This window comes from Triturus cristatus, chromosome 2_2 (genome assembly GCF_964204655.1).
Source record: "Triturus cristatus chromosome 2_2, aTriCri1.1, whole genome shotgun sequence".
NCBI classification, from domain to species: Eukaryota; Metazoa; Chordata; class Amphibia; order Caudata; family Salamandridae; genus Triturus; species Triturus cristatus.
Genome location: NC_140582.1, coordinates 1197794957 through 1197867045, shown reverse-complemented (window position 1 = coordinate 1197867045; position 72089 = coordinate 1197794957).

Genomic DNA, 72089 nt, shown 5'->3' with positions numbered 1-72089 from the left:
GCAAGAAATTCCTAGCTGAATCTTCCACAGTAAAAGTATGATCACATATGCTATGTCCAACCCAGATTATATCCTTGTCAGACTGCGGACGAGCAACACACAAATTTCCCTTCTGTACATGATCTAAAGCTATGGGTCCATAACTTCCCCTTGACTTATGTAGTTTCTCCTCATCAGTCCAATCTATTGACTTCTTTCCCTCATCTTTATTTTGGGTTAGTTTTCTATACCTGTCTTCAACAAGGCCAATACATTTCTTTTGAATCTCTGATAACAAACACGTCAGATTATGTCTATGTGCATAAGCGGTATCTAAACTTGTGGTCGGTATGAAATAAGTCCGAAGTCTTTCTTCTGACTTATAATAGTCATACTTATTCAAATGCTTAAATGCCGGTACGTCAGGAAGCACTGTATCATAATTAGAGAAATAATACTCGAACTGTTTCCTTTCGTAAAAAAAAGGCTAAGCAATAAACTGCATGAAATCCCATATGTCAATGGAAGGTGAAGGTATCTAATACCCTCATCTACAGAAGCAGGCAACTGCATGCACACATAGCAATCCTTCGCATCCATCGCATCAACGTACTCATACAACAATTTTGCATATGCATTAAGTTTGAAATCACCTCTAGACAAATCTATGTGAAACATTCGACTTTCTTCTAACATCATAGCTCTTCGATCTCCTAAAATATCCCTCTTTATACTGGGAGTGACAGGTGTAGGTGTCCCCTGAACCTCCCCCTCCTGTCTGTGGGCCACTACATAAGACGTTATGACTACTGCAAATATAACAGCTATCACTACTCCTAAAAGTGTACCTATCACTAGTTTGGCTCTGCGATGAGAATTTCCAGCTTCAGCCATTTTTCCACTGTGCTCAAAGTCCAGTTCAACGACAATGGGAAAGAGTCTCTTCCTCCTCCAGACTCGCGTCTCAGCGCAGGGCAATGGTTATCTGTAACTAATGTTTCTAGCAAAATTTCAGGTTCTCATTTACTTGGATTCAGAACAGACTTCCCTACCCTTTACGATATCTTCGACAGGAAAGTCCCTAAATTTATTCTTCTTTTACTCGGGCCTAAGTTATCTTCTTTTCGACCTTATTCAACAAAGTTCATCATTAATCCAAAATAACTGCCGGTCCCAACAACTCTAGGACCCCCTGCAAGATTTGAGATTTTTCAGTTCTTGGGGAGAGGGTATAACAGCAAAGGTCGGGAAAGCTAATGTATCCAAGATCAGACCACGAACGTTACTCAGGAGCGGTGGATCTGGAATATTGAGGATCAGTATTCCTTCGATCTCCAATCCTGGAATCCTCAGCAACACTTCCACCCTCGGAGTCGGATGACCGCTGACAAGAGTGATCGATCTCAGCCTCCCCGTACTCATCAGTCCTGGCATTTGTCACTACGTACGTCCACTCAGGTGAGGCGTACCTGTGACACGGCACTCTTGCTCTCCTCAACCTTCGTTCAACTATCGGCTAGAAAAACTACATCTCCCAGCAGCCAACGGCCCTCCGTGACTCGGGAACATTTAGCCGTCACTTACTCCCAGACTCCCTAGGAGTATTACCAATGGACAGTTGCAGCTACGAGAAGCTGGAGGAGGAATCTCGGTAAGCCATCCCCCACTTCAGGAAGTGTCACGAAGTCTTTGGGAACTTAGGTTTGGCCAGCGGAGCAGTTTTAACGACGACTTCTACCGCCCTTTGTTTTCAGATGCCGGCACGGGATTCCTACGTGAGACGAGCAAGCGAACTCATCTAGGTAAGCCCCTTTCCCCGGGACGTATCAGTGTTTCACTATAGCCCTAGGAGAGTATCATGAGGTTACCGACCAGTGTTTCCTTTCGCACTTAGAAAGAAAAATTAAATTTGATGGTTAGCCGGCGAAGAAGGCAGCCTTCCCCGAATCCGGTAAGTTAATAATGGGATCCATGTTGGACTTGAGTAGTTGTTAGCACCCATCCATCCTCCGATTGATTTCAATCAACTTCCATTTCAGTGTTCTGGCCGCCCCGTAGAGATAACAGATCGATCTCGAATGGTGAGTCAAACGAACATGTCCAATAGTCTTTTTTGTCTGTCCAGTATGTGTGTCTCGTCTGTTCTGTGGAGGAGAAACGTTAATATAAGTGGTTTCCATTTGTGTTCCACAGCCCTGTGGCAAGTTGGATCGATTACAGACAGTTAAGACTCCATTGTTGAGGCACCTTTTGAAGGTGGGTGTTCTTAGTCGCTGGCGGTTCTTTTAAAATTCTGAGTTGTGTTAAAATACCTAAAACGGATTTGTTGTCTTTTTGTTACAGATGTATCCTGAAGAGAACCTTAAAAGATAGGGGTTCGAAACGCGTCGACCAGTTTGGTCCTTTATTGCACCTCCTATTAACAACGTTATTCTGTACCTTTATTGTATCAAAAAGAGATAAAGTACTTTGATTTATAAGTTGTTTGGGAGTTAATCAACCAGAAAAGGAAAGGTGTCATTAGGACCTCTTTTTCAGTGCATGTGTATTGTTTGTATGTAAGAGTATATTGGCCATGAATGCCTGAAGAGTGAATGTGGTTTGCATTTTTCATCTAGGGGATCAAGATTATTATGTTTTTGATGTGAAATGTATTGTATTGTGTTGTTTTGTATAAAAGATAAATGCGCAATGAAGTATTGTTAAAGCGCACAATAGCAGAGAAATGTGAAATAAATAATAAACATTCTCTTGATTAATAAGGAAATTCATAAAGCCCTCCTCCCATGTTTTATTTTTCATGATAGGAGTCACGAAGTGAAATGTGTAGTCAGTCTCAGTCTGGACAATTTGTTCTGTTTTTTTCAGTTAATTGGGCTCAGTCCAACTGAGTTTTTTTGAGCCAGGACCCAGTGTTGGTTAGTAACTCTCGCTGTACGGTGGTAAGTGCAACTAAGACCTCTTCCATAATGCGTCTCTAACCACCCCCCGAACCGGGAGGAGTCTTAATACGTGGGTGCGTAATTCTGTCAAGAATCCGTCCCAGGTCCAACACTCCTCAGGATTCGGGCGACGCTATATGGGGTCCACCTCTCGACGTCACCAACTTCCTGCACTAAAGGCACGGAAGACTGGAGCAGTCAAGCGAGGGAAGGGAAGGATGGGAACAGCGGGGAGTAGAACCTGTAAAGTAAAGTTAATACACAAACAATAAATAATACCAGTTGCTATCCAAACACCTACTCTCAGTAATTCTCGCTACTGGGCACCGATATGGTAAAGAGCTTCTACTTTCTGCATCCCACTCATACCACCACTCTGGGACGTATCCATACACAACTTGCAAACTGGTAAACCATAAAGAACCCACAAGTATGGGTTGTAATCTTGTACCCCTGAATTGGAGGAAAACTAAAGAAGATTGGCAGTCTCCTTTTCTGCCGTATTAGTAGTGGCCTAAAGATTAAGAAAGTAACATGTGGCGTCTATCTTGACACCTGGTTGTTGCTCCACATATGGAAGCAGCACCGAGTAGAACGGGGACTCCTCCCCTTCCGTATTTCTTTGGAAGTTTATGATGTCGGTGTGCTGTGAATGTTATACCACGACATCTGCAAAATACTCTGGAGCTCGGGCTCCGAAATGAATTACGAATGACCCCCACCTAATTCGGTACAGAATAATCCTCTGTGCTATGAAACGGAGGTCTAAATGATTTCAAACATCAGTATCCCTAGGTCTTACTCCAGACCTTTACGAGGGTCTTTACATATCAATACAGACTTTGTCAATGGCCATCCGGCCATGAGAAACGTGTCCGTGGTACACGCTCTTCCTTCCTTGGGTAATGAACCCCTTCAGATACTTGCTGTTTGTCGGCGTAGACCGGAACTCCGCCGTGGAAAATGCGCCTCTCGCCTGGGAATTGTCCGGAAGACGACTCAGATGCCGGGGCTCGCCTCCCAACACGTCGTAACCGCCGCAGGGAAACCCCAGTACTAATGGCAACAGGAACGTTAACTCTGAGTCTCCTATCCTAGAGACTCTGATGCCGAACTCGCTCGGCCAAAAGGTGCAGCTCTCCCCTCGCCTCTCACGAAAGCCGCGGGAAATTAGATTACGGGACTCCGCCCGCCAAATCCGGAAATACATCAATTACGCACACCTGATGTGCGCGATCCGGGCGTTTTATGCCCATGGCTCCTCCCCTTCAGGCCCATGGGATTCTGGGACCCGTAGTCCGGGCGGCGCTCCGTGTACCGATCCTGACAGACTCATGAGGACTAAAGGTAATGCATCTGGCCACTTCAGAGGAGTTGAAGAGCACACCTTTGCCATTCGGGCCTTCAATGTCCCATTAACTTGTTCCACTATCCCAGAAGCCTCTGGTTGGTAACTGCAGTGCAACCTTTGGTCTATATTTAAGGCAGCACAGAGCAATTTCATGATTGCACTGTGGAAATGAGTACCTCTGTCCGATTCAAGAGAGGTCGGGAACCCGAACCTCGGAATGAGCTCCCTCAATAGTAACTTAGCTACAGTTAGTGTGTCACACCTACGTGTTGGGTAAGCCTCCACCCATCTAGAGAAGACGCATACTTCGACTAATATGTACCTCAACCCATTACACTTTGGCATCTCAATGAAATCTAACTGCATCCTGTTGAAATGCCCACCCGACCTCCCTATGTGACTCATTGTCACAGCTGTCCTCTTCCCTACATTTATTTGTTGACAAATGACACATCTTTGACACACAGCTTCGGCTGCTGGCCGAAACTTCATATTGTACCACGTTTGACGAAACATTCGTACCATCGCATCTCTACCGAGATGTACAGCACCATGTATCAATCTTGCCATTGGGTTCAACAGACATTCCGGTAACACCGCTCTCCCATCACTAGAAACCCAAACGTCCACATCTCCTTTCTCGCATCCAGCTCGCACCCAACTATCCCGCTGCTGGTCAGACACTTCATCCTGCAACTGTTTTAACTCTTCCCATGTATCAGCCATGGCTAACATCACACTAAAGTCGGTGGTCTCTTGACTTCCCTCAACATGTCGTTCCGTGAAATTACATCCTTGTTCTGCACAAAATCGAGCAATCTGCATAATTATTTCCGAGTGACACTAAATCATTTCCTTTCGTATGGGCAGAACACTTTACAACTGCAATTTCATATGGACCTTGCAACGCTTCCAACAATTGCCTCACATAATCCCCATTTCTAATGGGTGACCCAGATGATGTCATAAACCCTCTCTGGGACCATAGCTGTCCGAAGTCATGAACGACACCAAACCCGTACTGGCTATCCGTATAAATCGTTACACGGATTTGGTTAGCGGCCAAACAGGCACGAGTCAAGGCAATAAGCTCAGCCACCTGTGCGGAGTATACTCCTTCTAAACTAGCGGCTTCAACCACTCCGGTGATGGTACAAACAGCAAATGCTGCTCTCAACTGACAAGTATTGCCTCTCAAACATGAACCGTCCACAAAGAATATGTCGTCCGACTCTGGGAGTGGTTCATCAACAATATCAGGTCTGGGTTTGGTGCACAATTCAGTCACATCGAGACAGTCATGATCCTCACAATCTTCATCATCTACGTTTGGGACAGGTAACAGTGTAGCAGGATTCAAAACAGAACACCTCTTCAACGTCACATTCTCTGCCGCAAGGATGACTTGTTCATAACGCGTCAACCTATTGTTCGTGAGGTGCTGTGTTTTAGTCCTGGTTATCAACAGTTCAACAGAATGTGGCACATGCACAGTAAGCGGATGACCCATTACAATGCTCTCACATGCTGGAGAAGGGTGGCTCAATGATTAGAGCGGCAGACCCTGATGCAGAGGTCTAGCCCGGGACCAGGGTTCAATTCCCCGCCTCAGCGGGTCTTGGGCTCAAAAATTCCACGGACCTGATAATTCTCGCATCAGTGCCTATTCCAATCATGGAGACCCACTCTGCAACTCTGGGCAATAGCTTGCTTAATCTCCACAACGGCCCCCACAACGCTAAGGATGCCTGGCCTCCACCTTTGGGGTGCCCAGGAGTGGACGCCTCACAGGGAAAGCCAGGATGGGTTCCACAGCGGTATTCGTACGCGCCTTGATACCCTTGCGGGTGAGTAGTGTGCTATACAAGTATCAAATTTACATTTTTCGATACTGACACCTGTTGCAGCAACGGATCTGAGACATCCGGGCAACACAGAGGCTACTGGATCTAAAGTAGCCGAAAAGTAGGCAACTGGTCTACGGATATTCCCATGAACTTGAGTTAACACTGCCAATGCGCAACCTTCTTTTTCACAGCAGAACAATGCGAATGCCTTCTTATAATCAGGCATTCCCAGAGCTGGTGCGCGACACAAGGCCTCTCTTAGTTTCAAGAATGACCTTAAACAGTCTTCATCCCATGGTATCGGATCACTCACATCCTTGTGCGTCAGCCGCTGTAAGGGCTTCGCTTCAAAGGAAAAGTTTGGGATCCATTGGCGACAATAGCCAACCATTCTCAAAAACATTCGAACTGCCCTCTGGGTAGTCGGAACAGGCATTTTCAAAATCGCATCTATACGATCTGGTGACACTTTCCTTTTACCTTTCTCAATCCGGTGACCCAAATACTGTACTTCACTCAGACAGTACTGTAATTTATTCGGAGACACCTTATGCCCATTCTCTCCTAGGTAGTTCAACAATGCTACCGTATCAGTCCTGCAGGCGTCCTCAGTTTTTGACGCCACGAGCAAATCATCAATGTACTGGACGAGGACAGACTCCTGTGGAAGCACCAGACCTTCAAGGTTCTTTTTCAAAATCTGATTGAAAATAGACAGGCTCTCAGTATATCTCTGTGGGATACGACACCATGTTAATACACGATCTTCCAGCCGAAACGCAAAAAGAAATTGGCTCTCCTCATGCAGAGGGATTGAGAAAAAGGCTTGACACAAGTCAATCACTGTGAACCATTCTGCATCACATGGAATTTGAAACAGGATCACAGATCGATTCGGTACCACGGGACAACATGGGACTACTATCTCATTAATTTTTCGCAAATCTTGCACAATCCTAAATTTCCCGCTCTGTTTCTGTAATCCCATTATGGGTGAATTACATGGGCTACCCCTAATCTCTCCCAAAATTCACTGTTTAAGCATACTCTCAATTACAGGTCTAATTCCCTCAATAGTTTCAGGTGATAATTTGTACTGAGGAGTTCTCGGATACTCTACATTTGGTTTGACTTGTATTTTCACTGGCTCAACTCCTTTAACTAGTCCGATCTCTTCCCCACTGAGGTCCCACACATCAACCGACACGGAGTCCCTGAGGTCAAATGGGAGTTCCTCCACCGTTAGTGCTGGATACATTTCCACGCACCAACGTTGATTCGCAACCTTAAATGTTGCATCGTCATCTCTCGCCTGCACTTCCACTCCACTCAGGGTACAGTAGATGGTACAATTAAGCTTACACAATAGGTCTCTTCCTAACAAGCAGACTGGGCTAGAATCACACACCACAAACTGGTGTCTGTCACTGAAGTTCCCTATCCTGATAGGTATTGGTTCCGTCAGTGAGCTAGTCAGTTTCTTATTCGCTACACCAACAACTTTGATCGTTTGACCAGAAAGGGGTAGATCCGGAATCACTGCGGACCTTACAGTCGATCTTGTAGCCCCCATATCAACCAAAAAGGTCGTAGGGTGGCCATCGATCTCCGCTTCCACAAAGGATCCCTTCTGATCTACTTCTAGGACCACTCTGAGCGTACAATCATCCTCTCCTCCCCAGCAAGATCTTGCTGCTGGATCGGAATAATCTTCCCCATTCACTTCAAATAGAGGCATCTGTACATAGGTCCGAGCTCCCTGCTGCATATTCGGTACCCTGGGCGGTTGGGGAACCTGTACCTGCGGAACACTTGTCCCCCCTTTTGTCATCCTAGGTCGCATCACTGTAGGGAGTGTGTCCTCCACTGGGACCTGTGCTATCTCTCCTTCTTGCTGTATTTGGTTTAACGAGTTCAAAGGACACTCGCGTCTCCAATGTCCAATCTGATGGCAAAGATGACAAGCTGTGGTCTTTTTCAATATTGCCACGTCTATTCCTGTCCTAGGGTCTACTCCCCTCGGCCTTCCTTGTCCTTGGGCATTCTGTGCTCCTCCTTGATAATTTCCCTGCCTCCTTCCCAAGGTTCCTCCGGTAGAATGTCTCTGAATTGCTGTCTGCATCTGTACTAATAGCAAATTGTCTTTCAATTTCCTGTGCTTAGACTCAATCTCATCACTACAATATCTAGCGTATCGGAGAATCTCATCCCCGGGCTTATTCTGCCAACAAATCAAATGCTGCTGTATCATGAGACTAACCTCTGGCCTCAATCCCAACACAAATTTGGAAACAAACTGTCCCATATCTTTGGTATCTTTGGTATCCAACGCCTCCAAGCCATTGTACTGTTTAAAAGCCTGTAAAAGTCTCTGTCCTATCTATCTTCACCCAGTCGGTGTCTTGGGGTGAAACCTTCGACTTCAACCATGTAATTACCTGTTCGGACTTTTTCATCACTATCGGCGACGGACCATGTGTAATCGGGTCCCTGTCAGGCTCCGAGGCCGGCCATTCAATCGCAATTTTACATGCCGACCACAGATCCCCCGGGATCACTATGTCACTATGTTACTATGTCAAACAAAGTATTCAAATCAATCCACAATACTTTTGAAATTTTGACAAAGCGATCAACTTGCTTGTACCACTCCACAGGCTTTTCCCGCAACCGAGGAAAATCATTTGTGAAGGCAGCCAAATCCCCCCTACTCCTAGGTACATGAACGTACCCTCCATTCTGTACCTCCCGTAAAGGGAAATTCCCTATCTCCGTCGCGCCTCCACCCGGAGGTGGCATCTCTCCCACTACTCCTCTAGAGCTTTTCTTCTTGGACCACCTTTCTTCCCATTTATCGAGCATGATCCATGCCCGCATTGCTATGATTAGATCTTTGACATGGGTTCTCAATCCCATAATTCTTTTCTCTTCCAATTCCTGATCACTATACTGTAACCGATGATTTCCTTGCAATGCTCTAGTTTTTGACAAATCCACCCCATATTTCTTTGCCAGCTCTGACAATTTCTCATGAGCCGTGCGCGCTTTGCGAGTCACATCCTTCGCTACAAAGAGTAATTCATCCTGTTCGTACGTTAGCACTCTCTCGAGGGGTAAATTTCCGCTTATTATCTCATCAATTCTGCCTTTAGTCTTACGACATCCAGCATTCTCCCTCTCAAAGCTCCCCTCAAGACTTCTCGACAACCTGCACCATCCCCTTCGCAATACCCACATTCTCGTTCCTGTGGCCTACTCTCTCCTGACATGCCCATGGGAACAGACCGATTTACGATCGTCCCTCATTCCCTCTCTGCTTCCAGCACGCCCTGACTTTGGGTTCTCACTGGTGGTGTCCACATTCTTAAATCTGATCTTGACTCAACTAAAGACCTCGGTCTACCAGGTCTCGATTCTCATTGTTCTCCCGAGGAGTCAGCTGTGGCTGGCAGCGGCGTACTCCATTCTATAGGCTTCGGAGTCCGCTCCATTCTCCTCACCGAGCCACTTCCTTCGACCATACTCCTCACCCCTACCTCCGACTGCTCTATGCTTCCCGCCTTCTCTGGCTCAAGCTCGTACATCAACTCAATAGGTCCGATAATAACCGGTATTTTCAAAGCATCCGGTAACCTCACACCTCTCTCAACCTCTAAGCCAGTTACGGACTTATTCCTTGTATTTTCGGTTCCTATCGAAATCTTCCCTTCCACTCTTACTTGTGATCGGGGTAATACTCCTCTACTCTCTTCTTCCTTTGTCTCATTACCCATTGAGGCATCTGGGTTGTATGGAGGTGGTCTCTCTGATAGCAACCTCTCTACTAGGCTATCATCCGTGTCGCTGTCTTCCTCCCCATCTACTGCCTTTTCTTTTGATTTTTCTGTCGTTTCCAATAAGGGATACAATTTATGTCCTTCTATTGCCTGTACTCTCCATCTTTTCTCCGCTGCATCCCATCTAGCATCCTGAAAAGCCTTGATCGACTTTTTCACCCTTTCCTGATTTCTTCCTCTATCTCTATCATGCGCTGCTCTAATCCACGCATGTAGTGCTTCGAATTGTGTTGGCCTTGGCAAAGGTCATAAAGCCGCCATCACAGTCTTCAGCTGGTACAACACCGCTAGTCTGAATGAACCATACCTTGGGAACGCTAGCTCGCCTTCACTTTGAGTCAATTTATGCCAATTCTCAAGCCAAATTATAGTATGCAGCCCCACATTCCTGGCCATGTAGTGTGCTGGCGTATCCTCGGGAGGGGCTTTTTCTCCCTCTCGAATAACCACATGTTCATCACCTCGACACAACTCTCGAAAAACTTTAAAACATTTCATAATGACCAGATTCTGTACGCATACAATTTCTGTTTACTTCCTGGTAACTGTCCACCAATGACAGCGCGAACTACACCAATCAGCCTATCGCAGCGCGACACCTTCTGACGTCACTTTTCCTCCACTCGCAGCAGTTCCCCTCCTTCACAACACACGTCTCACCCTTGCATTCGTCCCATTCATACGCTGAAATAACCGTTTGTCCCAAACAAGTTACTTCTCTGGCTGTCCGTCCACAGCCTCTGACTGTCCATCCACAGTCTCTCGAAATTGTCGACCTCAGTTGGCAACTATCTGTCCCCGCCGGGCAGACAGATCGCCTCTGATAGATTACAAATACTCAATTCTACATACAACAACCCACGCCCAGCGTCAGGTTGTCATGCACTCACACATTCGCTCCCCCTATCTCGGTCCAGGTGATCGATGGTACCTCACGATCCCCTTCGGGTGGTCAACAAAATCTATCACAGGTGTATTCTACACCCACTCGCTTAAGCTTCTCATCGCCTAAGACTGTCTCGGGCTGCGCGCGTTCACAGCCTGATCTCACAATCACGCAACATTCACACCAACTCCGCAAGACATATCACACAATACTACACCGCAATCTACAACATCGTATCCTATTCCTACTCACTCTTCAGACTGCTGCTTGCTGCCGCACTGCTACTCGCCATCTATGTCCGTCCGCCAGGTCGTCTGCTGTTCACCTTCCGATGAGTCAACCTCACTTAACATTTATGGGCCTCAAGGATCACTTATCCTAATCTCAATCTTCCCTCGCTACCAGAAATAAACCATCCGTTTCTGCTACCAACTGGGAACGCCGGATTCTTGTCTCTAACCAATTACTTACAAGAACCCACTCAGGTCGCCAGGATCTTTTTATTTGCCAAATAGCGTAGAGGGAAGAAACACAATTATCAGAACATATTTACCGCAATTTGACATTTCAGAAAAGAAGACTCATAATCTGGCAGGTTGATCTTTTTATTATCAGCAAAAACATCTGAATATATAGGCACCTCAATACAAGGCACAAAAGATAAATGTGAACTAACACAAAAGCTACTCTACGAAGTATCCGCATTCGACTAAAAATAAAAAAGATTACAGCTTCTAAAAGCATAAGATACAATATGGCTATCGTAATGTCGAATTTTAAAGTCATGAATCAAAGCATCTCTGTCCCTACTCTATTCTAAGGTGACATCCCTACACAACATTCCCTTCCAGGTGAGAAACGCATAAAAAGGTGTCAGCAGTGAAACTTCCTAAGAAGTCTTCACTAAATCAGAGCTCGATCTATAGTGCTCCTTTCAGTCTCTCTCCTAAGTCTTGTCTGCTCAACCCACGGGGGTGCTGTCCCTAATACAAAACCCCAAAATCTTGTACACGCCCTTCAGCACACCCCTTCAGGCAGATCTTCCTCCAGTAGATTTCCATTCGGACCCTTTCATCTTCCTTTTCATTAATTCGACCTTGGGTCCCAGGCTCCTTCTGTACCAGGAGTTGCAATTTCACATTCCAATTCACTCCCTTTCAGTCTACTCCTTCTATCTCAATTTCTTTAAACAAAGACTTATTCTAACTAACAAGCTACATGGCCTTGCACCTGTAACAAAAATAAGGAACGGAAAATCCCTCGCATCATGAAGTTTCACAATTCACTGCAATTTAAGCTTTACTAAAATCCTGTCAGCCTAATAAAACATGGCTAAATTAAGAAACGAGAGGCCTTCTCTTTTACATACATGATTAGGCCTTGCAAACTAAACACATTACAATTACCAATTCAACTTATTCATCTCATACTTATACATGAGCAACCTACATTCTACCTTTTTAACATAACCCACAATTACTTAATACATAATATCGTTGCAAAACTAAACGTTACACATACATAAATGCTTTTCGTAATAACTGATGGCCTTTTCCCTTCTCTCGAGGCCTGTTTACATTTCTACTTTTCTATATCAACGAATATATTTCTATTATATTTTTAAACATTCTTACATTATATGCGGATGCTGACTAACAGTGAATATGGTGCACCCCTACAAATTTTTCATCAGCAACGCTCTCTCAGAAGCTACTAGGTGAAAGGTCACCTATGTAGAACCATTCTGTCATGTGGATGGGACTAACTATATGTAATTCGTATGTACATGATGGGACTAACGTAAAGGACATGACACCCACTCCTCATCAAACGGTCAACAAGGTCAGCTAGGAAATGATAAAATAAATGCTATAACAAAGCATGGAAAGCATGTATATTTAAAACATACCAAAAGCACTTAAAAAAGGTCTTTAAAATATTGTTCATAAAAGCGGAAAACATATTTCCCTAAAAGTGTTCTAAAAAGGTTCTTTATATGTCCATTATAGATATATAAATGCATAGTTTCTCTGAGCACCTTGAAAGTCACTACGCTCAGATAGAGCAGAGAAAAAGGAAAGCTGAAAACAAAGTCAATGCGACCTCCAATTTGGAAGATATTTAAAAACTTGCCAAACGTTCTCAGCACAGGAGAGCCCAGATTGTTTAAGAATCCTGCTCCGGAGACACAACATCACTGAACATGTCATCCGCGGAGGGCAGTCCTCCTTGTACCTCCAGTATGATATCAAGTGAACAGAGGTAGTCATCTCTGGTTCCACGGCAGCCATCTGGGAAGAATTAGATGCCTGTGTGCCTGAGCCTGATGACTGTGCACTTGAGCCTGATGCTTGTGCACCTGATACTGATGCGTGTACTTCCATGGTGGAACTGGTCTCCGTTCCAATGGGAGCTGAAGCTTCCTGTGAAGGCTCTAGGAACACCATCATCAACATGCGAATACGCTGCGGACAACTGTGCACGAGGGCCCGTAAAGACGCCAGGAGCATATCTATGTCCGGAGGCGTAACCGATAGAAGTGTCAGACAGAGGTCCAACACGCGTTCAAATCTGCAAAATAGGCAGCAGAATACTGGTACTATGCAGTCAAGCCAGGTCAATCGGAAAGACAGGAACCAATGTTCACTCAATTCCCGAAGCTGAGGTATACCAGAGAAGAACAACAAGCACTCACGACAACCATGCTCCAGCAGTTTCCTCTCTATGTCTTGAGTGATGTTGGCATCCATTGCGAAGCAATAGGATTAAAATAAGGATGCCCACTACTGAAAGTAGGACCAACGAAAGCCCTTCAAAAAACGCTTCCAAGTACGGAGTGTATAAATTATGGAATTACTCCGAAAATGGTCTGAAAGTGGTTAGCAGGCCTGATCCAATGTTCTTAAATAAGTGTATTACCCCCCGCGTATTAGACATGTTAAAGATATGATGTACCATTTCTCCCAAATGGCGCGGGGACGTTCGTCCGAACCAGCGCCTGTGTCTCTGCCGAAGACCTTGCAACCTGGAGATCAAAGACATCTTGGGCTGACTTTAAGACCACGTTTTGCTGAAACAGCATGGCTTTCAGTCTGCTCAGAGAATCAAACCCTATGTTGGATAAATTCAGTTAAGGCCACACTGGTGCCTTCTTAACTGTGCGAGCCGGGGGAATCAATACTTGCTTACAACAAACAACCCTAGAGTTGAGGTTAACTAGATAAGCAATGCCGGGCGTCATACCACAGCAGCCTTGGTCATTCAGCATTAGGTAACTCCCATTCGAAAGTGACTTCAAAACTGGATGAATTACCGCAGCTGAGGATCCCTTCAGGAAGCAGGACAAGTTCGCTATGGACGCATTGCATGCCCCATGCAATGATACTTCTTTACACACTAAAGACCCACTCAAGGCCTTCTAATAGTTTGAACCACTCAAAAATACTTCCCTGTCCTCATTCCTGCACCTATAAGTGTACAGCAGCTTCCAGGTCTCTCGTATGTACCCTTTGACCAACGCTTCATACATGCCCACTGGGTAATATTTTAGGCAGTACTGAAATTGGAATGTTGTCATTGGCAGTGTGATATAGCCATGGATTAATCATTCTGTAGACGGTGACTCTGCTACAATAAAAGGTAATTTCTCTAATTTGTCAGGGAGCAGCATGGTGTACTTCGCAGCTGTGCGCGCCATGGTCAATTGTCTGTCGGTCAGATTGGAAACTGAAAACAGATTTGTGTCTTTAATGTATCACCATGGAACGTGGTCAGAATGCAATGATTGAAGTGTCCAGCTTAGAAGCATAATAGCATGTAGCAGTAATTTGCCCATGTTGTAGAATAGACAGATCTTGTTCCATTATGTAGATAGCTGAGGGCACTATGTTTCCAACTGAATATATGTGAGATGATAGTGTGGTTATGCCGTTGTCTACAACAAGGCCTTTTCTAGGTTAATTCTATTGATTTCACGAAGTCTCTCCACGGCTTCCTGTTGGGAGGCTTTCCAAACCTCATAATAGATGGCAAACAAGAAGCATTTCCTACGTGGTTTCTTGGGACCTAACAAGAAATCCCTAAGATCCATGTTGTCTGACAGAAGGGACAAGTGTTGTTTCACCTGTGATAGTGTCGAGGTCTTTAGCCAAACTAGGCATAACTTCCCAACACTATAGGACGTCACTACCTCTGGGTCGTCTTAGTGTACATAGCGTTCGTCTGGCCTATGGCTACTAAACCCTTCGGTGGTACCCTTGAATCTTGAGGTACACATATTTGCGTCAACAGGCCAAACCAACCAACCCTTCAAATCGGGAGATGATGAATTGTATCTACCATGTGTCCCTTCACTTGCTAGTGTGTTATTTGAGATGCCTTTAATAGGCGTGGGTGAAGGGATACTAAGTGTTTTCAGGTCTTTGACTTTTGCAAACGCATAACAGATAGTTTGTTGCACTGTTCTGTTCAGGAAAATCATCTGTGATGGTATGCGGCAAGCTCTGAATAACACCTCAGTTGCATGAACCTGCCACTCTCTTGTCCCCCAGACGGATTTTGTGTCTATGGTGTCTCTCCAAAAGTCAAAACTTTGTATAGACAGTTGGGAGATGTTAGACTTGGGGGTCTCTGGTAGGCGCAAGGTTGTCCTTGTGTCAAGCAGGAACCCTCTCCTCTATGTCAGGGCGCAGGATAACCCCTTGTGAATGACCCTTGCTCACCCTCTAGGTGCGTGGCGTGAGCAGCCAAGGCGATTCCTCAGGCGTTGTTGGTTAAGCACTTACAATCACACACAGTAAATACATCAATCCCCCCAGAAACGGATACCAGACTTGGATATGTAGAAAAATACGCTTCTTTATGTAAAAATAGGTATATATATCTCAGCAGACTTATCACAAGACCAATAACGTTTTCGCTAGGCCACCAGATTGTAAAGCAGGCAAATGTTCTTTGTTCGTAGTTTCAAAGGGATACTTTGTAGTCTCTCGCAAATGTTACTTGTGGTTCCAGTACTTACAGAGATCGGCTCCTGCGAACGGGGAAATAAGGCGTTGCGGGCCCCGAGCCCGATACTGGAATTCTTAAGAACGTGTAGTTGCTTTTGGGAGTCGGCACGGGAGGGTGCGACTCAGCAGTGATGGGGCACCTTTGGGTCCTCTTGAGCAGGTGCGTGTAGTCAGGCAGGCGCGGCCCACGACCCTCAGCACGGCAGTGCGGGGGTCTCCTCAGCGGGGGCGGCGCGGCCTGATCTCAGGGCGAGATCGCGAAACGGGGTCACAGGGCACGGTCCGTGCGGCTGGGGACCACGATCGTCGGACAAGAATTCCGGTGGGAGGGGCGATAGCGCTTCAGCACGCTCCAATAGCAGGCGGTGGCAGAGGTGCCGGCGGCCTAGCCCGGGGTAGAGAGCGACTCCGGTCGGAGCGAGGCTCTCAAGGGGGGCAAAGGCAGGCAGGCTCCCGAGTGTCACAGCCCTAGGAGGGGCGATGAGGTGCGCAGTCTTCCTCAAGCGGGATACACACACGGCTCGAGTTTCAGGACGAGCAAAGGCACAAAGAACCCACTGGTCCTGGGGTTCTGTTCAGGGGGCAAGCTCAGATCAAGCCCTTGGAGAATGTTTAAAGCACAAAGCAGCAAAGTCTTTTCAGCAAGTCTCTTCCTCTCCTTTCTCAGCAAGGCAAGCAGCAGGCCAGTCCTTCCAGCGTCTTCTTCTCCTTCTAGTTGGGCACAGGTTCTTTGTGGTAAAACAGGATTCTGATTTCTTAGGAGCCAGGCTCCTACTTTTATACCGTGATTCTTTTGTTCTTTAGCTCCAGGGGGCCTGGGCCTGGCCCAGTCCAGTTCTGGAGCACTTTGTTATGGTGACTCTGCTCTTTCCTTTCAGCAGCAGGGCAGAGACATCAGCTGCTCCACAGGGGGCGGCGCCGGCTTTGTGGTGGCAGAGCACAGGTCTATTCAAGAGTCAAGGTGTACTCATCCCGCCCATCCTGGTGTCATCTCTCTACCCACCACCTGGCAGCCAACCTGTCTCTGGGGATTCCCCAACCCTGCTCCTTACTGTTGCTAGGCAGAACACACACACACAGCAGAGGCGGACTGAAATGGCCAGGTCAGTAAATACTAAGGGGCAGATTTATGACGACTGGCGCATCCCTGCATATCAGCAGGGATGCGCCAGTTATTATGCGCCACAGCTGCGCCACCATGGATGCGCCGCATTTATAATGCGGCGCACCATGGGGCAAAAACGGCACAGATGCGTGACGCATCTGTGCCGAAAATTGGCGCATTGCTGGAGTTGCGTCGCAAGCGCGACGCAGCTCCAGCAATGATCTGGGGGGCCCTATCTTTAAAATGCTGCGTCAATCCTTACGCCTGCTTCAAGCAGGCGCAGGGTTTTGACGCAGCATGGGCCTAAAAGTGACTGAGTGAAATCTTGTAGATTTCACTCAGCCACTTTTAGGAGGCGTTCCTGCGCTGGAACGCCCCCACCTGCCCTGGAACGCCTACATGTGGCCCAGGGCTTTACAACGTGACGCATCTCCCAGATGCGTCACGTTGTAAATACCCCACACCATGGCGCAGGATTTGCGCCGCTGCTGCGTCACAAAAGTGACGCAACGGCGGCGCAAAAGTGGCGCAAGTACAACATAAATCTGCCCCTAACTTTCTAAAAGTAGTATTTACAAACCCAGGATATTAAAATAAACTTGACTACAAGAAGTATTTTATTATTCTGAGTTCAGGCATACTAAACTTGATATTCTACCATGCTCTATGAGTCCACTGGGGTCACAGCGTGTAGTGACTCCAGCAGCCCATTCTGGCCTATGGAGAGCAGGTAGCCTTCAATAGTGAAAAACGAAAATGGCTGTAATTCACTACTAAGACATGCCACACATATCAGGGCATGTCCTACCTTATGCCTACAATGCACCCTGCCCTTGGGCCTACCAGAGGGGTGGCTAATATGTAGGTAAGGGAAGGTTGAGGGACTGGCAAGTGGGGGCACTTGCGCAGTCAGCGCGACAGTCCCAGACTGCACGCAGGGTCTGCGGTGGCAGACCCCAGACACATTTTACAAGGCTGCTTTCTGTGGGTGGCGCAACCAGCGCTGCAAGCCCACCAGCAGCATTGGCATTCACAAGCCCTGGCACCCCTGGTGCACTTTACTGGGGACTGACAGTAAATCCAATAAACCAATCATGAACATCAATTACAGGTACCCTTTACCTAGGGAGCACTTGCACTGCGGCACGGATTAGCCGTGACGCAGTGCCCTGAGCGGACAACACCAGCAAAACATCGAGGCACACCATCAAAAAAGTGGAAGGGAAACTCACGCCAAGGTGCCAGGTCTAACACGTGTCCCCTCCAGCTGAAATGTGGGGAGAACTACCCTTGCCCAGGGGGTTCCTCGTCACTAAGGCGGAGATACCTGGACAGGCCGTCAGCGTTGGCGTGATCTGTACCAGGACGGTGTTCCACCGTGAAATCCATACCCTGTAGGGAGATGGACCACCTCAACAGCTTCGGGTTCTCACCCCTCATTTGCATCAACCATCTGAGGGGCCTGTGGTCCGTCTGAACCCGGAAGTGAGACCCAAACAAGTAGGGTCTTAGCTTCTTCAGCGCCCAGACCACAGCAAATGCTTCTCGCTCAATTGCACTCCACCTACTTTCCCGTGGAAGTAACCTCCTACTGATGAAGGCTACGGGTTGGTCCCAGTCCTCCTCAGTCATCTGTGAGAGAACAGCCCCTACACCATGTTCTGAAGCGTCTGTCTGCACTAGGAATTCCTTGGAGAAGTCAGGGGCCAAGAGCACGGGCGCCGTGCACTTGGCAGTCTTCAGGGTGTCAAAAGCTTTCTGACAGGTGTCAGTCCAGATCACGTTCCTGGGCTGCTTCTTGGAAGTCAGCTCTGTCAAGGGGGCAACAATCGTTCCATAGCCCTTGACAAACCACCTGTAGTACCCAGTGAGCCCCAGGAAGGCCCTCACTGCGGTCTGCGTCTTGGGGGGTTCCCAAGCCAGGATGGTGTTGTGTCAAAAATAATTATTCCAAGGGCCACACTTACCATTGGCCCGCAATATCCATTAAATAAGGAGCAGTTGGCAACGTGGAAGGTTCAAACGTTTATTAATCACCATAGATCTCTATATAGAGGAGCCTCGTCGATCCTCACCCATCAGGTGCGCCGAGGAAGACTGCTGGCTCCTTGACAGTAACACACTTTTATACATTATCAGCACAGCATACAAAACCTTATATGTGGAAAAGTACCAGTTAGTCCTGGCGCCCCTAATGAGCTCATGCCTATTTCTAGTTTCGGTTACACATACAAAGGGTTACTATCTTTACAGAGAAGGTCGGAAGGGTGACTCCCTTCTCGTTCCAGGTCTGGAGGAATTCGCTTGATACTCCCTTTCAGCAGATGTGACCTTGCTTCTCAGCAACTCTGTCTGTCTCCTAATAATTACCGTGAAAAGGGAAGGCAGATGGTGTGTAAGAGGGCCACGTGACTCTTAAGCGAAAGAGCCGCAATCCAAGATGGAGGCAGTTTGGTTCTCGGCCCTTTTGTCAGGCTAAACGTAAAGGGGATTTCGATCCTTCGAATGTATCATGGCTAAGCATACCGTCATTAGATATACTGCGCTATCATACCATAATAACCTGAATACCTCAGAACGGCCCTTTAGCGCAGCATAGCTAATAACGAAGTCAGTCTTCGAAAATACCCTCATCAATCTGCATTAAATCATGCGTCTCTTTCTGGGTCCGTTGAGCATCGATTCTGGTTTGGTTGGACGTGGGCTTAGGAATGGATCGGCGAACCTGAGTAGCACAATATGCACAACAGGCCGGCCCGCATTGCAGGCAAATGCAACAGGTAAAAAGGAATCCTACCGCCCCCAGGAGAATCATAAATAACTTCCATCCCCAGGCGGTCACCAAACCCCAGAACCACCCGGACAATGACCAAGTACCAGTGTCGGTGTGAATTTCAGAGGCTAGTCGATGCAGTTTCTGGATAGCTAGATGAACGGAAGGGGCGGAGTCAGGTATATATACACAACAGGAACTGCCGATGACCCTACAAGCTCCACCTCGATCAGCTAGGATAACGTCTAAAACAAGACGATTTTGAAGGGTCACGAGCCGGGTCGCCTGGAGCTCCACTGTGATATTAGTCAATATCCCTGCCGTAGTGTTAATCACCCCCTCCACCACTCTGGATAACCTCCTAACCTCCTTACTATTTAGGATGGGTCCCCATATGGGCAACGCTCCTTTTATAATATCAACAAAATGTTGCGCGGCAGTGTCGGTTTGGTCAGTGGCATCATTACTGGCGCCTACAGCTGTTAGGCTCCGTCGATTTAAAGCATGAGACTTATGATAGTCAGAAGGAGCTATGTACACCGGGGGGTAAAGGAAAGACAAGTAACACCTACCCATCCACCCTCTGGGCAACCAGGTATAGGCGTTTTCACCACATACAAAATAAACATTGGGAGGGGTGAGTGTAGGGGGGCTACTGTATGTCTGTAGTTTATAAGTGTAATTACATCTGCTATATCCTACGAACAAATGCCCCATCCCCTGCACACAGAAAGAGGAGGATGTATTCAACACCGGGACCGGAATGATTTTTTCATTTGAGACATTTCACTCTTGGAAGTATTTGAAATATTCAGTAAAGTTAAAAGTCATGAAATCCAGTACTTCATCCCTCAACCAGGTATCATTTTCATGATCAGTATACACGTTCATACAGGCGGTGGGGTCAAGGGTACCATCCGTTCCCTCAGCATTAGGGGTGAAACCTTGGTGTGTCTCTATGTATGCTAAAATCAAGGCATAATCCTTCTCTGAGAATCGACGTTCATCTATAGCATAGTGTTCGTACAACATGGACAACATTTTAAACCAGGCTTCACAACTACCTAGGTAAGAAAAAGGCACTGATATAAACAAGTCTTGCTTATACATTACTGACGGGAGAAGCCCACAGACCCAACAATCAGTAACATTTGTAGAACTATGAGTCTGGTGCAGCATTTCGATAAAGGCATTATGGACATATGTCTGTTGATGTCTTTCTTTATGAGGAGCGAAAGTCTGGAAATGATGTTCCTTAGGGGCAGGAGTAGACATTATCAGGGTGTGCACAGGATGACGAAGTTCCAAATATATGAACAAACCTAAGCATAGTACAAATGATACCATCAGTATAAAAATGAAAACAACTTTGACACGCAAGCTCCATGAAGAGAACATTGGCAAATGCGGGGGAACAGCACGGGGTGCTAGGGGATGCCCGTCTTCAGGGACAAAACGAGCAAAAGGGTACATTTTCCTCACTAAAAGTCCAATATAATCTCGGGCAACAAGGGGGTCTACAAGCAGTCCGACCTGCCGGAGGGTGCTTCTTTCCTGTGTCCGTTCAGAGCCTCACAGGCAGACTCCTATTGTTCAGAAAAACAAAAAAAAGGAAAAAGCAAAAACTTCTCGCGTTGGAGTCACACTTGACGCAACTCGTGCTGAAAAGAGATCTCCACCTGGGCCCCTGTTCGTCTCATCAATGTCTCTATCTTCGTTCTGAACAGAGCTTTACTTAAAGTTCCATGCTCTCAACGAGTTCAGTCCAGTGTTCCGACAATCCTCAGGTCTCTGCAGCGGCCTCCAGCTGCACTTGCCGGGGCTAGACCTGGGACTCGTTTATTTTCGGGGCCGCAGGTGATATCGATCCCGACCAGGGGTTTCAGGATTCGTGAACAAGGTGGGCACAGTGGGGTCAGATGAGGAGCTGGGCTCCCAACCAGATTCTTCACTTTGGACGATTGGGTGGCGACAAAAAGGGGTTTCAATGCCCTCAGCACTCTCCCCTCGCCCGTCAACCTCTCTGCGGGTGTCCGGGGAAAGTGACTCTTCTGCGCTGGGCTCACCCTGAGTCGGCTGACCTTCCTCCTGGTCCAGTTGCTCCCTTGGCAATGGGAGAGGAACTCGCTTAAGATGGGAGATATGGATCCAGTGCTGCTTCCCTTCGACTTTCACCGCTGTTCGCGTGGCCAGGAGCACTTGATAAGGCCGGGACCAGCGCGGATCCAAACTCGATTTCCGTTGGTAGTTTCGGACCAGGACCCACTGTCCTGGTTCTACGCCGTGTCCAGGACCCTCCGGCAGGGGCTGCAGTGTGGTAGATATCTGTTGATGAATGGAACGAAGATCTTTAGTCAGAGCATACAAGTAATCAGTCAACATAGGATATTCAATGTCCCTGAAAGACTTGGGCCGGGGTACTCCCCATACGTTGGCGGGTCTGCCCAAGATGACTTCGTAAGGGGAGATACCACTCCGGGAATGAGGAGTATTTCTTACGGACAACAGGGCCAGGGGGAGGAGATCGGGCCATTTTAATCCCGTCGTATCCTGGAGCTTAGCCAATCGCAGTTTTAAGATTCCGTTATATTTTTCAACTAGACCCGCTGACTGCGGATGTCGAGCGGCATGAAACTTCTGCCGGATGGACAGGCCCTTGCATACATACTTAACTAAGTTAGCATTAAAATGGGTCCCATTGTCACTCCAAATCACCCTTGGCAACCCATATCGAGGAAAGAACTCTTTTACCAGGGCTTTCGCCGTTGCCAATGCAGTGTTCTCCTTCGTGGGATACGCTTCTACCCATTTGCTAAAGGTACAAATCACCACCAGCACATATTTCAGATTGTTAACTCGTTCTAGCTGTATGTAATCCATTTGGAGTACTTCGAAAGGCAAGGTGGGTGGCGCAAAACTACCCGCCAGGACGGGGATACTAACCCCAGGATTATGCTGGAGACAAATTATACAATGTTGGACCAAGTTCCTAGCTGTCTTGGGGATATTGACATTATACCAGACAGAATCCAATATGGCACAGATGGCCTGAACTCCTACATGCGAAGGTCCGTGTGCCATGGTTACCACTGCATTTACAAAGGCGTTCGGTAGCAACCATCTACACCTTTCTGACAGGTCGGTCCAACACCCATTCTCATCAAGCCTCCCCACTTGCTCTCGCCAGTATATCAGTTCTTCCGAGGTCGCCTCTTTCTGTAGCTCTTTCACACTATTTATGGTGTAATTAAAAACCTCTGCTTCTATCATTTTTGTCACTACAAGCATGGAAGTGGTGTCAGACCGGGCTGTTTCTTTTGCGATCTGGTCTGCAAAGGCATTTCCCCTCCCCACATCATCAGTTATAGTTTTGTGTGCACTGCATTTGACTATAGCCAGGGTCTTGGGCAATGTTAACGCGGCTAATAACCGTTCAACTAGCGGCCCATTCTTTATTCTCTCACCGTGAGATGTCAAGAATCCTCTTTCTGCCCACAACCTCCCGAAGCTGTGCGCTACACCGAACGCATACTGGCTGTCGGTGTAGACGTTCAGCTTAATGCCTTTTCCTAGCTCGCAAGCCCTGAATAATGCAACCAATTCGGCTGCCTGGGCTGACCGGTATGGTATCTTCGCTGCCTCGACTACCGTTTGTAGAGTAGTGATCGCATAGGCCGCAGCTGTCTTACCATCCGGTAATCTGAAACATGACCCATCTACATATAATTCCCCTTGGGCATCAGAGAGTGGGGTGTCAGTTAGGTCTATCCGACCCTTGGTTTCTTCTTCAGTTCGAAAGATACAATCATGCATGTCTTGTCCACCGCCCTCCGAAGGGAGGGGTAACAACGTGGCAGGGTTCAAATAAACACATCTTTTGATCGTTATGTGAGGTGAAAACAGGGTCAATTCGTACCCCGTAAGACGCGCACTAGTTAAGTGCTGCGTCTGTGTCCTGTTTAGTAATACGTCCACAGCATGAGGCACCATCACTGTCAGATCCGTATTCAGGACTAGCCCTTCCGATTGTCTGATGGCTATGGCAACTGCCGCTACAGCCCTCAGGCAACTGGGAAGCGCTCTGGCGACGTTGTCCAAAAACGCCGAGAAATATGCACAAGGCCTTTGCTTACCACCAAAGTCTTGTGTCAACACTGAAAGAGAACAACCGTCCACCTCATGCACATAGAGCACAAAAGGTTTCCGGTAGTCAGGGGTGCCAAGCACAGGAGCAGAGCAAAGAGCAGTTTTCAGAGCGGAAAAAGCGGTCTGGCATTCGTCAGTCCAAGGTAAAGGTTCATGCACATCCTTCGTAGTTAGATACAGGAAAGGTTTAGTCAAGAGAGAATAGTTAGCAATCCATTGGCGACAGTAGGAGGTTATGCCAAGCAAAGCACGGACATCACGTTGCGTGCGAGGAACAGGCATGTTAGTTATGGTTGCAATACGTTCAGCAGTTAACCGTCTTCCCTCCTTCGACAGGAGATGACCGAGATAGGTCACCTCCGGTCGACAATATTGAAATTTGGAGAGCGACACCTTGTTACCGTGAGTGGCCAGATGTCGTAGCAGGGTAACCGTGGCATCGCGGCAACCCTGTTCTGTATCAGAAGCCACAAGAAGGTCATCAACATACTGCAACAGGACATTACCTGGGGGCAACTGCAAAGAGTCCAATACCCTCTTCAGGGCTTGGCTATAAATACTAGGACTTTCAGTGTACCCCTGGGGAGCGCGACAGAATCTGAAACTGCGGCCTCCTAATGAGAAACCGAACAAATGTCTACTATCCGGATGAATGGGAATACTAAAGAACGCATTCTTTAAATCAATCACCGAGAAAAATGTGGCAGTGGGAGGAATCATTGTTAAAATAGAATTGATGTCCGGCACCACAGGATACTGGGGTACCACAATTTTATTGATTTCTCGTAGGTCAATCACAAATCGATAGGTATTAGCATAATCAGGGGACTGGGGTACAGGGGCTCGTTTAAGAATCGGGAGAATCGGACTGTTGCAGGTATTGGACACTGTTTCTTCCACCACCCCTGTTTTAATTAGGTCGGAAATAATGGCCAGTAAGGCACGTTCACCTTCGGGGGCTATTTTGTATTGCGGAATCCTTGGCAGTTGAGCATTCTGTTTTAAAGTGATGGACACCGGTGAAATTGGTAAGTACCCCACATCAGTGTCCCCCAGGGCCCAAAGATCTTTCGGGAGTGTCGCGAGCTCAGGGGGTAAGGAGTCGGTTTTAGCAAAACATTGGATGGAGGGGACAGAGGGATTCCTAATAGTTAGGTAAACTCCATCGGGGGAGCAAAAGATGCGTGCATGCAATCTTTTTAGTATATCCATACCCAGGAGATTTTCCCCACACTGAGAGGTGAGGAGAAAAGGTGATTCAATCGTTACTGGTCCTACAGTAAGGGAAAGTGGTTTCGAAATGGGGCTTACCACCGGAGTTCCAGAGAACCCCACGGACACATTAGTCTGGCCAGACAGAGCAGCCCCCGGGACCAAGGCACGTGAAACAGAACTGTTCATAGCCCCTGTGTCAACCAAAAACTTACCTGATGCCTCCAACAATTGTGCATGGACATAAGGTCCAGCCTGATCTATCGGAATTGGCACATGCCCCTTACTCTGCCCTTGGCTATCCTATGCTTGAGTGTACCCAATATCCTCATCCGTCAGACGTCCGTCATGGTAGTATTGTTTACCCTGACTCTGATCGAAATAATTTTGACCGTTCTCACCTCTGACCGCCTGTTCTTGCCTCGTGTAGCCACCTCGATGTCCACTTACTCTACCCCTTCCACGTCCCCTAGAAGCCGCGTTCTGCTCATGCAATAACGGGCATTGAGCTCTCCAATGCCCCTCCTCCTTGCAGAAAGCACATTGATTTATGCCAAGATCCGTTCGTCCAGTCGAGTGCATGGGCCCCGCCCCTCTCGGAACGAAATTCTGCAACCCTCTCCCTCTTCCTCTACCCCTCTCCACTTGCTGTAACAATACTCGTGTCTTCAAATCCTTTGACTTTCTTTCTGTCTTATCCTTGCTCTCATTTTCCCGATGCTCATAATACTGAGCCATGCTTAATATCATGGAAGGCGTGGTGGTCGTCCAGGTACTCTCGGCTGCCTGTAGCCGAGCCGATACCTCGGGTAGCAAATTTGTCACAAATCTATTAACAAATAAACGTACACCTCCCTCCGTAGCCAGGTCCTGCCCGCTGAAATCAATGAATACTTGTGGTAAGGTGTTTCTCTATGCTGTTGTAATGGAATGTGATGAGCTCATGGAATTAGAGTGCTGATGGTAGCTGCTGGATTCTAAAGGAGTCAGTTGCTCCTGAGGCCCCTTCTAAGATGGATGTCAGTCCTAATTAAACTACTTGTTTCCAACAAGCAACACGAGAGTCTTCATTACAAAAGTGGCGACGACCGGGATTTGAATCCGAAGAACCGAAGAGGAACTAGAAGGGGCCAATCGTCGAAGCATTTCGTTTCTGAAAGAGTTAAGCTTCGGATGCATTTTTGTGAACTATTTTCGCTGGCAAGGTGAGGATTTCGGATCCGATTTGTGCGCTTTCAAAGCATTTTACCGATTTATAGTCATCGTGGGCGTGATTGAGGCGAACTGTGTCAGAAAAACGAGACTGGGCGAGGTAAAAGTGAAGTGTGTCCTAGTCTCACCGTTATGCCTCAGAGAGATCATTCCGACGCTGCTGCCATCCTGTAAATGATGACGTGTTCGAATCTCCTGTGGTGTTGGCGGAGAGCGCATTCCATGTTGGCGTCATCCGTCCACCGTCATGGTTAAGGAATCCTTAAGAATTGTTTCCGTGTTGCCAGCGTGTGCACGTCATCGCGCAACACGCAACGTCAGGAAGCCATCTCTGGATTGTTATACGGTGGTTTCCATGGTAATCGGATACGCTACGGGACATGGCAGTTCATCATTTCCTCGCCGGTGATTCAAGTAAGACACTCTAAGGCCGGAGAGTTAAAGCAATTGAGATCGCACTACGCTTTGTTTTGCTTTTCCAGCATAAAGACCAGCAATTTGTTACAGTGGCACATGTGAGCACAGACGAGTCGTGGTTAAAGTGTTTTTACGGTAACAGTACTAAATCGTTGACAACAGTGCCACCCTGTGGACTTTTCAAGTACTTTTTTTTTGTGGCTCGTTTTTCAGGAAATAAAACATGGCTTGGTCAAAATAAGAAACAGCTGTGTTGTATAGCTACGTTTTTTTTTTATGGTCGTTTCAGCAGTACATTTGCTGTTTGGTGCAGCGCTGGTTATTTAGCATTTAGCTTTCGCTTGTTACTTTACTCCAAGATGCAAAACATCGCCAGCTTCTTTCTTGCAAGATCCTGGTGATCCTCCTTTAGAGTGGAAACTTTGGATTCGCTCATTTAAAGCTTATTTAGTAGCTATTGACGCTACCAAATTCAAACCAGACAGGAAAAAAGGGTTGATGTACTACCATCTTGGCGTAGAGGGTCAAAATGTATTTGACCACCTTCCTGACTATGATGGTTCTGACGACGACATTGATGAATTTGATGCAGCTATCTTTCAACTTGACAAGTATTTTGCTAAATCTAAGAACCTGGTTGTCCACAGATTTAAGTTTTTCACCAGAACTCAAAAACCATCGGAGAGTATTGACTCTTATGTAACTGCACTGAAAGTTCTAGCGTCTACATGTGAATTCGAAGGGTTTACTTCTCAGTTGATCAGAGATCAACTGGTGGCTAGGTGCAGTTCAAAAAAGATACAAGAACGCTTGCTCACGTGTAAGAATCCGTCTCTTGATAAGGCTATTGACATAGCGAAAAGTATTGAGGGATCGGGTCAAGATGTCAAGTCTCTTGAGGAATCCCTTAACAAAACTTGCATTTCGGGGGCTGTTGTGAATAAGCCTACTACGTCTGTTGAACCAAAAAGACAAACGTATACAGCTAGATCTGGTCCTCAGAACTTTGCACAGAGGAAATTATTTTGTTTTAGGTGTGGTTCACCTAATCATGTTTCTTCTTTTAGGTACTGCCCAGCTCTTGGTCAACAGTGCAAGAAATGTAACAGATGGGGCCATTTCTCGAAAGTGTGTAGGGGTGGTAGATTCAATAATCCTGTTCGTTCTGTGTCCACTGAAGATAACGATGTAGAAAATGAAAATACTGGTACCAATGTCGAGTTAATGTTGGGGGTTAGGTGTGTGAAAGAAATTAATTTCTCTTCTGTGGTTGATCCTGAAGTGGAAATTTGGATTAATGAAGTGTCCATCAAACTCTTGGTAGACACTGGTGCCCGAATTACCATCATTGATTACAAGAAGTACATTTTTTCTTGGGGTAGTCTTTCTTTGCTTCCCCCTGATGTATCTACTGTGGCATTCGAGGGCAGCAGAGTGGATCTACTGGGGTATTTTGTAGCCACTATCAAGTTCCTCGATTCACACATCAAAGGCAAAGTTTACGTTGCTCGCAAGGGTATTAATGTCCTGGGGTTAATTCATCAAGCTGAGTTGAAGTTGGTTATTAGACCTGGTTCAACTAACCCTGTTACTGTTGAGAGATTTCCCCCCAGCTGTGGTTGTTGTTCTGTGAATGTGTCTGGTGACAGTAAGGCGCAATTTGGTTCTAATTTGTTTTGGGAAAAGAAATTCGTTAAGGTTTTCCAAGATAAATTGGGGATGATTTCAGATTTTGTTTTTACAATTAAAGTCAAACGTCAAGTTGTCCCAGTGAAACATAAGTTACGTAATATACCTTTAAGTGTTAGGAAAGAGCTTTCAGATATGCTTTTGCTCCTGTGTGAACAAGGTATTATTGAAAAGGTGGAAGGCACCCTTTGGTTGTCTCCCATAGTTCTCGCGAAGAAAAAAAATGGCGAACTTAGGATGTGTGTGGACTTGAGGTGTGTCAATGAGGCAATCTGGGTGGATAACTTTCCACTGCCGAGGATTGAGGACCTCATTACCAAAATTGGCCATTCTTGTTGGTTTACAAAGCTGGACCTTCGGTCGGCTTATCATCAAGTGGTACTAGATGCATCCTCTCGCCATCTGACTGCTTTTGTTACACCAGAAGGAACTTTTCAGTTCTGCAGGATGCCTTTTGGCATCGCCTCTGCGGCAGCAGTCTTTCAAAGATTGATGTCGAGTATGTTTGATCATCTTTCCCAAGTAGTGGTGTTTCAAGACGACATCTTGGTGTTTACGGAAAGTGAAAGTGAGCATGACACTGTTGTGGGAAATGTTCTGAGTATATTAGAAGCAAGAGGTGCCACCCTGAGGAAGGACAAATGCATTTTCAAATCCAGGGAAATAGAGTATCTAGGTCATGTCTTTTCAGCTGAGGGTATCAAACCTAAACCGTGCCTTGTTAAAAGCATTGTGGATGCCCCTGCTCCAAAGAACAAAGAACAATTGTTATCTTTCCTGGGTCTTTGTGAATTTTATGCTAAGTTCTTAAAAAATTTTGCAAGTTTGACAGAAGCATTCAGACCGTTGCTTAAGAAAAATGCAGAGTATAATTGGTCTGATGCTTGTGAGCAAACTTTTAAAGTGATAAAAGAAAGGATCGTCAGTGTCCCAGCATTGCAACCTTTTTCAGAGAAAAGAGATACTGTTATCACTGTAGATGCATGTGAATATGGTTTGGGAGCTGTACTCACTCAATTGGATAATGGACGTGAGTTCACCATTGGGTTTGCCTCACGCACCTTAAGGGAGGCTGAACGTAAGTACTCTGTAATAGAAAAAGAGTTGCTGGCTTGTGTGTGGAGTGTGGAGAAGTTCAAGGCGTATGTTTGGGGTAGGCATTTCACACTTAAAACTGACCATTGCCCTTTAGTTAATATTCTTTCGGGTAAAAAGATCAAACGCACTACTGCCAGGATTTCAAGACTTGCTGCTAAGTTGTTGGAATTTTCTTTTACAGTAGAGTACATCCCGGGAGGGAAAAACTCCCGTGCGGATTGTCTTTCTCGTCTCCCCATTAGTGAATGTGACAGTCTTGATTGGGAAGAAGAAATTGAAGAATGTTTCATTGCATACATAGGTGACGCAAGCTTTTCGGAAAGTGATTGGACTTCTGCATTGCTTTCAGATTGTATGTTAAGTGAAGTTGTCACATTTGTGCAGTCTGGTTGGCCAAAAGAATCTTTGTTACCTAAAGAGTTACAACCTTTCTGGAAGGTTGCTGATGAATTATCTTTGGAAGGTAACTTGCTGGTCCGGGGGGAGAAGTTAGTAGTGCCTTCTTCTCTTTATCAACAAGTGATAACATTGGCTCATAGTGGGCATTTGGGTTCTACTCTCACTAAGAGGAAGGTCAGGGAGAGGTTTTGGGGGCCTCGTATGGACTCACAGATTGAGGATTTTGTTTTGAGTTGTACTAAGTGCAGGTCTAGTGATAAGGTGTTGGTAACAGAACGTGAAGTTGAATCTGTAAATCTGTGTCCAAAAAGAGTGTGGCAGCGTATTAGTGTTGACTTCCTTGGTCCATACCAGATTTTGCCTCACAATTTGAGATATTTTGTTGTAATGGTAGACCATCTTTCCAGGTGGGTCGAGGTCGAACCGGTTTCAGAACCATCGACAAGGAAAGTCCTGGACTGTTTTTTGAAAGTGTTTTCTAGAGAAGGTGTTCCAGCTGAATTGTTGACTGATAATGGGGTTCAATTTGTTTCCTCTGAAATGTCTTCTTTTCTAGAGAAGTGTAAGATTAAACATTTGAGAACACCTCTCTATCATCCCCAGAGTAATGGGAAAGTAGAACGTTTCAATAGGGTGTTGGTGGAGTGCATTCAAGCTTCCATTAAGAGTAATGTGGATGTGTCTCAGTCGATCCATGAACTGGTGTGGTCCCACCGTACTACTCCGCATTCTGTCACCGGTAGGTCTCCTTTCGAACTCATGAGAGGTAGAGAAGCTGCTACAGAATTGTGTCCGTTTTGGATTCTTAAGAAGCTGCCAAAACAAGGAAATCTTGGTACTTGGTGTGAGACTGCTGAATATAATTCAAATTTGTTCAGCTCAAGGAGATTGGAAAATAAAAAGGATGTGGGGTTGAAACCTTGCAAGCTAAAAGTAGGGGATTGGGTACGCGTCAGGAATCCTGTTTTGGTTGGAAAGGGGTTCTCTAAGTTCAGAGATCCTGTCCAAGTGTGTGAGATTAGGAAGAATGCTGTGAAGCTTTCTGATGGTAATTGATGGGGTGTGTCTCGTGTTGCTTTAATACCAAGCGATGTTTCTCTCCCAAAAGCGGTTGCACATTCACCAAGAGTAGAGTCGGCCCCTCGAAGGAGTGACCGTATTCACAGGAGGCCCCTGAGGTTCAATGATTTTGTTCCTCGTTAAAATGTTAAAGGGGAGGGAATGGTGGTATTTAAGAAGTGTCTGTATTGATTTATATGTATTGTTAATTTAGATTTGAAATTGTTTAGAAATGTATTTGTGGGGTTAGTTGTTTTACCACTTCCAATCTGCTTGTTTTGTTTATGCTAAAAAAGGGGGATGTGTGGTAAGGTGTTTCTCTATGCTGTTGTAATGGAATGTGATGAGCTCATGGAATTAGAGTGCTGATGGTAGCTGCTGGATTCTAAAGGAGTCAGTTGCTCCTGAGGCCCCTTCTAAGATGGATGTCAGTCCTAATTAAACTACTTGTTTCCAACAAGCAACACGAGAGTCTTCATTACAATACTCCCTCAAACCTTGTGAAGAAATCAGATACACTTTCATCCTTCTTTTGTTTACAGGCCGTCAACTTGTCCCAATCTACCTTTCTGGGCGGGATCAATGAATGCATATATGTTATTATTCTCTCGGGTAGAGCCAATATCTCAGCTCGGGGCTTATTCCCCGGTTTGCGATCTCTATCCCAGTTTCTCAGTTGGTCCCATGTCCCCCCAAATTCCGTGACATGATCCTGGTCATGTACTTGGCGCCAAATATCCACCGGTACTAGAAGGGCAAAGAATAATTCGATATCCGCCAACGTCATTACTGCTGACGAGGCGGCTTCGGTCAGTTCCTTATAATAGGCAGTGGGGTTCTTTCGAGGGTCGGGCAACTGGCTTTTCAGGGATAATACCTTACTCCGCTTCCAAGGGGTATAGACCCATTGTTCCTGGAACCGGGCGTCTATTCCCGGACGGGTAACGACACCGTTACCATCCACCACCGCGGCAACTTCCGGATGGAAGATAGGGTGTACCTCCCGCATAGGGAATTGGGATGATCCGGCGGGAAGGGCGGACTCCAGACGAGTTCTATAAGAAACCAAAGTCTGCACCTTCCCATACACGTCTTCAGGTGTCAATCTGGATCTGTGAGCCTGATCAAGAATATCATACAATATGGCCGGAGCTCTCCCCTCCTGGTGTACCTGTTCCCATATAGAGATGAGACGGTTGGTCATATGCTCCAGGGCATGCTGTTGCATTACCGGCTCGTAGTCTCTCATGGTACTCCAGATATCAGCAAGAGTATAAATAGAATGTTGCATCCACTGGGATGCTTGTGTGGGAATAGCTGCCCTTTCTTCTGTTCCCAAAGCAGAACGAGTGAACAATCTCCTTCCCTCTGTTAGACTGGCCGGATGTACCGGAGTGGTTACAGCTGCTACTGGTGTTGTGCTAGCGGAGGAGGAGGGTAGAACAGAAGGGGAAGATATTGACCCCGTCGGCAGCTGAGGGGTCCCGGCAGCAGCTGTCGAAAATAAATTAGGTAACAGGGCTATAACGTCGGACACAGATGCCGACAACTGGGAGAGGTTAGGCAGGGAGGGAGAGGCAGTATTGGCCGGGGGAGCCGGAGCAGAGGCTCCCAGGGACGTATCGGGTGTCGGGGCTGTGGCCCTTGACACCTCGGGGTATAGTTTCTGGGGCACATAAGGGGGCGGTGGCCTGGTATCCAACAGATCTTCTATTTCATCGTCCGCATTTGGGCGGGTCACATAACTTTTATCAATTTTTAGTCTAAAATTGCGATTCATGCAATCCAATCCTTTCTCTACTCTTTCTCGGTCATAGACCATAGCCTTCTGAGTAACATTCTGTCCTGCCTTAGCTCTAGCCACTTTCTCTTCTTTCATTCGCCGTTGTTTTGCCTCCTTCTGCCATGCAATTAGAGCATCGAACATGGCTTGCCTACTTCGCCTAGAAAACAATTGTTCTTGTAGGAACGCAATTTTCTTTTCATCAAACGAACCAGTCTTGGGCCACCGTAATTCTTCGTTACCCTTAGTATACTTATGCCATAGAGTGCAAAACAGTAAAGGAGAGATTCCATGTTTGACATACATAAAATGGCTCGGACTGCCCTCCGGTGGGGCGGGTTGGCTCTCAGCTAATCTAGAGTCACTTGTGCGGCAGCAGCAACCAAAACAATTCAATTTACTGAAACAAGACATTTTGGTTAGTTTTTAGACATGTACATATAAAACAACAATCAGACACAACATACAATCAATATCAGAGAACCAAGCCCGTCGACTCTGGTTCAGGGTCCAGGCTTCAAACTGCACACAGGGATTCCGGTTACCCTCCTGGCTCACCACTAAGACCAACCCCTCCTCCAACAAGGACTTGCCTCGTCGGGAGTATGGCCTGTGGCTACCCAGTCCAGGTCACAAGTCCTTCCACGTGCAATCCGCCTATATTACTCCGGCGCGCTATTTCTAATCAAACCAGTATCATCTGTACGTACTTCGAGTCAAGCCACTGTAATGCAAACCTAATCAAGCAAGACACCACTCTCCGGTGCGTGTCTTCGAATCAATGAACCGCTGTCCAGCGCGAGCTTCAAACAAATGCAACCAGTGCTCAAGTCAAGACAAATGCATCGTTCTCAACGAATGCTTTCAAATCAATCAAATAGCACACCGTTCTCGACGCGTGCTTCAACAAAACATAATGCACCGTTTGCAACGCGTGCGTCAAGTCAAATCAAATCAATCTATACTCACCGGGTGCACCCAGATACGAATGTTCGTTCTCCGCTGCCAACTCCTCCTGACCAACTTAGTCCATTCCCTGGGTTAAGCCCGTAGGACCCCGGTGAAGGGTCACTAGCAGCAGGGGACGTACCGAAAAGTCGCGCAGGGTGGGAGAACTCTCCCGTCGACCAGTCAGGACGCCCCCAATCCCACCACCCGAATACGGGGGGGTTTGACCCTGTCACGGGGTCCCTTCGTGGTCGCCAACTGTTGTGTCAAAAATAATTATTCCAAGGGCCACACTTACCATTGGCCCGCAATATCCATTAAATAAGGAGCAGTTGGCAACGTGGAAGGTTCAAACGTTTATTAATCACCATAGATCTCTATATAGAGGAGCCTCGTCGATCCTCACCCATCAGGTGCGCCGAGGAAGACTGCTGGCTCCTTGACAGTAACACACTTTTATACATTATCAGCACAGCATACAAAACCTTATATGTGGAAAAGTACCAGTTAGTCCTGGCGCCCCTAATGAGCTCATGCCTATTTCTAGTTTCGGTTACACATACAAAGGGTTACTATCTTTACAGAGAAGGTCGGAAGGGTGACTCCCTTCTCGTCCCAGGTCTGGAGGAATTCGCTTGATACTCCCTTTCAGCAGATGTGACCTTGCTTCTCATTAACTCTGTCTGTCTCCTAATAATTACCGTGAAAAGGGAAGGCAGATGGTGTGTAAGAGGGCCACGTGACTCTTAAGCGAAAGAGCCGCAATCCAAGATGGAGGCAGTTTGGTTCTCGGCCCTTTTGTCAGGCTAAACGTAAAGGGGATTTCGATCCTTCGAATGTATCATGGCTAAGCATACCGTCATTAGATATACTGCGCTATCATACCATAATAACCTGAATACCTCAATGGTCTCAATTTTGGGTTGCAAGGGTGCCACCTTGCCACTCCCCACTTGGTGTCCCAAGTACACCATGGAACCCTGCCCGATCTGGCACTTGCTTGCCTTGATCGTGAGGCCTGCTCGGCGCAGAGCCATCAACACTTCCCAGAGGTGGCGCAGGTGTTCGGCCCAGGTGGCACTGAACACTGCGATGTCATCCAGGTAGGCGGCACTGAACGCATCCAGCCCAACCAGTGCCTGGTTGACCAACCTCTGAAAGGTGGCAGGGGCATTCTTCATTCCAAATGGCATGACCCGGAACTGGAAGTGCCCATCTGGTGTAGAGAATGCTGACCTCTCTTTGGCCCCATCGGTCAAGGCGATCTGCCAGTACCCGGACGTTAAATCAAACGTGCTGAGGAACCGGGCAGCCCCCAGCCGATCAATGAGCTCATCAGCTCTGGGGATGGGGTGCGCGTCGGTCTTAGTTACTGAATTGAGTCCTCTGTAGTCCACACAGAACCGGAGTTCAGGTGTGGCTCCCGGCGCAGCAGCTTTGGGGACCAAGACCACGGGACTGGACCAAGGACTGCTGGAGGACTCAACCACTCCTAGCGCAAGCATTTTGGAGACCTCCTCCTTGATGCAAGCTCTGACCCTGTCAGTTACCCTGTAAGCCTTGTGCTTCACAGGTAAGCTGTCTCCTGTGTCCACATCATGGGCGCACCAATCTGTGACACCAGGAACCAGGGAGAACCTATCTGGAAACTGCCCCAGCAAGTGGCGGCAATCTTCCTGTTGTTCGGGTGTCAGGGTGGGTGAGAGGTTAACTCCATCCACTGACCCATCTTTCTCGGAGGCTACTAAGAGGTCCGGAAGAGGCTCGGTCTCCTCTTCCATTCCATCATCAGTGGCCAGCAGCATGCCCACTTCGGTCCTCTCTAAGTGGGGCTTAAGGCGGTTAACATGTAGGACCCTTAAAGGGTTCCTGGGAGACTGCATGTCCACCAAGTAGGTGATAGGACTTTTGCGCTCCACAACCTCAAATGGACCTGTCCACTTATCCTGAAGTGCACAAGGCTCCACTGGGGCCAAGACCCACACCTTTTGTCCATGTTGAAGCTCTACCAGAGTGGCATTCCGGTCGTACCACCGCTTCATCTCCTCCTGGCTGGCTTCCAGAAAGTATTCTGGCTTCCAGATTTGCCTCAGCAAGTTGCCTGAAACGCCTAGTCTGGTTTCGGAAGGCCAGCATGTAACTGTATACATTCTGGGGAGGTTTCCTGGGAGATTGCTCCCAGCCTTCCTTTACCAAACTCAGAGGTCCTCTTACCGGGTGACCGTACAGAAGCTCAAAGGGGCTGAACCCTAGAGACTTCTGTGGCACCTCTCGGTAAGCGAAGAGCAGGCATGGCAAGAGGACGTCCCATTTACGCCTCATTGGACCGTCTAGGCCCATGATCATGCCTTTGAGGGTTCGGTTGAATCTCTCAACCAACCCATTTCCTTGGGGGTGGTAAGGAGTGGTGAACTTGTAAGTTACCCCACACTCCTTCCCCAGGGATTTCATATATGTGGATATGAAATTGGTCCCCCTATCGCTCACCACCTCTAGAGGGAATCCCACTCGGGAGAAAATTCCCATCAGTGCTCGTCCCACCACGGGGGCCGTCACTGTCCACAAAGAGGGATGGCTTCAGGGTACCGGGTGGCATGGTCCACCAAGACCAGGATGAACCTGTTGCCCAGGGCTGTCTTGGGGTCCACAGGCCCCACAATATCAATACCCACTCGCTGGAATGGCGTACCGACCACGGGGAAGGGCTGCAGAGGAGCCTTGTGCTTCCCTCCGCTCTTACCACTTGCCTGGCAAGTCTGACAGGTTCGGCAGTAGGAATCTGAATTCTTGTGCATTTGGGGCCAGTAAAAGTGGGTGACAAGCCTGTCATAGGTCTTGTCCATCCCCAAATGTCCTGCTAAAGGCACATCATGAGCCAGCCCCAGTAGGAAGGTTCTGAACTTCTGGGGCACCACCAGCACACGGGCTGACCCAGGTTCAGCAGCCTTAGGCTCGGAATACAGGAGGTCACTCTCCCAGTACACGTAGTGTGTTTTGGCCTGAACACCCTTGGCCTGGTCTGCAGCCTGCTGCCGCATACCCACGAGAGAAGGGCATCCTTTCTGCTCCCTGCAGAATTCCTCCCTGGAGGGACCTCCTTCTTGCTGCCAATGGGTCAGCTCAGGCAGGTCTCCCAGTTCGGCAATCTGTTCCCCGGTAGGCTCCAGAGCATCCCCCTCAGGGTCTGCTTCCTCCTGGGCCGTGGGAACTTCGGGGGCCGGTTTCCCGCGCCTCCTGCGCCTTCTCCCTAAGGCCGGTTCCTGGACCTCTCCCTCAGGCTCCAGGACCCTTTCAACACCCCTACTGGCTGCCATTGACCAGGTGGTCACGCACGCCCAGTCGGGTAGACCCACCATCCTTAGATGCATGGTCTTCTCCACCTTTTCCCAAGGGGAGCTCTCCAGGTCGTTCCCTAGCAGACCGTCTACAGGCATGTCAGTTCTCACAGTGACTTGTAGAGTACCAGAGACCTCCCCCCACTCAAAGGGAACTTGAGCCATTGGACAACGACTCTCCATGTTGTCAGCATTGACAACCCTACAGTAGGCATTGGGTACAATCTGCTCTTGAGACACCAGGTGTTGCCTCACCGAGGTCACGCTGGCTCCTGTATCTCTAAGAGCCTCAACCTTCTTTCCATTGATGGTCACTACTTGCCCATATTTCTTAGTGTTAGAGGGTAAGTAGGTTTCAGGGACCATCTCACTGTCTCCTAGCGAGACTAGGGTCATATGCGCAGGATCCCCACCCCCCTGGACTGCTACATCCTCCCCAAAATTAACATTAGCTACTTGCCGGGGTGGAGCACCAGTGGGTGCTGTCTTACCAAACAGGCGACACTTAGGATCAGAGGCAATGTGACCCGGGTCACCACACCTGTAACAATTGAAGGGCCCCTTTGGAACAGGCCTACCTGTCGGGGCCCCGTTCTGCTGCGCGGATGGGGGAGGCTGAGAACCCTTCTGCTGGTTCCCGTGGGGATTACCTTGGGGGCCTTTTTGGAACCCTTTCTGTTTACCCTTGTCCCCCCCCACTCTTCTGCTGGGGACCCTGCCCACCTTTGGCGGAGTCTCCCACTTGACCCTTGTGGACCCTGGTGCTGAGCCAGCGGTCCACCTCCTCAGCAAGCTTCCTCGGGTTGGACAGCTTGCTATCAATCAGGTGCTGGCGTAGCTCAGGAAAACATTGACTGGACAAGTGCTCCCATGCAATTAAATCAAGCAGCCCTTGATAATCATTCACTTTGCTACCCTTCACCCAACCATCCAGTGCTCTGCAGAAAAAAGTTACATACTCCACATACGTACTCTCAGGGATCTTCTTAGTCTCCCTGAACCTCTGTCTATATAGCTCAGGAGTTAACCCATACCTGGTCATTAAAGCTTCCTTCATATGGGGGTATGAGGCCTGGAGATCTAGGGGCAAATCTAACAGTGTGTCACGCCCTTCAGCAAGGAACCTTCCCCACAACCCCGCTCCCCAGTCTTTCTCAGGGACCCGGTGTGAAGACATGGCTACCTCATAGGCTCTAAACCACTGCCCTATGTCATCCTTTCTAAAATACTCCTTTACTACATCTTTGGGGATGTACACCTTGGACTCTACCTGCACCGGCGGAGTGCTGCCACCAGAAGGAGCGGTGTCCAAACTTTTCGCCTTCAGCTCCAACTCCTTCAATCTTATATCATGATCCATTTGGCGTTGTTGTGCCTCCAAGGCCAACTTCTGCTTTTCCATTTCCATTTGTCCTGCCAACTTTGCCATCTCCATTGGATGCGCCCTGTCTGCTGCCCTGTCTGCCAGCTCCTCTGGTGACAGGACTCTGCTGGGCTCCCCAAGGTTGTCGGGTGGAACGATGTCCCCCGCATTCTGTGGGTCTCTTGACTCCTTCCAGGCTCTCAACGCCTTGGTGTACTGGACCTTCCTCTTGAATCCAGCATGGGGAACTCAGAGCTTTACACTGTAGCCTTTCAATTGCTCTACTGTGTATCCCTCCAGTTCCTCCCAATCCACCTCATCTATTCCAGAAATCACAGAGAGTGCTCTTCCAGCAGGGAGTGAGCCAGGCATGGCTGAAGCAATGGTCGATGTTTCAACAGTTCAAAAATGAAAACCTGTGGCTGCGTTACTTGGTCTGCTCTCACTATCTGGTGATTAATAATTCACTGTATGCAAATTACAAATGCAAATCCGAAATCCCACCGCTGCCACCAATGTTAGACTTGGGGGTCTCTGGTTGGCGCAAGGTTGTCCTTGTGTCAAGCAGGAACCCTCTCCTCTATGTCAGGGCGCAGGATAACCCCTCGTGAATGACCCTTGCTCACCCACTAGGTGCGTGGCGTGAGCAGCCAAGGCGATTCCTCAGGCGCTGTTGGTTAAGCACTTACAATCGCACACACAGTAAATACATCAATCCTCCCAGAAACGGACACCAGACTTGGATATGTAGAAAAATACGCTTCTTTATGTAAAAATAGGTATATATATCTCAGCAGACTTATCACAAGACCAATAACGTTATCGCTAGGCCACCAGATTGTAAAGCAGGCAAATGTTCTTTGTTCGTAGTTTCAAAGGGATACTTTGTAGTCTCTCGCAAATGTTACTTGTGGTTCCAGTACCTACAGAGATCGGCTCCTGCGAACGGGGAAATAAGGCGTTGCGGGCCCCGAGCCCGATACTGGAATTCTTAAGAACCTGTAGTTGCTTTTGGGAGTCGGCACGGGAGGGTGCGACTCAGCAGTGATGGGGCACCTTTGGGTCCTCTTGAGCAGGTGCGTGTAGTCAGGCAGGCGCGGCCCACGACCCTCAGCACGGCAGTGCGGGGGTCTCCTCAGCGGGGGCGGCGCGGCCTGATCTCAGGGCGAGATCGCGAAGCGGGGTCACAGAGCACGGTCCGTGCGGCTGGGGACCCGGCGGGGATCACGATCGTCGGACAAGAATTCCGGCGGGAGGGGCGATAGCGCTTCAGCGCGCTCCAATAGCAGGCGGTGGCAGAGGTGCCGGCGGCCTAGCCCGGGGTAGAGAGCGACTCCGGTCGGAGCGAGGCTCTCAAGGGGGGCAAAGGCAGGCAGGCTCCCGAGTGTCACAGCCCTAGGAGGGGCGATGAGGGGCGCAGTCTTCCTCAAGTGGGATACACACACGGCTCGAGTTTCAGGACGAGCAAAGGCACAAAGAACCCACTGGTCCTGGGGTTCTGTTCAGGGGGCAAGCTCAGATCAAGCCCTTGGAGAATGTTTAAAGCACAAAGCAGCAAAGTCTTTTCAGCAAGTCTCTTCCTCTCCTTTCTCAGCAAGGCAAGCAGCAGGCCAGTCCTTCCAGCGTCTTCTTCTCCTTCTAGTCGGGCAGAGGTTCTTTGTGGTAAAACAGGATTCTGATTTCTTAGGAGCCTGGCTCCTACTTTTATACCGTGATTCTTTTGTTCTTTAGCGCCAGGGGGCCTGGGCCTGGCCCAGTCCAGTTCTGGAGCACTTTGTTATGGTGACTCTGCTCTTTCCTTTCAGCAGCAGGGCAGAGACATCAGCCGCTCCACAGGGGGCGGCGCCGGCTTTGTGGTGGCAGAGCACAGGTCTATTCAAGAGTCAAGGTGTACTCCTCCCACCCATCCTGGTGTCATCTCTCTACCCACCACCTGGCAGCCAACCTGTCTCTGGGGATTCCCCAACCCTGCTCCTTACTGTTGCTAGGCAGAACACACACACACAGCAGAGGCGGACTGAAATGGCCAGGTCAGTAAATACTAACTTTCTAAAAGTAGTATTTACAAGCCCAGGATATTAAAATAAACTTGACTACAAGAAGTATTTTATTATTCTGAGTTCAGGCATACTAAACTTGATATTCTACCATGCTCTATGAGTCCACTGGGGTCACAGCGTGTAGTGACTTCAGCAGCCCATTCTGGCCTATGGAGAGCAGGTAGCCTTCAATAGTGAAAAACGAAAATGGCTGTAATTCACTACTAAGACATGCCACACATATCAGGGCATGTCCTACCTTATGCCTACAATGCACCCTGCCCTTGGGCCTACCAGAGGGGTGGCTAATATGTAGGCAAGGGAAGGTTGAGGAACTGGCAAGTGGGGGCACTTGCGCAGTCAGCGCGACAGTCCCAGACTGCACGCAGGGTCTGCGGTGGCAGACCCCAGACACATTTTACAAGGCTGCTTTCTGTGGGTGGCGCAACCAGCGCTGCAAGTCCACCAGCAGCATTGGCATTCACAAGCCCTGGCACCCCTGGTGCACTTTACTGGGGACTGACAGTAAATCCAATAAACCAATCATGAACATCAATTACAGGTACCCTTTACCTAGGGAGCACTTGCACTGCGGCACGGATTAGCCGTGACGCAGTGCCCTGAGCGGACAACACCAGCAAAACATCGAGGCACACCATCAAAAAAGTGGAAGGGAAACTCACGCCAAGGTGCCAGGTCTAACACGTGTCCCCTCCAGCTGAAATGTGGGGAGAACTACCCTTGCCCAGGGGGTTCCTCGTCACTAAGGCGGAGATACCTGGACAGACCGTCAGCGTTGGCGTGATCTGTACCAGGACGGTGTTCCACCGTGAAATCCATACCCTGTAGGGAGATGGACCACCTCAACAGCTTCGGGTTCTCCCCCCTCATTTGCATCAACCATCTGAGGGGCCTGTGGTCCGTCTGAACCCGGAAGTGAGACCCAAACAAGTAGGGTCTTAGCTTCTTCAGCGCTCAGACCACAGCAAATGCTTCTCGCTCAATTGCACTCCACCTACTTTCCCGTGGAAGTAACCTCCTACTGATGAAGGCTACGGGTTGGTCCCAGCCCTCCTCAGTCATCTGTGAGAGAACAGCCCCTACACCATGTTCTGAAGCGTTTGTCTGCACTAGGAATTCCTTGGAGAAGTCAGGGGCCAAGAGCACGGGCGCCGTGCACTTGGCAGTCTTCAGGGTGTCAAAAGCTTTCTGACAGGTGTCAGTCCAGATCACGTTCCTGGGCTGCTTCTTGGAAGTCAGCTCTGTGAAGGGGGCAACAATCGTTCCATAGCCCTTGACAAACCTCCTGTAGTACCCAGTGAGCCCCAGGAAGGCCCTCACTGCGGTCTGCGTCTTGGGGGGTTCCCAAGCCAGGATGGTCTCAATTTTGGGTTGCAAGGGTGCCACCTTGCCACTCCCCACTTGGTGTCCCAAGTACACCACGGAACCCTGCCCGATCTGGCACTTGCTTGCCTTGATCGTGAGGCCTGCTCGGCGCAGAGCCATCAACACTTCCCAGAGGTGGCGCAGGTGTTCGGGCCAGGTGGCACTGAACACTGCGATGTCATCCAGGTAGGCGGCACTGAACGCATCCAGCCCAACCAGTACCTGGTTGACCAACCTCTGAAAGGTGGCAGGGGCATTCTTCATTCCAAATGGCATGACCCGGAACTGGAAGTGCCCATCTGGTGTAGAGAATGCTGACCTCTCTTTGGCCCCATCGGTCAAGGCGATCTGCCAGTACCCAGACGTTAAATCAAACGTGCTGAGGAACCGGGCAGCCCCCAGCCGATCAATGAGCTCATCAGCTCTGGGGATGGGGTGCGCGTCAGTCTTAGTTACTGAATTGAGTCCTCTGTAGTCCACACAGAACCGGAGTTCAGGTGTGGCTCCCGGCGCAGCAGCTTTGGGGACCAAGACCACGGGGCTGGACCAAGGACTGCTGGAGGACTCAACCACTCCTATCGCAAGCATTTTGGAGACCTCCTCCTTGATGCAAGCTCTGACCCTGTCAGTTACCCTGTAAGCCTTGTGCTTCACAGGTAAGCTGTCTCCTGTGTCCACATCATGGACGCACCAATCTGTGACACCAGGAACCAGGGAGAACCTATCTGGAAACTGCCCCAGCAAGTGGCGGCAATCTTCCTGTTGTTCGGGTGTCAGGGTGGGTGAAAGGTTAACTCCATCCACTGACCCATCTTTCTCAGAGGCTACTAAGAGGTCCGGAAGAGGCTCGGTCTCCTCTTCCATTCCATCATCAGTGGCCAGCAGCATGCCCACTTCGGTCCTCTCTAAGTGGGGCTTAAGGCGGTTAACATGTAGGACCCTTAAAGGGTTCCTGGGAGACTGCATGTCCACCAAGTAGGTGATAGGACTTTTGCACTCCACAACCTCAAATGGACCTGTCCACTTATCCTGAAGTGCACAAGGCTCCACTGGGGCCAAGACCCACACCTTTTGTCCAGGTTGAAGCTCTACCAGAGTGGCATTCCGGTCGTACCACCGCTTCATCTCCTCCTGGCTGGCTTCCAGATTTGCCTCAGCAAGTTGCCTGAAACGCCTAGTCTGGTTTCGGAAGGCCAGCATGTAACTGTATACATTCTGGGGAGGTTTCCTGGGAGATTGCTCCCAGCCTTCCTTTACCAAACTCAGAGGTCCTCTTACCGGGTGACCGTACAGAAGCTCAAAGGGGCTGAACCCTAGAGACTTCTGTGGCACCTCTCGGTAAGCGAAGAGCAGGCATGGCAAGAGGACGTCCCATTTACGCCTCATTGGACCGTCTAGGCCCATGATCATGCCTTTGAGGGTTCGGTTGAATCTCTCAACCAACCCATTTCCTTGGGGGTGGTAAGGAGTGGTGAACTTGTAAGTTACCCCACACTTCTTCCCCAGGGATTTCATATATGTGGATATGAAATTGGTCCCCCTGTCGCTCACCACCTCTAGAGGGAATCCCACTCGGGAGAAAATTCCCATCAGTGCTCGTCCCACCACGGGGGCCGTCACTGTCCTCAGAGGGATGGCTTCAGGGTACCGGGTGGCATGGTCCACCAAGACCAGGATGAACCTGTTGCCCAGGGCTGTCTTGGGGTCCACAGGCCCCACAATATCAATACCCACTCGCTGGAATGGCGTACCGACCACGGGGAAGGGCTGCAGAGGAGCCTTGTGCTTCCCTCCGCTCTTACCACTTGCCTGGCAAGTCTGACAGGTTCGGCAGTAGGAATCTGAATTCTTGTGCATTTGGGGCCAGTAAAAGTGGGTGACAAGCCTGTCATAGGTCTTGTCCATCCCCAAATGTCCTGCTAAAGGCACATCATGAGCCAGCCCCAGTAGGAAGGTTCTGAACTTCTGGGGTACCACCAGCACACGGGCTGACCCAGGTTCAGCAGCCTTAGGCTCGGAATACAGGAGGTCACTCTCCCAGTACACGTAGTGTGTTTTGGCCTGAACACCCTTGGCCTGGTCTGCAGCCTGCTGCCGCATACCCACGAGAGAAGGGCATCCTTTCTGCTCCCTGCAGAATTCCTCCCTGGAGGGACCTCCTTCTTGCTGCCAATGGGTCAGCTCAGGCAGGTCTCCCAGTTCGGCAATCTGTTCCCCGGTAGGCTCCAGAGCATCCCCCTCAGGGTCTGCTTCCTCCTGGGCCGTGGGAACTTCAGGGGCCGGTTTCCCACGCCTCCTGCGCCTTCTCCCTAAGGCCGGTTCCTGGACCTCTCCCTCAGGCTCCAGGACCCTTTCAACACCCCTACTGGCTGCCGGGTGGTCACGCACGCCCAGTCGGGTAGACCCACCATCCTTAGATGCATGGTCTTCTCCACCTTTTCCCAAGGGGAGCTCTCCAGGTCGTTCCCTAGCAGACAGTCTACAGGCATGTCAGTTCTCACAGCGACTTGTAGAGTACCAGAGACCTCCCCCCACTCAAAGGGAACTTGAGCCATTGGACAACGACTCTCCATGTTGTCAGCATTGACAACCCTACAGTAGGCATTGGGTACAATCTGCTCTTGAGACACCAGGTGTTGCCTCACCGAGGTCACGCTGGCTCCTGTATCTCTAAGAGCCTCAACCTTCTTTCCATTGATGGTCACTACTTGCCCATATTTCTTAGTGTTAGAGGGTAAGTAGGTTTCAGGGACCATCTCACTGTCTCCTAGCGAGACTAGGGTCATATGCGCAGGACCCCCACCCCCCTGGATTGCTACCTCCTCCCCAAAATTAACATTAGCTACTTGCCGGGGTGGAGCACCAGTGGGTGCTGTCTTACCAAACAGGCGACACTTAGGATCAGAGGCAATGTGACCCGGGTCACCACACCTGTAACAATTGAAGGGCCCCTTTGGAACAGGCCTACCTGTCGGGGCCCCGTTCTGCTGCGGGGATGGGGGAGGCTGAGAACCCTTCTGCTGGTTCCCTTGGGGATTACCTTGGGGGCCTTTTTGGAACCCTTTCTGTTTACCCTTGTCCCCCCCCCACTCTTCTGCTGGGGACCCTGCCCACCTTTGGCGGAGTCTCCCACTTGACCCTTGTGGACCCTGGTGCTGAGCCAGCGGTCCGCCTCCTCAGCAAGCTTCCTCGGGTTGGACAGCTTGCTATCAATCAGGTGCTGGCGTAGCTCAGGAAAACATTGACTGGACAAGTGCTCCCATGCAATTAAATCAAGCAGCCCTTGATAATCATTCACTTTGCTACCCTTCACCCAACCATCCAGTGCTCTGCAGAAAAAAGTTACATACTCCACATACGTACTCTCAGGGATCTTCTTAGTCTCCCTGAACCTCTGTCTATATAGCTCAGGAGTTAACCCATACCTGGTCATTAAAGCTTCCTTCATATGGGGGTATGAGGCCTGGAGATCTAGGGGCAAATCTAACAGTGTGTCACGCCCTTCAGCAAGGAACCTTCCCCACAACCCCGCTCCCCAGTCTTTCTCAGGGACCCGGTGTGAAGACATGGCTACCTCATAGGCTCTAAACCACTGCCCTATGTCATCCTTTCTAAAATACTCCTTTACTACATCTTTGGGGATGTACACCTTGGACTCTACCTGCACCGGCGGAGTGCTGCCACCAGAAGGAGCGGTGTCTAAACTTTTCGCCTTCAGCTCCAACTCCTTCAATCTTATATCATGATCCATTTGGCGTTGTTGTGCCTCCAAGGCCAACTTCTGCTTTTCCATTTCCATTTGTCCTGCCAACTTTGCCATCTCCATTGCATGCGCCCTGTCTGCTGCCCTGTCTGCCAGCTCCTCTGGTGACCAGACTCTGCTGGACTCCCCAAGGTTGTCGGGTGGAACGATGTCCCCCGCATTCTGTGGGTCTCTTGACTCCTTCCAGGCTCTCAACGCCTTGGTGTACTGGACCTTCCTCTTGAATCCAGCATGGGGAACTCAGAGCTTTACACTGTAGCCTTTCAATTGCTCTACTGTGTATCCCTCCAGTTCCTCCCAATACACCTCATCTATTCCAGAAATCACAGAGAGTGCTCTTCCAGCACGGAGTGAGCCAGGCATGGCTGAAGCAATGGTCGATGTTTCAACAGTTCAAAAATGAAAAGCTGTGGCTGCGTTACTTGGTCTGCTCTCACTATCTGGTGATTAATAATTCACTGTATGCAAATTACAAATGCAAATCCGAAATCCCACCGCTGCCACCAATGTTAGACTTGGGGGTCTCTGGTTGGCGCAAGGTTGTCCTTGTGTCAAGCAGGAACCCTCTCCTCTATGTCAGGGCGCAGGATAACCCCTCGTGAATGACCCTTGCTCACCCACTAGGTGCGTGGCGTGAGCAGCCAAGGCGATTCCTCAGGCGCTGTTGGTTAAGCACTTACAATCGCACACACAGTAAATACATCAATCCTCCCAGAAACGGACACCAGACTTGGATATGTAGAAAAATACGCTTCTTTATGTAAAAATAGGTATATATATCTCAGCAGACTTATCACAAGACCAATAACGTTATCGCTAGGCCACCAGATTGTAAAGCAGGCAAATGTTCTTTGTTCGTAGTTTCAAAGGGATACTTTGTAGTCTCTCGCAAATGTTACTTGTGGTTCCAGTACTTACAGAGATCGGCTCCTGCGAACGGGGAAATAAGGCGTTGCGGGCCCCGAGCCCGATACTGGAATTCTTAAGAACCTTTAGTTGCTTTTGGGAGTCGGCACGGGAGGGTGCGACTCAGCAGTGATGGGGCACCTTTGGGTCCTCTTGAGCAGGTGCGTGTAGTCAGGCAGGCGCGGCCCACGACCCTCAGCACGGCAGTGCGGGGGTCTCCTCAGCGGGGGCGGCGCGGCCTGATCTCAGGGCGAGATCGCGAAGCGGGGTCACAGGGCACGGTCCGTGCGGCTGGGGACCCGGCGGGGATCACGATCGTCGGACAAGAATTCCGGCGGGAGGGGCGATAGCGCTTCAGCGCGCTCCAATAGCAGGCGGTGGCAGAGGTGCCGGCAGCCTAGCCCGGGGTAGAGAGCGACTCCGGTCGGAGCGAGGCTCTCAAGGGGGGCAAAGGCAGGCAGGCTCCCGAGTGTCACAGCCCTAGGAGGGGCGATGAGGGGCGCAGTCTTCCTCAAGCGGGATACACACACGGCTCGAGTTTCAGGACGAGCAAAGGCACAAAGAACCCACTGGTCCTGGGGTTCTGTTCAGGGGGCAAGCTCAGATCAAGCCCTTGGAGAATGTTTAAAGCACAAAGCAGCAAAGTCTTTTCAGCAAGTCTCTTCCTCTCCTTTCTCAGCAAGGCAAGCAGCAGGCCAGTCCTTCCAGCGTCTTCTTCTCCTTCTAGTCGGGCAGAGGTTCTTTGTGGTAAAACAGGATTCTGATTTTTTAGGAGCCAGGCTCCTACTTTTATACCGTGATTCTTTTGTTCTTTAGCGCCAGGGGGCCTGGGCCTGGCCCAGTCCAGTTCTGGAGCACTTTGTTATGGTGACTCTGCTCTTTCCTTTCAGCAGCAGGGCAGAGACATCAGCCGCTCCACAGGGGGCGGCGCCGGCTTTGTGGTGGCAGAGCACAGGTCTATTCAAGAGTCAAGGTGTACTCCTCCCACCCATCCTGGTGTCATCTCTCTACCCACCACCTGGCAGCCAACCTGTCTCTGGGGATTCCCCAACGCTGCTCCTTACTGTTGCTAGGCAGAACACACACACACAGCAGAGGCGGACTGAAATGGCCAGGTCAGTAAATACTAACTTTCTAAAAGTAGTATTTACAAGCCCAGGATATTAAAATAAACTTGACTACAAGAAGTATTTTATTATTCTGAGTTCAGGCATACTAAACTTGATATTCTACCATGCTCTATGAGTCCACTGGGGTCACAGCGTGTAGTGACTTCAGCAGCCCATTCTGGCCTATGGAGAGCAGGTAGCCTTCAATAGTGAAAAACGAAAATGGCTGTAATTCACTACTAAGACATGCCACACATATCAGGGCATGTCCTACCTTATGCCTACAATGCACCCTGCCCTTGGGCCTACCAGAGGGGTGGCTAATATGTAGGCAAGGGAAGGTTGAGGGACTGGCAAGTGGGGGCACTTGCGCAGTCAGCGCGACAGTCCCAGACTGCACGCAGGGTCTGCGGTGGCAGACCCCAGACACATTTTACAAGGCTGCTTTCTGTGGGTGGCGCAACCAGCGCTGCAAGCCCACCAGCAGCATTGGCATTCACAAGCCCTGGCACCCCTGGTGCACTTTACTGGGGACTGACAGTAAATCCAATAAACCAATCATGAACATCAATTACAGGTACCCTTTACCTAGGGAGCACTTGCACTGCGGCACGGATTAGCCGTGACGCAGTGCCCTGAGCGGACAACACCAGCAAAACATCGAGGCACACCATCAAAAAAGTGGAAGGGAAACTCACGCCAAGGTGCCAGGTCTAACACGTGTCCCCTCCAGCTGAAATGTGGGGAGAACTACCCTTGCCCAGGGGGTTCCTCGTCACTAAGGCGGAGATACCTGGACAGACCGTCAGTGTTGGCGTGATCTGTACCAGGACGGTGTTCCACCGTGAAATCCATACCCTGTAGGGAGATGGACCACCTCAACAGCTTCGGGTTCTCACCCCTCATTTGCATTAACCATCTGAGGGGCCTGTGGTCCGTCTGAACCCGGAAGTGAGACCCAAACAAGTAGGGTCTTAGCTTCTTCAGCGCCCAGACCACAGCAAATGCTTCTCGCTCAATTGCACTCCACCTACTTTCCCGTGGAAGTAACCTCCTACTGATGAAGGCTACGGGTTGGTCCCAGCCCTCCTCAGTCATCTGTGAGAGAACAGCCCCTACACCATGTTCTGAAGCGTCTGTCTGCACTAGGAATTCCTTGGAGAAGTCAGGGGCCAAGAGCACGGGCGCCGTGCACTTGGAAGTCTTCAGGGTGTCAAAAGCTTTCTGAAAGGTGTCAGTCCAGATCACGTTCCTGGGCTGCTTCTTGGAAGTCAGCTCTGTCAAGGGGGCAACAATCGTTCCATAGCCCTTGACAAACCTCCTGTAGTACCCAGTGAGCCCCAGGAAGGCCCTCACTGCGGTCTGCGTCTTGGGGGGTTCCCAAGCCAGGATGGTCTCAATTTTGGGTTGCAAGGGTGCCACCTTGCCACTCCCCACTTGGTGTCCCAAGTACACCACGGAACCCTGCCCGATCTGGCACTTGCTTGCCTTGATCGTGAGGCCTGCTCGGCGCAGAGCCATCAACACTTCCCAGAGGTGGCGCAGGTGTTCGGGCCAGGTGGCACTGAACACTGCGATGTCATCCAGGTAGGCGGCACTGAAGGCATCCAGCCCAACCAGTACCTGGTTGACCAACCTCTGAAAGGTGGCAGGGGCATTCTTCATTCCAAATGGCATGACCCGGAACTGGAAGTGCCCATCTGGTGTAGAGAATGCTGACCTCTCTTTGGCCCCATCGGTCAAGGCGATCTGCCAGTACCCAGACGTTAAATCAAACGTGCTGAGGAACCGGGCAGCCCCCAGCCGATCAATGAGCTCATCAGCTCTGGGGATGGGGTGCGCGTCAGTCTTAGTTACTGAATTGAGTCCTCTGTAGTCCACACAGAACCGGAGTTCAGGTGTGGCTCCCGGCGCAGCAGCTTTGGGGACCAAGACCACGGGGCTGGACCAAGGACTGCTGGAGGACTCAACCACTCCTATCGCAAGCATTTTGGAGACCTCCTCCTTGATGCAAGCTCTGACCCTGTCAGTTACCCTGTAAGCCTTGTGCTTCACAGGTAAGCTGTCTCCTGTGTCCACATCATGGACGCACCAATCTGTGACACCAGGAACCAGGGAGAACCTATCTGGAAACTGCCCCAGCAAGTGGCGGCAATCTTCCTGTTGTTCGGGTGTCAGGGTGGGTGAAAGGTTAACTCCATCCACTGACCCATCTTTCTCAGAGGCTACTAAGAGGTCCGGAAGAGGCTCGGTCTCCTCTTCCATTCCATCATCAGTGGCCAGCAGCATGCCCACTTCGGTCCTCTCTAAGTGGGGCTTAAGGCGGTTAACATGTAGGACCCTTAAAGGGTTCCTGGGAGACTGCATGTCCACCAAGTAGGTGATAGGACTTTTGCGCTCCACAACCTCAAATGGACCTGTCCACTTATCCTGAAGTGCACAAGGCTCCACTGGGGCCAAGACCCACACCTTTTGTCCAGGTTGAAGCTCTACCAGAGTGGCATTCCGGTCGTACCACCGCTTCATCTCCTCCTGGCTGGCTTCCAGATTTGCCTCAGCAAGTTGCCTGAAACGCCTAGTCTGGTTTCGGAAGGCCAGCATGTAACTGTATACATTCTGGGGAGGTTTCCTGGGAGATTGCTCCCAGCCTTCCTTTACCAAACTCAGAGGTCCTCTTACCGGGTGACCGTACAGAAGCTCAAAGGGGCTGAACCCTAGCGACTTCTGTGGCACCTCTCGGTAAGCGAAGAGCAGGCATGGCAAGAGGACGTCCCATTTACGCCTCATTGGACCGTCTAGGCCCATGATCATGCCTTTGAGGGTTCGGTTGAATCTCTCAACCAACCCATTTCCTTGGGGGTGGTAAGGAGTGGTGAACTTGTAAGTTACCCCACACTTCTTCCCCAGGGATTTCATATATGTGGATATGAAATTGGTCCCCCTGTCGCTCACCACCTCTAGAGGGAATCCCACTCGGGAGAAAATTCCCATCAGTGCTCGTCCCACCACGGGGGCCGTCACTGTCCTCAGAGGGATGGCTTCAGGGTACCGGGTGGCATGGTCCACCAAGACCAGGATGAACCTTTTGCCCAGGGCTGTCTTGGGGTCCACAGGCCCCACAATATCAATACCCACTCGCTGGAATGGCGTACCGACCACGGGGAAGGGCTGCAGATGAGCCTTGTGCTTCCCTCCGCTCTTACCACTTGCCTGGCAAGTCTGACAGGTTCGGCAGTAGGAATCTGAATTCTTGTGCATTTGGGGCCAGTAAAAGTGGGTGACAAGCCTGTCATAGGTCTTGTCCATCCCCAAATGTCCTGCTAAAGGCACATCATGAGCCAGCCCCAGTAGGAAGGTTCTGAACTTCTGGGGTACCACCAGCACATGGGCTGACCCAGGTTCAGCAGCCTTAGGCTCGGAATACAGGAGGTCACTCTCCCAGTACACGTAGTGTGTTTTGGCCTGAACACCCTTGGCCTGGTCTGCAGCCTGCTGCCGCATACCCACGAGAGAAGGGCATCCTTTCTGCTCCCTGCAGAATTCCTCCCTGGAGGGACCTCCTTCTTGCTGCCAATGGGTCAGCTCAGGCAGGTCTCCCAGTTCGGCAATCTGTTCCCCGGTAGGCTCCAGAGCATCCCCCTCAGGGTCTGCTTCCTCCTGGGCCGTGGGAACTTCGGGGGCCGGTTTCCCGCGCCTCCTGCGCCTTCTCCCTAAGGCCGGTTCCTGGACCTCTCCCTCAGGCTCCAGGACCCTTTCAACACCCCTACTGGCTGCCATTGACCGGGTGGTCACGCACGCCCAGTCGGGTAGACCCACCATCCTTAGATGCATGGTCTTCTCCACATTTTTCCAAGGGGAGCTCTCCAGGTCGTTCCCTAGCAGACAGTCTACAGGCATGTCAGTTCTCACAGCGACTTGTAGAGTACCAGAGACCTCCCCCCACTCAAAGGGAACTTGAGCCATTGGACAACGACTCTCCATGTTGTCAGCATTGACAACCCTACAGTAGGCATTGGGTACAATCTGCTCTTGAGACACCAGGTGTTGCCTCACCGAGGTCACGCTGGCTCCTGTATCTCTAAGAGCCTCAACCTTCTTTCCATTGATGGTCACTACTTGCCCATATTTCTTAGTGTTAGAGGGTAAGTAGGTTTCAGGGACCATCTCACTGTCTCCTAGCGAGACTAGGGTCATATGCGCAGGACCCCCACCCCCCTGGACTGCTACCTCCTCCCCAAAATTAACATTAGCCACTTGCCGGGGTGGAGCACCAGTGGGTGCTGTCTTACCAAACAGGCGACACTTAGGATCAGAGGCAATGTGACCCGGGTCACCACACCTGTAACAATTGAAGGGCCCCTTTGGAACAGGCCTACCTGTTGGGGCCCCGTTCTGCTGCGGGGATGGGGGAGGCTGAGAACCCTTCTGCTGGTTCCCTTGGGGATTACCTTGGGGGCCTTTTTGGAACCCTTTCTGTTTACCCTTGTCCCCCCCCACTCTTCTGCTGGGGACCCTGCCCACCTTTGGCGGAGTCTCCCACTTGACCCTTGTGGACCCTGGTGCTGAGCCAGCGGTCCGCCTCCTCAGAAAGCTTCCTCGGGTTGGACAGCTTGCTATCAATCAGGTGCTGGCGTAGCTCAGGAAAACATTGACTGGACAAGTGCTCCCATGCAATTAAATCAAGCAGCCCTTGATAATCATTCACTTTGCTACCCTTCACCCAACCATCCAGTGCTCTGCAGAAAAAAGTTACATACTCCACATACGTACTCTCAGGGATCTTCTTAGTCTCCCTGAACCTCTGTCTATATAGCTCAGGAGTTAACCCATACCTGGTCATTAAAGCTTCCTTCATATGGGGGTATGAGGCCTGGAGATCTAGGGGCAAATCTAACAGTGTGTCACGCCCTTCAGCAAGGAACCTTTCCCACAACCCCGCTCCCGAGTCTTTCTCAGGGACCCGGTGTGAAGACATGGCTACCTCATAGGCTCTAAACCACTGCCCTATGTCATCCTTTCTAAAATACTCCTTTACTACATCTTTGGGGATGTACACCTTGGACTCTACCTGCACCGGCGGAGTGCTGCCACCAGAAGGAGCGGTGTCCAAACTTTTCGCCTTCAGCTCCAACTCCTTCAATCTTATATCATGATCCATTTGGCGTTGTTGTGCCTCCAAGGCCAACTTCTGCTTTTCCATTTCCATTTGTCCTGCCAACTTTGCCATCTCCATTGCATGCGCCCTGTCTGCTGCCCTGTCTGCCAGCTCCTCTGGTGACAGGACTCTGCTGGGCTCCCCAAGGTTGTCGGGTGGAACGATGTCCCCCGCATTCTGTGGGTCTCTTGACTCCTTCCAGGCTCTCAACGCCTTGGTGTACTGGACCTTCCTCTTGAATCCAGCATGGGGAACTCAGAGCTTTACACTGTAGCCTTTCAATTGCTCTACTGTGTATCCCTCCAGTTCCTCCCAATCCACCTCATCTATTCCAGAAATCACAGAGAGTGCTCTTCCAGCAGGGAGTGAGCCAGGCATGGCTGAAGCAATGGTCGATGTTTCAACAGTTCAAAAATGAAAACCTGTGGCTGCGTTACTTGGTCTGCTCTCACTATCTGGTGATTAATAATTCACTGTATGCAAATTACAAATGCAAATCCGAAATCCCACCGCTGCCACCAATGTTAGACTTGGGGGTCTCTGGTTGGCGCAAGGTTGTCCTTGTGTCAAGCAGGAACCCTCTCCTCTATGTCAGGGCGCAGGATAACCCCTCGTGAATGACCCTTGCTCACCCACTAGGTGCGTGGCGTGAGCAGCCAAGGCGATTCCTCAGGCGCTGTTGGTTAAGCACTTACAATCGCACACACAGTAAATACATCAATCCTCCCAGAAACGGACACCAGACTTGGATATGTAGAAAAATACGCTTCTTTATGTAAAAATAGGTATATATATCTCAGCAGACTTATCACAAGACCAATAACGTTATCGCTAGGCCACCAGATTGTAAAGCAGGCAAATGTTCTTTGTTCGTAGTTTCAAAGGGATACTTTGTAGTCTCTCGCAAATGTTACTTGTGGTTCCAGTACTTACAGAGATCGGCTCCTGCGAACGGGGAAATAAGGCGTTGCGGGCCCCGAGCCCGATACTGGAATTCTTAAGAACCTGTAGTTGCTTTTGGGAGTCGGCACGGGAGGGTGCGACTCAGCAGTGATGGGGCACCTTTGGGTCCTCTTGAGCAGGTGCGTGTAGTCAGGCAGGCGCGGCCCACGACCCTCAGCACGGCAGTGCGGGGGTCTCCTCAGCGGGGGCGGCGCGGCCTGATCTCAGGGCGAGATCGCGAAGCGGGGTCACAGGGCACGGTCCGTGCGGCTGGGGACCCGGCGGGGATCACGATCGTCGGACAAGAATTCCGGCGGGAGGGGCGATAGCGCTTCAGCGCGCTCCAATAGCAGGCGGTGGCAGAGGTGCCGGCGGCCTAGCCCGGGGTAGAGAGCGACTCCGGTCGGAGCGAGGCTCTCAAGGGGGGCAAAGGCAGGCAGGCTCCCGAGTGTCACAGCCCTAGGAGGGGCGATGAGGGGCGCAGTCTTCCTCAAGCGGGATACACACACGGCTCGAGTTTCAGGACGAGCAAAGGCACAAAGAACCCACTGGTCCTGGGGTTCTGTTCAGGGGGCAAGCTCAGATCAAGCCCTTGGAGGATGTTTAAAGCACAAAGCAGCAAAGTCTTTTCAGCAAGTCTCTTCCTCTCCTTTCTCAGCAAGGCAAGCAGCAGGCCAGTCCTTCCAGCGTCTTCTTCTCCTTCTAGTCGGGCAGAGGTTCTTTGTGGTAAAACAGGATTCTGATTTCTTAGGAGCCTGGCTCCTACTTTTATACCGTGATTCTTTTGTTCTTTAGCGCCAGGGGGCCTGGGCCTGGCCCTGTCCAGTTCTGGAGCACTTTGTTATGGTGACTCTGCTCTTTCCTTTCAGCAGCAGGGCAGAGACATCAGCCGCTCCACAGGGGGCGGCGCCGGCTTTGTGGTGGCAGAGCACAGGTCTATTCAAGAGTCAAGGTGTACTCCTCCCACCCATACTGGTGTCATCTCTCTACCCACCACCTGGCAGCCAACCTGTCTCTGGGGATTCCCCAACCCTGCTCCTTACTGTTGCTAGGCAGAACACACACACACAGCAGAGGCGGACTGAAATGGCCAGGTCAGTAAATACTAACTTTCTAAAAGTAGTATTTACAAGCCCAGGATATTAAAATAAACTTGACTACAAGAAGTATTTCATTATTCTGAGTTCAGGCATACTAAACTTGATATTCTACCATGCTCTATGAGTCCACTGGGGTCACAGCGTGTAGTGACTTCAGCAGCCCATTCTGGCCTATGGAGAGCAGGTAGCCTTCAATAGTGAAAAACGAAAATGGCTGTAATTCACTACTAAGACATGCCACACATATCAGGGCATGTCCTACCTTATGCCTACAATGCACCCTGCCCTTGGGCCTACCAGAGGGGTGGCTAATATGTAGGCAAGGGAAGGTTGAGGGACTGGCAAGTGGGGGCACTTGCGCAGTCAGCGCGACAGTCCCAGACTGCACGCAGGGTCTGCGGTGGCAGACCCCAGACACATTTTACAAGGCTGCTTTCTGTGGGTGGCGCAACCAGCGTTGCAAGCCCACCAGCAGCATTGGCATTCACAAGCCCTGGCACCCCTGGTGCACTTTACTGGGGACTGACAGTAAATCCAATAAACCAATCATGAACATCAGTTACAGGTACCCTTTACCTAGGGAGCACTTGCACTGCGGCACGGATTAGCCGTGGCGCAGTGCCCTGAGCGGACAACACCAGCAAAACATCGAGGCACACCATCAAAAAAGTGGAAGGGAAACTCACGCCAAGGTGCAGGTCTAACAGGAGATATAGGGTGCTGACTATATCAGCTTAGTATTGGTCAGAATAATTTTCATAGCTGTTGCATTAGTATCTGCAAGTTTGTAATAAAACGATTTAGGGTCTGATGTATTGAACCCTGAGAAATATGCGAATTTCTGTGTGAATGTGACAGAACTACCTTTTGGTCATGTTGGTCAATGTTCCCATAGAGGGTAAATGTTAGCAGTGCATGGTACACTTGACCTGTGCAAAGAATGATGCCCATAATGCTGGTAACAAAACATGGTATCGTATTGAGTTGTATCTTCATACATTTCCCTGTAAGAAAATGCAGCAGACAGTTCTAAATCTGTAAGCATAGTATTCACAGTTTCAATGCCCCAATTATCAGAGAGTGTACATGGGGTAATGAAATCATTTAAAAAGACTTTTAAAAAATTTTGAATTTTCAAATGTTCATTGGGGCCATATACATCATAAGAAACTTTCTCCCAAACTATAGCATCTGGTATTGGAAGTGCTGTAATGTTCACCAGGGACAAGTCTCTTTGTTCACGATGTTATGTCCTGTGTGGTTTCAAGACCAAGTTCACTGATTGTACTGCAGAGCGTTCTGGGAGGAAATGTCCGTTCAGAAGTAGAAAAAATACTGTCACTGTGCCTATCCAAATTAATAGATACACTATCCCTATTGTAAACTAAGGAAGCACTAAGTAGGTCTTTTTGAGAAAAAGATAGAATTGACAAACTTTTTCTTTCTTTGAAGTGGGTGGCGTTTGATCAGGTTCCCTTGGATCTGAAGAGAAATCATTGAAGTTGATGAAGCAGCCAGACGCAGTTCAATCTATCTATTGTAGCTCCGCAGGTTTTGTAGAACTGGTAGATGTGTCGTTTGAAGGCACATTACTGTAGACATCAATGTTGGGCTGAATTGCAACTTGCATTGTTGTTTCTTCTTCAGTCTTTTCAATTTCGACTGGTATGATTTGTGCTCCATTATTTGGTACTCCTTCACTTTATGTAGTGGAGTCTTGAAAGGTTATTAGTCTTTCGATCTGAACTTTCTGTATAGTAGCTAGAGGAGGTCTGCGGCTACTCAGGATGCCACGCGGCCTAGTGTTGAGAATCGGCCACATGATGCGGTTTGATCAGACCAATAGAGACAAATCTTTTTACTTTTTTACCGGCTAGAGGCGGCAGTAGTACTGTTCTTGTTCCCACTACCACTAGGACGGGTACAGCTGTTCTGTATGATAGTCTAAACTCTCTTCTGTCCACAATCTTTTCCCTTACCAGGTCCCCAATCTTCGGGACCCAGGCAGGTCTAGCCGGTATTGGTTTCACTTCCCCAGTTGCAGTGCGTTTGACTTGCACGTTGCTTTGTAATGCTCAGAATTCATTGAGTTCCTGTAAAACAGCCAAACGGTAATTCAGTTCAAATAGTTTTGCATCTGCCACTGTGCTGGCACAATCAAGATCACGTACCAACATTTGTGTCCCAAACAGTATTTCATAAGAGGTACGACCTCCCAAGGATTTTCCTGGCATGTTGTTCAGTGCCCTCTGGACCCCGTAATGGTGATTGACACAACTACCACCTGCGCCTAATACTCTAGCTGTTAAGGATAGCTTTAGGTTTTTCCTTTCCACTACCACATTTCCCTTGAGATGGTAGGGTGAGGAGTACGGCAAGACCAGGCCCATACTTTCCATGGCTTCCTTGTAAGCCCGAGAGCTAAACGCAGAACCACGGTCGGAATGTAACGTTCCAATTGCCTATGTCCCGATGAAGACTCGCAAATCCTTTATAACAGTTAGAACGTCAGCTGAGTGCTGGGGACAAACCCACAGGAATCTAGAGCATGAATCAACTGCCACCAAGATATACTTGTAAGCCCCATCTGAATTAAAGGGGCCGCAATGGTCCAAATAGACATGCGAGGGGTCTGTCTGAAATCAGTAATGGTGTTTGTGGTGACTTGTCAATGGTAGAACCCTTCATTTGCTGGCAAATATCGCACATCAGGACATAGTCCTTCGTTTGTTTTGTCAACCCAGACCACCAGTAACGCTGCTTCAATAAAGAAATTGTTGCAGTGACTCCTGCGTGTGCTGAGCCTAGACCCTCATGTGCACCTAGAATTAAACTTAATCTGCAATCTTTATTTGGGATTACTCTATCCCCCACCCCTGGAATTTGAGCATACGGTGTGTTGTGCACATCTAACTTGTAGGAGTACTTGAGTGGAAAGCCTTTTGGCAGGACGGCACAGCTGTTCTTTGTGGCATTGATGGCTGCTAGTACATCTCCATCTATTCTTGTGTGTGAATGAGTGATTGCAGCTATGGCAGCTGTTCGCACTGTCGCCTTGGCTGCTTCATCAGCCAGTAAATTCCCTTCAACGTGTGTGCCAACACGCTGGTGACTCAAGGTGTGAATAACTTGAGCCAGTGGCAGGCATTCATTCAGCTTCTCCACATGTTCCCATAGCAATTTGAGTTTTATCGTGCCACCCTTTGCGTCTCTGAACCCATTCTGGTCCCAGTAGTGAAGATATTCATTGTAAGATTGCACACAGTAGAACGAATCACACACTATCAGTGTGGGAAATTCCAGATCCATGTACTGTAGTGTTAGTATCAGGGCTTTTAGCTCTGCCAGCTGCGCTGTACAATCTCCCAGAGATTGCGTAGTCGTATTGCTGGGATAGAACTTGCCATCCGCATGCCACCTTTCACTATAGCACACGCAGCGCTATATTGTTGTTTACTTCCTATGGTGGGCTGAGCAGATCCTTTAGTGTAAATTATGTATTTATACTGATCTAGAGGCAAGATTTAATTCAGCAGAGTGTATTCTTGTTTGTACTGCAGGAATGCTTGTGTTCTACGTCTCGGATCGCATCTGTACTCTACATCTGTTGCAGTGAGAGAATTAGCCCATTGTATCCAATGAGGATGTAATGCCTTTGCATTTGGAATGCTGGCTTTTGTTACCGCTTCTAAAGCCGGTATCGGAGTTACAATGATAATGTGTTTCCCCTGTGCTAGTGCTCTTTCTCTCACTACAGCAGTTTGTACTGCTGTCAGAATTTTTTCTGTTTCTGCCATTCAATCTTCCACATTTGTGTACAGATGAGATTTGTATGCGATTGGGACTGTCCCACCTTCATTGAACGTTATATAGGTGGACCCTGATAACCCAGGGCCGACTATTATAACCAGGTTGCAGACGTTTACTCTGGTCTGCAAGTGTTTTGAAGCTATCATGTCAGCCAGAATTGATCGTAGAGTATCAGTATTTTGTTGAGTCCATTTCTCTGCTGTGAAATCTGGTCTGATTAGGTCATAGAAAGATTTTACTCTTTCTGCATAGTCTTGAATGTATGTTCTGACGAAATTTAGAAATCCTAAAATAGGTAGTAAACCCTTCATATTCTTTGGAGGCTGGATTAGCACGCACTTTTCTAAAAGGTTCGCGGCAAGGCTTTTGCCTTCACACGACAGTTTATATCCCGAAAATAGGACACTGAGATGGGCAATTTTGGATTTTTTTACGTTAAATTTGTCGCCCAAATTGGAGAAACCATCAATTATGTTGTTCACCCTACTCAAGTGTTCAAGTAACTTATCGTCCGTCAGATAATTATCATCTATGTGGACACTGCCCCTTCATCGCAAGTGTGTAATAGCTCTGACACTCTTGGTGAGAATAACCCAGGGCTTTTCTTATAGCCTTGGGGCACTCGACAAAATTGACGCTGAGTGCCTAAAGTGGAAATTCTGGTCAAATATCTGCTTTCAGGAGCTATATTTTTGCATAAGAATACATCTGAGGTATCTAATGTTGTTTCGTATTTCTTCCACACAATGTTATTCATCAATGCGGCACTGTGTGCGTTCTGAACTGCAGATGTCTTTGTGCATGTGTTCAAATGTCTGTATCCTAAAACCAAACGATATGTATTGTCGGGTTTCATACGGGAAACAAAGGGTTGTTCATTGACTAGGTGCAGGTTTCATTCACACCTTGGTATTCTATTTGGTCTAAGATTTCTTTGACCTGTTTCTTCGCTTCATTTTTAATAGGGTACTGTCTTTGTGGAATTGGAGTAGTTTTTAATGGGATCTCATGGTGCTTTGACTCCACGTCCCCCCCTACATGGTTGCGGTATAATGCCAGAGCTAGCGCTTGTGCCCACTCCTGTGCATATGAGTATTTTAAGGAAACAAGAACAAGGTCGGAAAAAGCAGACACAATTACTGTTTCCCCTTTTGGGTAATCCATTATAAATTCAGGTGGCCAATCTTTTTCTGCTAACAGGATGTCATATCCATATGTCCCAAAAGAGACCTTTAATTATTCTTGAGATGTCCCCTTCAATTTGGAGATTAATTTTGTGCAGACGATGTGGGACACTCCCTCTTGTATCAGGTGTTTCCACCGTGATGTACTTATTCAACACTGCTGTCACCAGAAATTCCTTCAGGTTCTGTTGAGCTATTGTTACTTCTGCTGCGCTGTCTAACATCATCAGAGCCCATTCCCTGTTCAGAAGCTGAGTCCTCAATAACCTGGGCATTTCTCATTTTTAGTCCAGCTACTTTCTTCTTTTTGAATTGAGTCTTTGTTTTAGGTTGCTCTTCCTGTTTGATAATGAAATCTGAAGTGGGATGTGTTTCCCTTTGTCCCTTTGGTCGTTCTTCTGTTGTTTGTTCTGACCGCCCTTGCCTCTCCAAGCTTTTTGATGAACCCTCAAAGGAACGAAAGGAAGGCGTATCAGTATCCTGATACCTGTCAGGTTTCCTAATATTATCACGATTCCTCAGATTGTACCTCTTTTAAGAGGAGTCCCGTTGGGGAGACCCACCCCTTGACGTGAAGTGTATCTGTTAATATTATTTTTTGATGTAATACTATCCCATTAAGTTTTAGAAGAAATGGGTGCTTGCTTCCAGTTAGCCTTCTCAGAATTACTCACCATTTCTGGTTTTGCTGGTTTTGCTGGTTTTGCTCCCAAACTATCTCTACCTACTGAAACATGGGTGTCTTCGATAATTTGCAGGAGTTGTTTCCCTTAGGCGTTGGCGTATGGCCACCGCTGCTGCTTCCCCCTTTAAGTTACTCAGCATAATTGCCAAGACTTGGTCAAAACTACCCATCAGTTTCATCCCCAAGTCCAGGGCAGGTCCTGCCTCTTACTCATTCTGTATTTGTTTCAACACTTCAGGAATAACTGATATCGTTGGGGTACTGTGTATTCTAATATATAGTGTAGCAAAGATTGTTCCCCATGTGGTACAACCCTCCAGTGAGGGAACCATTCCCATTGGCAAGCAAATTGTCAACATTCTGTGTTTTTCCTGCAGACCCATATGGGGAAATACTGCTTCCAACTGTGCTATTTTTTTAGGAATCCAAAATGGTGATTGATCCTTTTTTTATGGGAACACACCCATGAGTGCTTTTAGTGTCTCTGGACTAATTACCGGTGTATGCTGAGTATGTAGTATTCCAGGTAGAGCAACTCCCGCAGGTTGTAATGTGAGTGTTCGCATGACGAACTGGACAATATGTCTGTATAGCCTGAATATTTCTTTTTAAAGTGTGTGCACTTCCCCTACTGGGCCTGTGTCTATCTCAGGATGTGGAGTGTAAGCCGCAAAGACCGGCTATGTCGCTCCTCCTATGCTGAGCAGACTGAGTCTTACGACTGAAGTTGTGTGATTTAGGGCACCTTTAAACCAGTTTTTATGTTGCTGGCAAGTTAACGGAACTTCAATGTCCTCGTAAGGGATGTTTTCTGCTGGTGGATCCACTTCAATGTATTAATGGAATAATTGTGTCTGTGGATCTGCAGGTGAAAATTTTACCCAGTAATAGAATACCACTGATCCGAACACCTCGTGTGCCTCAATCACGAAGGTAAAATGACCACCTGTTGCAGGTAATCCATGTTCTACTAATTTCAGAGTTACTGCCTGTCTGCAATTTTCTGTAATGTTAAGAGCATTAGCAAATTCTTCTCCTTCATCACTTCCACCGCTATTTGCGGGTTCACTGCTACTTGCGCGTTCTGTCTTTTTGGAAGGAGAGCAATATAGGTTTTAGTAGGTAGGGTTTTGCACAATATGGGAACCTTAAATCCTTACAAGCTTGTCTAAAACCTTTAGCCAATACAATGGGTGTGCCCGCTCAGCTGAGGCGGATTATCCTTCCCGCTTCAGACATCTCTGAAAAATGTGTGTAGGGTTGTCTGAGAAAGCATGTCTGAACTACTCAGATTTTACTCTTAATATAAGAACCAAACCAACGTTGGCAGCGCCATTTCATGTACTTCTTAGGACCCCCCAGGACTTGCACGTTTTGGATGAACTAAACTGAGTGCTTGTTGTGCAGACAGACTCTGGACACCCCCACAGGATGAGTCAGCCGTTAAATCAGCTAGCTCTTCGGTGCCACTACCATCCCCATGTGTTCTACAGCGGTGTGTGTAGTTTCTGGCAACCACCGAATATGACAACTCTAATTCCTCAGGTATCGTGGAAACAATACGGTATCTTTCGCTCCGTCACTCGTGACACACATAGAATAACGATTGGAACAGTTTCAATAAGTATTTATAGGTCAAGTTTCAGTCTAGGGTGAAACATGTTAGCTGCGACAATCAAAAGACAGGAGCAGACAAAAGTGATCACTAGAAACCAATACAGTAAATAGCAGATACATTTCTATCATATTGCTAATAACATGATCAATCAATCAATCAAAAAATAAGTTTATTGTGACCAATTGGTCTTTAAACTACATATACTATCAGATAAAACATTCTCAAATTAAAAATACAATTGTTAAAATTTATAAAAGAGCCTAAAAACCAATTTCATTGTGTTCTCATAAAAACTTGTTTTTGTACTGTCATACTATAAGTCAAAGCAGAATACCTAAAAATTTCAATGCATAAAATAATTACAGACATTCTATTTCCATCTATTTATCCCTCCTTCGACCATCCTGTTCCATTTCCTTATTCCATGAGAAATCTTTTGGCTACTTGTACAAACTTCGCCAAGGCAATTGCACTGTCTAAGAACTGCATGTCCGTAAGTAGCTCAATTGCTTGCGTCCTTGTGATTATTCCGTATTTTAAAAAGAGTGGCCTTAAGATCATTCGCCGTACTGATATCAATTTTGGGCAATCCATTACAAAATGAACGCTAGTACATTTTAAATCTAGCCCACATGTACATTTACGATAGTCATCCATTAATATGTTTTTTATTTTCTCATTAGTACAGGCGGGATTGATACCTATTCTCACTTTTAATAATTCCAATCTCATCCCGTGATTTGGTACAGTATCTAAATATGGATACGAATTATCGTTACTCCAGGTATTTAACATAAAATGCACAGACTTTTTTTGATTCAAGTAATCCATGTTGATCTGTCTAGATTTTACATTTCCCAAGACTTTTAGAGCACTCTTCCGTTCTTCAATACACAATGATTCTGGGTCAATATTTGCTTTTAGGGTTTCACAAATGGAGTGTAGTTTATTTCTGGTAGCTATTGCCCACTTTAATTCACTCTGTTGGATCTCCCTCCTACACCAACATGACACTTTCTCCTCTTCTCCTGATCCCAACCTTTTCCAAAATCTACACAGGTTTACCTGAACTTGTATGTTCCATGCTGGCCAGTCTAGTTCTAGCCTAATGGCCTGTTCCATTGAGGAGCTAGGCAAGGTGAGAAGAGTTTTTAAACATTTCCCTTCCTCCTTCTCCCATGAACATTTCCCCCCCCCAAACATAACATCCCTGCCCCATACTGCATCTGAGGGGGAATCATAGCCTTAAATGCTTTCAACACTGGTCTATGTGACATGTCTCCGTGGATGTATGACGTTACAACGCATGCTATTACAACGCATGTATTTACAACGCATTTTTTACAATGCAAATACTTTTACAACGCATGTTGTTACTACGAAAACTGTTACAACGCGGGAAAGAGATATTAAATATAAAGTACTTTTACAACGAACACAACTATATCGCATACCTTTACAACGCATCAATAAATATATATATATTTTTTTCTTTTTGATAAATAAAACCTGGCACGGGATGCAGGGAAATTAGGGGTTTTTGGGTGGGGAAGTGTTTTAAAACGTAGAGAAAAACAGAACGTAAATGTATTGAAAAGCATAATATTTTTAAAAATTAATACTCGAGCACTAAAATTATTGCTCGAGTATTAAAATTAATACTCGTATATAAAAAAAATCTATTATTCAACATTTATAAAAGTATTCCACAAACAACAATTTATTAAATATATTAAACATAAAAAATAATATTAACTAACAAAACAAATGAACGAAATTAAACATGTCACATACACTTAGGTGCCGATTACGATCCGGTAAAAACCGGGTACGAACCGTCGGTCGGAGAGTTTTCTCCGTCCGACTCGTATCCGGTCGGAAAACTTTACAAACATGGAATTACGATTCGCACGGAAACACCATTTCCGTACGAATCGTAAAAAACACCGACCGACGAAAATATACGTACGAATGTGATCCGGGAATGCTGCGACGTGACGTCGGGACGCTTTCAGGCAGCGTTTCACGACCCAGGAAGTACGATTCGGACCGACAGCAGTCCGGACGGCGATATTTTCATGGCACCCAAAAAGTGCCGGAAAAGCGAAGTACGGCGCGAAACGACCAGAGTAGGTGGCCCGGTACGCGCCGTACCCCCCCCAGCCCCCGTATGTATGCGCCGACCCCCCCCAGCCCCCGTATGTACGCGCCGACCCCCCCCAGCCCCCGTATGTACGCGCCGACCCCCCCAGCCCCGTACGTACGTGTCGTACCCCCGTGTATGTACACCCGTGTATGTGTCGTACCCCCGGGTATGTACACCCGTGTATGTGTCGTACCCCCCGTGTATGTACACCCATGTACGTGTCGTACCCCCCCATGTATGTACACCCGTGTACGTGTCGTACCCCCCCGTGTATGTACACCCGTGTACGTTCAAGTCGTACCCCCACCCTTGTATGTACGGTGCGTACCCCCAGCGCTGGGGGTACGCACCGTACATACACGGGTGGGGGTACGACTCGAACGTACATGGGTGTACGTACACGGGGGGTACGACACATACACGGGTGTACATACAGGGGGGGGTACGACACGTACACGGGTGTACATACACGGGGGTACGACAAGTACGTACGGGGGCTGGGGGGGGTCGGCGCGTACATACGGGGGCTGGGGGGGTCGGCGCATACATACGGGTGCTGGGGGGAGCGGTCGGCACGTACATACGGGGGCTGGGGGGGGTCGGCGCATACATACGGGGGCTGGGGGGGTCGACGCGTACATACGGGGGCTGGGGGGGTCGGCGCGTACATACGGGGGCTGAGGGGGGGTCGGCGCGTATGCGGGCACATGTCTCCATGGTTGCTATGGGAGTTCGGTGCGGACGGTGTTTTTTCCATACGGTTGTAACATCGGACGCACGGGATGGATCGTAATTCCGCGGTCGGACTTCACTTTTCACATTTGTACGGTAAATCGTCCGAGGACGTGTCGGACACATTTTCCGACCCGAGGACGTGTGGGGAATTATTCCCAATGCGATTCGTATGGACTTTTTCCCATGCGAATCGTACTTGGCAGTTTGTACGGCACTTGTACGATTCGTACGGTAAAAAGACCGGATACGAGTCGTACGGGGAATTTTTTTACCGGATCATAATCGGCACCAAAGTCGCCATTTTTAACTTTCTACTTCCAAAACATGTCCTACAACACTTTCCATGAAAATAATACCAAAACACTACTTTCAAAATGGATGCCTCAACGGAACTTAAAAGTAAAAACAACACATCTTATAATGTTTTTAAAATTACAAACTTACACAGCAAATTAAACCACATTAAAAATTATAACCAACGCGGTGTTTAAAAAAAATAATAATGACACTGACTAAAACTTATAAATACAAGCAAGACACCATTTTTAAACTAGTTGATTATCAACTCCCAGAGAGACCAGACTCAGAAACCTGACCCTCTGACCTCTTCACCGAGAAAACGCCGAAATACATTTGAGAAGCATTTTTGGATTTGAAATACAAGTAAGTTTCGATTAAAATTAAACACAAACTGCTACTTTATTCATTTAACATTTCAAACATTGCATACACTGCACCTAATAAAATGCAAACATTATTTTTTAATCCTCAAACATGTTAAGCACAATTATCATGTAATGAAATATAAGTTAACTAAATATTAAGATGTATTATTTTTCCTAAAATACCAACACATTTTTTTTTTCTATAGCATAAATTGTATCAACTGTGAAGAAAAAGACAACGTTAAAAATAAGAAGTTTATCTAAACAACCTACACTCCTCATCTCTACTAATGTGAAGGTATATTTCTAAATAATTGTATGCAAAATTTTAAAATAGTAATTAGAAAATATTTGTAGAGTAGCATAAATATCTTATATGTTTAACATACAAATACAAATTCGTAAAATAATTTTGTTTTTGTTTAAACTATAGAAATTGTGAGATAGTATGATTTTAAATTTTTTTAATGTTACTCCAGAAATGTGCTGCTAGTGACAAATTGTAGTATAGTGTAACAGAATAAATATAAAATCTAACTTCAGGAACGTAGAGCAGTAAGAAAGCTTTTTTTGAATGGTGTAGGGGTAAAAATTAGGATTCTAACTCCAATAAGGTAGAGCAGTAGGGAAAGCGTTGGATCATGTAGGGGTAAAAATTACTATTCTAACTCCAGGAAGGTGCAGCAGTAGGGAAAGTGTTGGATGGTGTAGGGGTAAAATAGACTTTTCCAACTCCAGAAAGTTAGAACAGTAGGAAAAGTGAGGAATGGTGTAGGGGTAAAAATTCCATAAAGCTAGAGCAGTTGAAAAATTGTTGCATAGTGTAGAGATATCAATTACTATTCTACCTCCAGTAAGTTGTAGCAGTAGTAAAACTTTATAAAACAGTACAGATACACTACAATAAATTCTCATCAAAGCACAGAAATGTTTACATATGTAAAATTTTAAATAAACGTTTTTATAAATGTACATTAACTTTTTTTTTCCTTATAGATCCTTTCACAAATGTATTCAAGTCTTTAACAAAACTCGAACCACAGAAAACCAGCCAACCAAAATCAACACAAAATTACAACATAGAAAACAGTAAACCAGACCAAGAAAAATTCACCAAAACCAAAAGGTATTTTCAATAAACACACCCAAATACTGCACAAATTAATAGTTAAAACTTTTTATAAACTAATCAATATAGCTTAAAAAATACAGAAATTGTAGGATAGTCTACGGGTTATAATTACTATTCTAACTCCATAAAGGTGCAACAGTAGGGAAAGTGATGGATAATTTTATTTTATCAATTAATATTCTAACTCCAATAAGGTGCTACAGTAGGGAAAGTGTTGGATAGTGTAGGGGTAAAAATTACTATTCTAACTCCAGAAAAGTGCAGCAGTAGAGAAAGTGATGAATGCTGTAAAGGTAAAAATTACTATTCTAACTCCAATAAAATGCAGCAGTACAGAAAGTGTTAGATAGTGTAGAGGTAAAAATTACTATTCTAACTCCAGGAAGGTGCAGCAGTATGGAAAGTGATGAATGCTGTAGGAAAAAAAAATAACTATTCTATCTCCAGTAAGATGCAGCAGTATGGAAAGTGTTGGATATTTTTAGGGTATCAATTAATATTCTAACTCAAGGAAAGTACTGCAGTAGAGAAAGTGATGGATGGTGTAGGGGTAAACATTACTATTCTAACTCCAGAAAGATGCAGCAGTAGGGAAAGTTTTCAATGGTGTAGGGATAAAAAATAATGTTCTAACTCCGGGAAAGTAAAGCAGTAGAAAAAGTGTTGCATGGTAAACAAGTATCAATTACTATTGTAACTCCTGGAAGATGTAGCAGTAGTAAAACTTTTTAAAACAGTACAGATACACTATAATAAATTATCATCAAAGCACAGAAATGTTTACATATTTGCAATTGTAAATAAATGTTTTTATAAATGTGCATTACCATTTTTTATTCTTATAGATCCTGACACAAATAGATTCAACTCTTCAACAAAACTCGAAGCACAAAAAATCAGCCAACCAAAATACCCAGAAAATTCCAACATAGAAGACAAAAATCCAGACCAAGAAAAATTCACCAAAACCAAAAGGTATTTGAAATAAACACTCCTAAATACTGCACAAATTAATAGTCTAAACTTTTTTAAATAATCAATATAGCTTAAAAAATAAACAAATTGTGGAATACTCTAGGAGTAAAAATTTCTATTCTAACTCCAGTAAGGTGCAGCAGAATACAAAATGATGATTAATTGTGGTGTATGAATTACTATTCTAACTGCAGAAGGTGCAGCATTAGGAAAAGTGTAAGATAGTGTAGGGGTAAAAATTACTATTCTAACTCCAGAAAGGTGCAGCAGTAGGGAAATTGATGGATGCTGTAGGAATAAAAATTACTATTCAAACTCCAGTAACATACAGCACTAGAAAAAGTGTTGAATAATTTTAGGGTATCAATTAATATCCTAACTCAAGGAAAGTCCAGCAGTAGAGAAAGTGATGGATGGTGTAGGGGAAAACATTACTATTCTAACTCCATGAAGATGCAGCAGTAGTGAAACTGTTGGATAGTTTTGGGGTATCAATTACTATTCTTACTCAAGGAAGGTACAGCAGTAGAGAAAGTGATGGATGGTGTAGGGGAAAACATTACTATTCTAACTCCAGGAAGATGCAGCACTAGGGAAACTCTTGGATAGTTTTGGGGTATCAATTACTATTCTAACTCAAGGAAGGTACAGCAGTAGAGAAAGTGATGGTTAATTTTGGTGTATGAATTACTATTCTAACTCCAGAAGGTGCAGCAGTAGGGAAAGTGTAAGATAGTGTAGGGGTAAAATTTACTATTCTAACTCCAGGAAGGTGCAGCAGTAGGGAAATTGATGGATGCTGTAGGGGTAAAAATAATCATTCAAACTCCAGTAACATACAGCACTCGATAAAGTGTTGAATAATTTTAGTGTATCAATTAATATTCTAACTCAAGGAAAGTCCAGCAGTAGAGAAAGTGATGGCTGGTGTAGGGGAAAACATTACTATTCTAACTCCAGTAAGATGCAGCAGTAGAGAAAGTTTTCAATGGTGTAGGGATAAAAATGTATGTTCTAACTCCAGAAATGTAGAGCATTAGAAAAAGTGTTGCATGGTAAACAGGTATCAATTACTATTCTAACTCCTGGTAAATGTAGCAGTAGTAAAACTTATTAAAACAGTACAGGTACACTATAATAAATTATCAACAAAGCAATGAAATGTTTACATATTTGCAATTTTAAATAAATGTATTTATAAATGTACATTAACATTTTTTATCCTTATAGACCCTTACACAAATCGATTCAACTCTTGAACAAAACTCGAAGCACAAAAAACCAGCCAACCAAAATCAGCAGAAAATTCCAACATAGAAGACAGGAAGCCAGACCAAGAACAAATCACCAAAACCAAAAGGTATTTGAAATAAACAGACCTAAATAGTGCACAAAGTAATAGTTATAACTTTTTTTTAAATAATCAATATAGTTTAAAAATACAGAAATTGTGGCCTACTCTAGTGGTAAAAATTACTATTGTAAGTCCTGGAAGGTGCAGCAGTAGGGAAAAAAATGGATAATTTTTGTGTATGAATTACTATTCTAACTCCAGAAGGTGCAGCAGTAGGAAAAGTGTTGGATACTGTTCTGATATAAATTACTATTGAACTCCAGGAAGGTGCACCAGTTGGAAAATTGATGGTTGCTGTAGGGGTAAAAATGACTATTCTAACTCCAGTAACATGCAGCAGTAGAGAAAGTGTTGAATAGTGTAGATGTAAAAATGACTATTCTAACTCCAGTAACATGCAGCAGTAGAGAAAGAGTTGGATAGTGTAGATGTAAAAATTACTATTCTAACTCCAGGAAGATGCAGCAATAGTGAAAGTGATGGATGCTGCAGGGGTAAAAATTTCTATTGTAACTCCAGTAAAATGCAGCAGTAGGGAAAGTATTGGAAAGTGTAGCAGTAGACTTATTGTGGAATATTTTTAAGTACTTTTAAAGCCATTTTGTTTTTAAACAAACTAAATTAGTACACAGATTTTGAGATAAATGCAGCATATTCTTCACTCATATATCTCATTTTAAATGTTAAAGTTATTTTTTCCTTTTTTTCTTCACAGATAATGTCTACACAAGAAACTGCTACCTATATTAAATCTAGGAAAGGGAAAAACTTACTAAACCATGCTGGATACATATATTGTAAAGAAAGAATAAGTTTCCCAAGAAATCATTGGAGGTGTGTGCAATACTACTCTACCCATTGCACTGGCAGAGCGGAAACACATGATAATTTCATAGTAAAAACAACTGAACATAACCACTCTGCCTCTGCAATTGAGGTAGAAGTAAGAGAAACCTTAAACGAAATGAAAGCAATTGCAAGCACCTCCAATGATTCTACAGGATCCATTCTAAGAGAGGTTGCACAGCATGTCCCCAGTCATGTTGCTAGTAACATGCCTATAATTCCTAATTTGCGACAAATTATTCAAAGACAAAAGCAGGCAAGTAACACAAAAACCACTACACCTCATACATTTTTGTGAGATTATTATTCCACATGAACTTTCTATTTCTTTTGCTGATGAACCCTTCCTCCTGCATGACAACGAAAACCCTCAAAAACGTATTCTTATCTTTAGTACACCACGTAACCTTGTTAAATTAGAAAATAGTGAAATTTGGATGATGGATGGGACTTTTAAAAGTACACCCCATCCTTTCACTCAAATTTACACTATACACGGTAAAATTAACCATAATGTAATCCCCTTAGTATATAGTTTGCTACCTTATAAGACTTCTGCTACTTACTCTGAACTTTTATCAGTTATTAAAAATTCTACATCCAAAAGTCCTAGGAAAATTATAGTTGATTTTGAATTGAGCATGATCAATGTTATCAGTAAAACGTACATGGATACCCAAATTCAGGGATGTTTTTTCCATTTTTCCCAGGCATTTTGGCGTAAATTACAAAAAAGATCCCTGGTAGCAGAATATTCTCGTGATAGCAAACTACAATTTGAATTAAAAAAATTAACAGCTCTTTGTTCTGTTCCTCCCGATAGTGTGGACGAGTACTACACTTCCATTACTGAATCAGAATTTTACAATGTAAATGAAGAAAAATTGGCCCCCATTCTAAATTATTTTGAAGACACATGGATTGGACACCTAAGCAGATCTGGTCGCAGGAGGAAGCCACGTTTCCATGTGGAGTGGTGGAACTGCTACACGAGCTGCTTAGAGGGAGAAGCTAAAACAAATAATGCCATTGAGGGATGGCATAACTCCTTCAATCATACCATTGGTAAACCACACCCTAACTTCTACTCTTTCTTGGAAACTTTGAAGAAGGAGCAAAGTTTTCAAGAAATGAGACTTTCACAAACACTAGCTGGTAGTCTAAACCCACGAGTTTCTCTAAAAACAAAGGAAATGTCGGAAAGACTTTTGGGTGTTATACAACAATTTTCGTTGTGTGTGGCTTTAGACTAACTTGAAAATCTTGCAAACATTCTTAACTTCTAACTATCTTTTTCAAGATACTTTCCTGCTTTGCACTAAATTTTATTCCACATTAATTACAATTGGCAATAACATTTTCCAAAAACATTTTTCCAAATTAATAGTCGGGTCAGCCTATATTATTTTTCCATTTCCCTATTTCATCTCCTTATTGCATCAAATAAGATCTATTTTTCAAACAACCAAACTCTTATTCAAAAGTACATTATTCTTAATTTTTCTAACTGTGAAAAACCCTTCCTATATTTCAATTAATACTACCTACAAAATAATAATCTCACTACCCCTGAAAATTACCCAATATAAAACCACAACCTCAATAAATCAATAAACCTTTTTCCATTGTAAATAAAGCACATTTTTATTACCCCTACCAAACCAATTTTTTTTTATTTTTTTACTATCTTTATTTAAAAGGACTTTTTTCATTCCTTAATTGTGATTACAACATATATTTACAAACAGTTTCTGGTTTTTCACTAAATAATATAAATAAATAACTTTACAATGTAACTTTCAGCGACCCGACATAGGCATACGCTATTAACATGATTGGGGACATGCATTTGTACAATTTTTCCATCTAATTGTTAAACCGCAACCTCTCCTTATTCTTTCTTTACATTATATGTATCCTTTTTTTAAATTACAAATATAAATAAAGTTAAAATAGTTTCCTACCTGAGCGTAGATCAGCTTCCAGCTGCTTCCTCCATCGATGCTGTTCAAAATGGCCGCTTACGTTCACGTTTACGTCTTGACTTCATAGCTGCAAAGAAGAAAAACGGACTATTTATGTATATATTTTTTATAAATATATGTTTAATTTTATAAAAAAATATTATGTTACGTTTAATAAAAATTTAA